Source organism: Pezoporus flaviventris, unplaced genomic scaffold, assembly GCF_033815535.1.
Source record: "Pezoporus flaviventris isolate CSIRO_AGI_PZ_B2104156 unplaced genomic scaffold, CSIRO_AGI_Pfla_v1 ptg000029l, whole genome shotgun sequence".
Taxonomy (NCBI): domain Eukaryota; kingdom Metazoa; phylum Chordata; class Aves; order Psittaciformes; family Psittacidae; genus Pezoporus; species Pezoporus flaviventris.
In genome coordinates, this window is record NW_026892577.1 from 14429451 (window position 1) to 14501539 (window position 72089).

The window sequence follows — 72089 nt, forward strand, 5'->3', positions numbered from 1 at the left end:
AGCATAACAGCCTTGCTTATGTCATACATAATTAATAAGCTCTACTAATAAAGTTAGCAACAAAAAAATTGAGAAGAAATTCAAGGGCAAAATAGAAACTGGGAGCACCTTTAGCATCATAAAATGTTGAAGCCTCAATGCATCAGTTGGTGCCCCAGAGACAAGGAAGGGAAACCCAGGAAGCTAATTTTTTCTTTAGGAATACTAATGATATGAAACACAACACAAGTAGTTACACTTTCAGATTCACAGTTGCAGGGTACCCATTGTAAACAGATACTAATGAAAAACACAACTACAGCTAGCAAATGGGGATGAGAATTTAAGCAAAGAGCTCTAATTCCAACATTATCACTTTAATACTCCCTCCTATTGCATCTTACATTTTGGTTACATGCCAACAGTAGTTTAAACAAAAAAACATGGAATGAGAAACAGAAGAAACACCTCTCAGCATAGCTGAGTTGGTGCTGCCCGATCAGCTTTGATTATAGGATGATGTTAAACTCCTAAAATCAAGTATAGGAAAACAAAACTGGGTTCTTCTAAACTAATTTCATGGAGAATTTATTTCTGTACCTGTGAGTTCGTGGCCAACATCACAGACTACTGAAGAAACCGGGTTCACTTTTTGAAAGGAAGAATTCATGGCTATTGAATATTTCAGTGTAAGAAACACATTAAAAAAATCTGTCAGCATGTGAAACCCATCACCAGTAGAAACCGGGCAAGCATGTGCTCGGAGATGATCAACAGGACAAAACCAAACATCCCCAAGGCAATTCAAACACAGCTTGGTTGTAATACCTTAGGAGATTTCAGCCCCTGTCTGGCAACTAACAGAGCAAAGTAAGAAAATATTAACTTGGATCCTCTTCACAGATTTTCAGTAAAAAGTCTGGCTACTGGAACAAGAGTTTTCATCTTCCAGAATGTGCCATTTGGGGCAATAGCTTAATGGATTCCAACCAATATGCATAAATAGGATATTGACTAGATTCTGAATCCTAAAACAAAACCACCCAAAACAGAAAGAGATGAGGTTGTTTATATGCAACAGGAACAAATGTTATATTATTACTTCAAAAGCTGCAGTTTGAATGAATACCAAGTGCTTTCAGTGCTTGGGAAAGCTTTTCTTTCATTGTAAAAGAAATTCTAACATTGCCAGAAATTTTAGAATTCTGAAGGAAAAGTGATGCAGAACATTTTATTGATTTAAATTGAAAAATGCAGTAAGCACTCTACAGTGATGCACACAGGAAAATGTTACAGTTTACTCCAGTTTTAGCTTTCTCTTACATGGTAATTGAACTAAAGAAAAATAATTTCAGTTCTTAAAGTCTCTAAGATATTAATCACTAGAAAAAGAATTAAACTTCACCAGTTAAGGGAATTAGATTTCTGCAACTCAGAAGCAATTTAAAAGAACTACTGTATAAGAAAGTAGATTTTCCTTTTGCAACTGACCGAATCTTTGCTATGTTCATCTCCGTTTTACATAGGTCACATTTATTTGTCATGATTAATTTATTATTCTATGAATGAAGTGAAACATTTAAGAATTAATATGATGCATTTAGTATCACAGAACATGTTTTTGTCAGAGAATTTTAAAATCTGAGTAGGATACTCCTCCACCTTGGAATCCAGAAAGATCTGGGCAAAGATCCCTCTATAAAGCAGATGAGTGAGATGACAAAATAAAGTGCCTTCTCTGCTCACTGTGGCATATTACTGGCCCATCTACGAATTCCTTTCTACTAATCGAGGCCAACTATTAGCCCTGCCAAACAGTATACATGCTGCCACCACAGTCCTTGAAAGTAAGGTGAGGTTACTTAAAAATCACCAGAAGGCAACCAAAGCCAAGACCCACAGGTCTGAGTTTAAATCAGACTTTTCAAAATGACTGTGCTTTGGCTACTTCATATCTAGCTAGATTGATCTTCCAGTGGACAAAACACAGTTCTTGCCTCCTGCAGTACTGCTGCTGACACAAAATGAATAGCAAAATAAATGAATATTCTATCTTTCTGCTAGAGCAAAGAGACTGAATGTACATTGAGTAAACCCACTCACTGACAAGGTGAGTTGGAATAATTTACACATGGCTATGAATAGCTCTGCTCTGATAATGCCTTGTCTCATGCCTACAGAGACCAGCAGAGCCTGGATTGCTATTATCCATAGTGTGGTAGCCACCAGAGATGCTAGTGTAAAGATATTAAGGACTCCGTGAGAACAGATGCATTTCTCACGATTTATATGAAAGCATGCTATACAGTTAAAACACCATATAAACACAAAGCCCATAAATTAAACCTGACCATTATACATCTACATAATCTAGGACAACTCTCATGGGAAAAAAACATTGTATGAAAAAGTCTGTTCATCATTCTACACATACAAAATCATAAAAGTTGATACCAAAGAGAAATATGGTAAATGAAACCTTGCTGTGGTAGAACATAAAACTCCTGAAACATGCAGTAAACCCATTCATCTATCTATCCTATTCTTACTCATATAGATGTTATTTAACATTAGTACTGCAGAAGAGTTCGGAAATGAACTTATGTTAGGTGCTGCCTGACTTACATGAATTTCTCCTAGCCTTTCAGAGTTTAATGTGCAAGTACTCTATCAGGTCCTCAGTGACAAAATCTCTCCATCTTCTTTGACCTCAAGAGTTCTTTCTATATGCAGTTTGTTGAAAAAGCTATTTTTGAATCAAATATCCATCATACAGTTATGAATGCACTAACAATACCAAACTATATTAACCCTTGCCATACCTGTTCCCCTGTTACAGAAAGCTATTGAGATTTAAAGACTTTAATAAGAATTTAATTAACAATTTGAAAGGTGCAGTTCTTTGAAGGCCCATTTTTTTGCTGATTAATTTAACAACAAAATCCCACCAGATTATGAATTAGAACATTTCTAACACAAGAAAAATAGCTGTGGTAGTTGAAATCATCGTGTTACCATTTTCCTAGACAGTGTGAACGCTTAAAAATGCAAGCAACTTCAACAACAAATGCAACAGCACAGATCCTTCAGCAAAACAAGTCCAAACAGAATTGAAAATTACTTGATCCAAATGAAAACGAGATCTTCTTCAGAGAGAACTAGGTGTTCTAGAAGGTAAAACACATGCTCTCACAGTCAGTCAGTCAGGACACGGAAACAGAAGCTTTGAGGGACCTTTAATCAGTTTTTTCAGGGAACAGTCCTGAAAGAATATGATATACCAGAACTATGAAAAGTAACAACAGTTATAGCATTTCCTTTTGGAAGAAGTCAAGCAGTACCACCACCAACTACAACTACAGAGAAGAAACTTCACCACTTCTGGCCAAAATAATCAATTTCAAATTTAAGCCCCAGCCATCCGATCCCTAGACAGAACAGGATAAAGCAGTCTAGGTTTTATAACCTCTTTCTAATTATCAGTCTTGAGGCTATTGACTGTTTAGAGATCAGTAACAATAAGCCTCCTCTTCCTGAGGCTTCGGCAGAGTCTCTGTTTGACAATAGCAAGACATTAGGGAAGCCTTCATGGAAAAAGGAAACATTTTTAAAACCTAAAGATAAAACGAACTGCTTCTCCCTCCTCCATATCCATTTGCTAGAAGGCAATTTGTATTTACTGATTTTGTGAATATGCTATTATTTGTGATATACAAACTGTCTCCTCTAAGGACAGACTGGCATCTAATTAAGTGGTTTCAATCCTCATCTTTGCTGCCATCTGTAGGTAACGTGGAGTGGTACAAAGGAGACAAGAAGCAAGTTTTAACCTGGCCAGGTATCAGTCCTGTGATCAGGACCTGTGTCCATAAGAAAGCATGGTGCTCCTGTTACCTGTCCCTCCCGATGTTAGTGTTAAAATTAGTCAGAAAAAGAGAAAACATTTAAGAACTTGGCTTTGTTTCCCCTTGTACCTCAAAGAAACTTTGCAACTGAAGAAATAAAAAAATAAAGAAGAAAAATCAAGCTGAGGATCCATGCTATTTTACAGCACTGTTACACCATGGTATGCAGTTTTGACTATAGTAGTGTCTAGACGTGGTAGTAGTTTTGAGTATAAATATGGACTATAAATATTACTGGGAGTATGTCTGGTAGCTGAAACTATCTTTTTCAGTGGGATATGCAATATTTTAGCAAAACCGTTACTGTAAAGAAAACTCTGCATAAGAAAGATAAGACAAAAGCAAATAAGTTGATCTTGTTTTTAAATCCATTATGATGAATTATGGAAGTCTGAAATTAAACAAGTGAGGCCAGAAATTTAAATATTTTATTTAATGACTGCACAAATCTAATACATAAAAATAGATACTTAGTAATGAACAAGTTTATACAAACCAGATTTCTTTTGTACGGTACAAAACAATGATGGAGATAAAAAAAGATTTGCTGGATTACAGGGCAAGACAAGAACAGCAAAACATCATTGAATAAAAGTTTTAAAATGATCAGAGCTTATTTCATAAATACAGTGCAATGCTTTCATTTAACAAATACAAAATTTACTATTTAATTTATCAACATCAGGAAATATATAAAATGTCATTGAATGACAATCTTATTTAAAAACTGATGCGAATACAATAGCCTTTTTAGAATTCTGAGGTAATATTACACAGTAAACCAAAAAAGCTTCCATAAATAAAACTAAACCCAAGGAAAAGTGCAATTCAGTGAAAATAAGATAAAAGCTTTATTTTAACAATAATAGATAAATAGTTATTAAAAGTGGGCTTATGCCATAAAAAAATATTTTGGCTAATTTGCCATGTTTTCAGATAAACTGTATAGCTATTTATTCATAAGCCAAACGCCCATGAAACCAATTCTACAGAGAGGGGAAGGAGGGCATGCCTTTGTTTCCAGATTTCTTACCTACTTGCACATTTCGCTATTAAAAATTTAACACTGCTTGAAGCCATTTAGTTCGTTCAGTGCAATGGTGAAAGATTCATTTATTTCTTAATATCTGACATCCGATGAATCAAAATTTACTAAAAAAATCTACATTTGGGAAACCAATATAAGATGCACAAGTGCAAAGTGCTGCTTTTAACACCCTCCATGCTAACCTAGTTTTCTTCCAGGCTAAAGTCAATGGAAGCTTTCAGATCAGTTTCAAGGAGAGCACAATGAATACAATGACAAATATTTTAAAATATCCTACTATTTATCTCTGCTTTAATAAAACAGTAAAATCACCAGTACCTTCTCTATGAAAAAGAATAAAATTTACATTTAGCTATTGCAGAAAATCCACAATGGCTTTGAAAATATGAATTAGGAAGATTAATTTGTTCATCATATATAAATATGTTGGTTATATGCAAATAATACAGAAAGGGAAAACAAGAATAATAAGATATTTTACTCTTATTGCAAATAAGTAATTGAGTATAGACTCCACAAGATACTTAAGCATCCATACCCCAGAAGGTCAATGTGGATAGCTGACAGATGCCAAAGTGTCTTGAATGATCCGGGCCTCATTCAGCTAAAAGAAAAATCTATAGAACACACAGCAGCTATTCATATTTAAGAAAGTACTGTACTGCATGCTGATAAATTCTTTCCATTTAATGAATAAAACCCAGACTTATAATTACATCTGCATTTTAGAACCAGTTTTTTTCCCAGCTCCTAATCACTAACTCAGAGCAGGCACACCAAGAATTCTTTTCATGTAGCTTGTGCAGTGAAAACCACAAAACATTGTCTTTAAATGCTGGCCTTCAAGTTAGTGAAAGCTTCAACATTCTTCAGAAATGTTATTGTACTCACTTTTGTCACAGCTTACTTAAGACTTTTAAGAAAGTTGCTGGAAAAAAAAAGATAGCATGATATACTTTCAGTTTTCCATGTGCTGTAGATTTAATTCTTTTCCTGAAATATTTCACCATATGTAGAATGTATTTTAAATATCTAGTTCCGTTTACTATAACGCTACAGTAGATCTGGTTAGTTTGCTGTCAAAGAATGAACACACAAGCTGCTTAACACCTGTAGTTTGAATCTGAATCCCCTCAAACTGAAAAAAGTTTTCACTTTTAACACTCTTGTACAGCCAAGTGTAAAAGCTGAATATAGAACATCCAAAACCTCTTATTTATAAAAAAATGATTTTTTAGCAGTAAATGGCACTATCAAAACCCTATTTTTTTCACAGGCAGTTATTTACATGCTTCTTAGATAGCCTGTTTTGTTGAGAAGGAAAACCAGAATATTAAAACTGCATACATTTTATAAAGACTAAAATTCCTACTTGCCTTTGTGAAAATATGGCTACATGCTGTATGTTGTATTTTTTCTTATTATTCATGTTAATTGAAAACATTCTACCACTGGGATTAGCTAATAAAGAAATATTCTGTATACTATATCCCAGTAGGATACCTGCAATATAAAGCAATTATGATTAATGATAAAGTGCTATTAAATAAAACCAGAAATAAACTATAACTTAGAAATTGTCTTAGGTTTCGTTTATCAAATTGACTAGCTTTTTGTACAAAGAAAGCTACTTTCTGTGACAAAGCAAGCAGTAAATGTATTGCCATTCAGGAAAAAAATACACTTCATATTTAATTAAAAGAAAAAATCTACACTAGGTAAGACTGGCACAGTATCAAGAGACATAACAAAAAGCTTAAAGGCACAATCAGAAGAGTGAATGCTACATAAAAATGCTGTTCTTGAAGTATTTCATTTTATTCTAGACCAAACCCCTCTGCATTTGAAATTCCAATGATCAACTTTTGCTTCAGTTCCTTCTTGTTCTTGTAAGGAGGGAGACAAAGCTGGTTGAAGCAGGTATGGGCCACAGGTAACCTAAGATCATTAAAACAAGCCCCAATAAAATAGATATCATAATAATACAACAGTAGCAGAACACTGCCAACTGCCTACATGTTTTCAGTTAAACATTACTTAAATAAGAAGCCCTGTAAAAGGGAACATTTATCCTCATGTTGTTGGTTCAAGTTCTGTTGAACACAAATAACACTGCTGGTGGCCATATGCATCTCAAGTGAATTTGTTTGCCTGGAACTGCCTGCCTTTCTTTTTTTTGTAAGTCAGCAACATCTTCTTCAAGGTTTTGGAAACTTCTGGTACCACATGACTTCAAAATCAGTTTTTTCTCCAAACACAAAATCTGAGTATAATCAGAACCCACAACATGAAGAAAGAAGGTGGGTCCTGCATTAGGAATAAAGGCACCTAGATGAAACAAGGATATGAAACTCCAAGTTCAGGTTGGTAAAACACTTCCCTACAGACACATGCCTCAGTGCAAAGTACTGAGGAGCTGATTAAAGCCCTGGAAAAACAACAGTTCATAAATTTTCATCTTAGCCATACCAACACCTTCAGCTGTGAGTTTTTTCTGAGAGCTGAGTTTGGATATATATTGCAGATACCTCTTAGGATTGCCTTACAAACACTAGAAACTACACTCACTTGAATGGATTAGTTTGACGAGAACTGTTCTTCACTAGCAGAAGCATTTGTTTTGCCATCAGTATGAGATGCCACTAACATCCTGCTTCATAGCTACAGGCAATAACCTATGTGATCTTTTTGTCCTTTATATTCTCAAGTGACATACAGGACAACACTGAGGATATAGACTTGTCGTTGTCCTACAACTGATTACTTGTGGGGAGAGAGGAGAAAGACAGTAGCTGGATCTCAACCTGAGATTTGGAATTAACCCAACACTGAACAATTTCTAAAACTTGGACACTTAAAACTTTTTAGTAGGTGACTCAAAAGCTCTCTACTTCTGTTTTCATTAAAGCTCTTAAATCTTTTGAATGGCAGCATCTTGGCCTTTGGTCATTAGCAGATATTCTTGAAAGCGGGTGGAATTCCCGCAGATTTGGATACCCAATCTACTTCCCCCCTCCTCGCCCCTTAAACAAGCAAGCAAAAATCTACTATCAGACTGGAGTCACGTGCTTCAGAATTTGGAAAACTGAGAAACTGGATATTCATTTGGCAATTCTTATTGCTGTTATATTACTTGATCCTACTGTGCGAGCAATGCAATGCCAACATGTCTACATTCATCCCTGCACAGGCAGTCTGACTGCAACAATTATCTTGCAAAATACAGACCCTACATGATTTTAAAATGCATGCTAGTTCAAAACACTCTTTCCCATTTTTAAGAAAAAGAACAATTTACAGGAGAATGGACTTAACAGATTCAATGTTGGTTGATTTTTCTTTACTTTTCATTAGATATTAATGTTCCTTTAACATGTTACTGGAACCAGTTATTAGCTCATTGAATAAAGCATTAGAAATACCACAGTAATGAGATAAATCAAATTTAAAAACAACCCCAAAATTTATTTTGTTTATGCATTTAATTCAGCTCTCCACATAAAACCCAACAAAATTTTGTCTAAAAATATAGTTCCATTTAAGTATTTTGATTACCCTAAATGTTTGAGAACTCTAGGTAAAGCCAGTAATTACTGCTTAGCAGCAATTACTGCTTAGCAGTGGGCTTTTCTATACAGCTTTCCAAATTATTTAAACTGACTTTCTAGAATCTTGAGAAGGAAAACAGTAGCTGGGACATACATAGAATTTCTTGAGTCAATTCAATACAAAATAAAACACTACCAGAAACATGAGAACTTGGCACGAACAATTAAACCTTCACAACAAAATTACAAGGCTACTTTGATGCTGTTTCTTTGGAGCAACCTGTGTATCAGGCGTATACTTCCTCAGCAGAGACCCTAAAGAAATGCTACAACTTCTAAGCCATATGTGTTAAAACTCTTCTTTAGACCATCAAGAAGGAATGCAAGCATTTTCTGCAGCTTCGGGGGCTACTATACATAGTGATAGACTTGAATTCAGAAAAATTCATGGTGATTCACAGTATATTTCCATTAGCTCAGCAGTCACGTTAGAAATAATAAAAGAAGGAATCTCTACAAATAAAGAATTCCCAGCCTCAAATGTGAACACTGACTGAAGAATCAATATTGTAATAGATGGTCACCTGCAGAATTTATGCAATCAATAATAACATTCTGAAGACAAACTAAAGAAGTCCATGCAGTTTCTTCCTTATATATTAGCTTCCTGCTCTTTAAAAAACACATTCAAGAGCAATAAGGGTTCTCAGGAAATAATGTAACAAAAAATATTTAAACATCCAGAAAATTACTTACCAATTAGTGGATGTTTCACTCTTTGAAATCTTGAAATTCAAGTCAGCCATTCCTCCCACAGGTACTCTATCACTTCCAGTAGCAAAATGTAGCAGCTTCTTTTGAAGGTCAAGAGAAAATCCAAGCACTACATCCCAAAAGTATCTATGTTCAGGGCAGAGGGAGAAGAAAATGGTGTAAGATGCAATATCATGACAAAACACTATGAGGATAATACAACCACAAGTACTACATGATGAATGTCACTTACTGAGAACTTATTATAATATATAGGACATCAGTATTATACTAAAATGTAAGGTTAAATGAATCCCTAGGGACTGGACAAGTAAAATGTTTTAAAAATTCTGGAATGTTTTCTTGTCAAACGATGCCCAAGCCTGTTTTTCTATAAAAATACAAATGCCTTCTACTAACTAATACAAGCACCCTTAGTATTAAATAGACTTGGAAGAGAACAAGCATTTTTAGAAGTCTGAGTTTTATTTCTGTTATCCAGACTTCACTATGCAGGATTTAAAGCTACTCTTTTCAAACTGTCTCCATTTCAATCTCATTATAGCCTTTTAAAGGTATCCAGCAACACATTATGCCATGAAGGATCCAACTCTTCCTACTTGCAGATAATTTAATTGTGTCTTTGTCTTATTTGGAAATAGCTTATAAAACTTCAATCATTCTCAGATTATTCTTGCGGAGATTATTCCCAACCTAGTCTACCATTCTATGATGTTTTTAAACTCAGTAATTATAAAGAAAAAAATTAAGCCTACCGTATAGTGAGATCAGTTTTTTGGTAGCCCTCATATTGGGTACTCCTCTGTAAAGCAGACATATCCAGTTCAGGACTGCCACAGACAAGAATTTCAACCTCTTCTGGACGAAGTAACTGCCAGAATTAATTTATTTTTTTTTAAATGAGAAATGATTCTACTAGATTCAGATACTAGACCTCATAGCAGCCTTCCAGTACCTGAAGGGGGCCTATAGAGATGCTGGAGAGGGACACTTCATTATGGACTGTAGTGACAGGACAAGGGGTAACAGGTTAAAACTTAAAACAGGGGAAGTTTAGATTGGTTATAAGGAGGAAATTCTTTCCTGAAAGGGTAGTGAGGCACTGGAATAGGTTGCCAAGGGAGGTTATGAATGCTCCGTCCCTGGCGGTGTTCAAGACCAGGTCGGACAAAGCCTTAGGTGAGATGGTTTAGTGTGAGGTGTCCCTGGCCATGGCAGGGGGGTTGGAACTAGATGATCTAAAGGTCCTTTCCAACCCTAATCATTCTATGATTCTATGATTCAGTTTTTCTTTTTGCATTACAGAAAAAAATAATCTCATTCAATATAAATCTGTAACATAAACTTTTACAGAAAAATTAATTCCTTGGTACTTTCAAGAATCTTACTACTGTATATAGTAAAAAGCAAATTACTGGATAACATAATATTTTAATACATTTCTTTTTTTCCTCACTGTTTCATTCTAACCTTTATCACACTGACTCAATTGCTATATGATTAGATGACAAATGGGTCAGGAAGAAAATTAAGTTTGTACACATATGGAATGCAGATGGAGAGTCTTGATCTCAATTTCAGCTACAACTCCCATTCCATTTACACTGAAAAGTCCCAGTGTAGGTTGCTTAATAGTGGTGGTTGACAGAACTTGACTTTTAGTTGTACACACTGCTGCGCAGAGCAAACACACATAACAATAAACTGTGTTTAACAACTGCTAAAGGTACACCTGCAGAATCTATTTATTCATTTATTACAACATCGTTAAATTGCATGGGAACACATAATGGCACTTCAGTGGATATTCATTCTCCTTCCAGAACCTTCCCTGCAGTTAGTCCCATTTCACTTTGCTGAAAGTGTGTCATATGCAGCTAATTTCACAGGAATGAAGCAAATCTCATGGAAATTGCAATTTTCTTTCTCTTCTTACTGTACAGGGCATGATGTAAATTACAGAAGGCATTCCAACCACCAAACAGAACTGAATACAGAAGAATGTTTAATCTCAACCTCACTGTGTGCTCTGCCTGCAAAAAATAATATGCTTTTTCAGAGGAGTCACTTAAGAGCACAGACACAGTTGCTCTGCTGTTTATAACTGTAGGGAATACAGAGAATCCTTGTAAACATGCACATGAAGTGTCTGTGAATGCATACTAATAAATCTAACCTGTGGAGCTTTATTTATCTGCTTTCAATGGAACACTATGGAGAACAGCTGGATTACCTGCTTAATTTCTTCTGTTTATGTTGAATTAATGAACTACGTTGATTAATCAAAATTATTCATGAATCCTAAAATTATCCAGTGTAATTTGTGTGATTTAGATGTCATTGTCACATATTTGAAGTAGAAAAGTTACATTTAATTTTATTCTTACCAGTAATGCATATGAAGCACAGACACTATGAAATCCGTAATAGAAAGCTGCAAATTGTTTGTAGATTGATTTGTTGATAAGAAAATCAACATAGAGCTGCACATACTCTAAAAAAGAAAAAACATTTTATTTTGTTTTACAATATAATAATTTTCAATAATCATTTGTTGTGCTCTCTCAAATTATACTGCATTAAGAAAAATGGATACATTTCATTTTAGTTACTACAAAATTGGTAGGCATACCAGAAAGGGCCTACAGTAATTTCATTTTCACACTTTGTTAAAGAAAACCTAGGCTTATAAGAAGGAAAGAAGGACAAACTTAAACCTGACAAATATGTGTAATTAATATGTACTGAAGTACCTTTCCTATTCTGATTTGTGACTGGGATTTTATCTCCATTTGGCTTTAAGTTGTAAGATTTTATAACACCAAATTCTTCCTGAAAAACCTGGAGAAAAAGAGGAGGCAAGTTCAATACTGGAAAATACATTTGTATACCCACAAATTACAAAGCTTGTATTTATTATTTCATGTATTTCCTCCACCTCTCTCTTTAGCACAAGCTGTAATTCTGGGGGTTGTGGGGTTTTTAAAAGTTAAATATTACAATTTTCAAAAATTGCTCAAGAAATTGGTATTCAAAGTAGAAAAACTGACCCTGTTACACAGTGCCATATCAAACCAGCCTGCAGGCTCTGGAGCCACAGAGTTTTTAACAGAAAAGAACAATTTTGAAGCATCACATACAATTAAGAAGGTACTTGTTGCACTGCAGCTCACCTAGGAACTCAAAAGTACCCACTTAAAAATTCTCATATGGTCTGATAATAATGTAATTCAAAGCCGAGGTAAAAAAAAGGTCAGTACTAGTCCAATAAACATTCACTAACCAGCAGGAAATTTTACTAACTGGTATGTGTTCTAAAACAATGAATAAATGAAAAAGGCTTTCTTGATTGAAGTAGCAGTTAGACATACAGGTCAGGCAAAATTACTGTAATTTGAACAAGCTATTGTTCAAGGCAGATTTCCAGGAAAAAAGTATGTAAAAAAACCAGAGTAAGCTTTGGCTAGCATCTCAGTTCGGGAAAGGAGTTGTTTTGCAGCCAAATAATTCCACAGACAAGGTCATCAACTGCAAGGCAATTTCAGATCAAGCAAAGAGCTGGAAAAGCACCAGCAGCTGGCCATGTGACCCTGGCAGTCAGCACTCAGATCAACCTGCACTGCCAGGGGACAACAGCTTAAAGCCTCTAAAGGGAACCAGCACCTATATGCCTTGATGCTCCAGGACTAGACTAGTCCTGAAGCAAGCTTTAACGTCCATGCAATTATATTCCAAACAATCAGCAATCACAGAGTCGCAGGCCACTCCACTGCAGAAACATTGGTAAAAATTACTGACCGAGTTTGAGAATCACTTATAATTGTGTATTTAATGACCTGAAAGGTTGAGTAGAAGTCCTCTTCAACATTGCCCTCATAGGATAGGAGTTCACTTAGTCCATGAGCCAGCTCCTACAACATGAATAAAAACTCTTCAGTAAATCTACAAAACTAAGTAATGCACTTTGCAAGGATGTGCCAGAATCACTACTTTATACAGAAAGGATTTTGGGAAAAGCTGTATATTCAAAACATGTACACAAATAAAATTCACTGCTTAATTCATGTATTTGTTTATTTTTATTTAAGTACAAACTCACACTTTTACTATGGAAAATGTACCTAGAATACTTGTATCATATTTTGGTATTCTAACTTCAAGCAGATCAACAAAAATTCTGCTATGCTAGAAAACATGAAGGATTTCAGAAGAAAAGGCAACTATCAGCCTGCACTGGAAAAAAAAGATGTTTTCAAACAGATTATAATTCAAACATTGAATACAAATAAAACAGGTTTCAAATCAGTAATTTTTAGCCTCTTAAAAAGATTATACTTACAGGCATAATCTGAAACAGGTCATCTAATGTGACAGCACAGATGCCTACAAGTGTGTTATGATCACAGGGAACAATGGGAGGACTCAGTAATTTCTTGTAACAGCAAGGTGGAAAACGAATATCCAAAGTGATGCTATTATACACAGCAAGTCCCATAAGCTATACAAGTGAAACGTTAAGGGCAAACTCCACACATCTTTATTATAGTTAATATTTTAATGAACTTGGAAAAATATTTTAAGATTTTACTTAGCATACTCTAATACACGCTAAACAGAAGGAATTGCATTTATATTTGTTTATGACTGATAATTCTAAATGCAGTTCTGTACTATAATTAAGTAGTTGTTGAAGTGGTCAAATGATGCACATTGACAGAACACTTGATAATCTTTTTCATAATATTCTATACAAGCATTTCCAGAATAAATTATTCAAAGTATTGTTATGAAAAAGGTTTTTAAGCAGAACTTCAGATATCTATTTTTTATCCCAAAATTCTAGAGAGAGCTCAATATAGTATGTTTATGAAAATAAATCTAAAAGCATAAAGACAAACCCGCACTGGCACTACAGCTCACCAGCTAGCACATTTAAGTGTACTCATGAAACAAATCTGAAATTATACCAAAAAATTATACTAGCTTCTGACTAGAAGAGAATAGTTCAGTTGGAAGAGACCTACAATGATCACTTGGTCCAACTACGATCAGTAAAGCTGGGACACCACCATCTCATCTTGATGTAGTTATAATAATATCATCAATCATTTGTGTCTGAGAACTTAATATATGAGTGCAACAGAAAACCTATGAAATAAACTTGCTTTCAAAATAACACATGGCTTCCATTCAGTTACAAAAAAAAGAGGTGTAAGTACATACATCTTAATTTTCTGACTGTAAAATGTACCATGTACCCACATACCACCATTTGCTTCCTATTTTTAGTTCACTTGCTTCTATGACATTCTTTTTATACATTTAAAATGGAACACACTTGTATATACAAAACTGAATGAGATTTAATTGATGCCTTATTTCTCCCCTGCACCAAGTCATTTAACGACTGTGTGCTTAGTACTGTTTAGCACACATAAAAGGATACAGCTCCAACCAGTCTGAATTCAGAATAGTTATCACACTTAAAGCTGCTGAACCAATGGCAGTGTGAGTCCTTGTGGTAGGTGAACATGCCTGCAGAACAGGAACAGTGGTCTTTACAGAGCCTGAGCTTCCATAAAAAGTCATACAAAACCTCACCTTTCTCAAACAAGCAACTTTAAGAGCGCTTCTAGGAGCACCCTTATCTCCACACCTTGTTCTGAGCCCATCTTCCCACCCACATCAGGAGCCTGCAGGTGCTTGGGTAAGAACCATGAAGCATAGTGCCAAGACACCAAAGCAGGCTCAAGCCCTTCAGCCCTTTGGGGTGAAAGAAACCAAAGTTCTTCAGTGCCTCCAGTCGTGGATATTCTGCACTGTCTCTGTGCAATCCGTTTCTTCACTGTACTTCATCATCAGGGCAGCCAGAAATGTTAACTGCCTAACCAAAAATTTTCTTGCTGCAATGTAAACCATTTCTTCTTCCCTTTCTGGGTCAATAGCAGATGACAGTCTTTAAAAATGCTGGCTGGAGCACCATAGCACAAATACCATAAGATTTACCTTCTTAGAATAGAAAGCTCTAAAAGGTTTATGTTATACATACACTAGCAGCAAAGGGGTATGTTTCATATTTTCTGTCAAAAAATATCAGAGAAGTAAAAAAAAAAAATTACAAAAAATCAAAACACAAATACCCTAGAAAAGCCACTCACTGGTCTAAATGACAAGCTACATCTTATTGAAATCATCACTATAGACTAGTTTGACTGCTGTTTGTGGACCATTCTGTTTTAAAGAGTGATAGAAAGTAAAAACCTATGTAATGAAACCACATACCAGCTTTCCGATGCCTAGATGTACTGGTCAGAGAAGCAAGAAACACTAGTTAAGTGAGCACTAACAGTGAAATTAACTTCAGAAGTGCAGTATATTGGATAAAATGTGATAAAGTGGTTTTAATTTGTTGGGACTGAATGGCACAACAGTTTATTATTGTTTCCACAGTCAGTGTACAAACCAAAGCACTGAACAGCTCTAAGAACATATTGTAAGCAGTAGCTCACTGCATCTGTGTTTGAAGATGAAGTTGGGGAAAAATATTTAAATGAAAAATAAAACTCCTTTGGATTAAAAAAAAAGAAAAAAGAATAAAAATCCAACTGATGACTCAAGGACATCTAGGTCTTATGAAAATTTACAGGTAAAACTCTGCCTTCATATTCCCTCCTCCGCTACTCTCCTGAACTTCATCTTTTGAACTTTAGCTCAAAAAGGTGCTCATCATAAAAGCTTTAGACAATGCCTTTACGAGAAGCAACAAAACAGTTCCATATAAGGAAGAGCAAGGTTCACATATACTGAAAGATGGCAGTGATGCTGGAACAAAACAGATCTCATATACCACTTATTAATTGTCCACACTGAGACGAAGAAAGCACTGTAACAAACAGGAGGGCAGACAAGTGAGTTAATTGGGAGTTCTTTAATTTTAGGAGTTATATCTGCAGCTAACCTGCAAAGGATAATAACAGCGATGTTTTTCTATGGTTTTCCTTCCAAGCTTCTGACATACATTATTTGCAACTTAAACATTAAAGACAGCAGAGTATACAGTCCTTTTCCAAGGCACGAGAACATTTCTGAACTCCTCCTACACTTGGCTGATAGATGTATCAATGAAAGAATTTACACTTTAAACAAGGAAGTCTGCCGGAGCAGGTGAAAAAAAATAATTACTCACAAGCGTTTCCAAACTCATCAGTTGCCAAGCTCTGTTGACAACACGTTTTTACTAACAGAAATGTAAAACTTACAAAATGCTTTCTCCAGGATAAATTATTTCCTATAAAGGTTATCACCAATGTCATTTCTCCACACAGCAACCTTTTTACTAGAAAAAGGGTTATAGGCAAAGAATGACCTCAGCAGATTTGAGGATACATTTATGACTTAAAGCTCTGGACCTTTAAAAGGAGTCCTATAAACAACAGAGTACCATGCATTCAAGGGACATGAACACTTCCAGCAAAGACAGACAAGCTCTTGCATTCTGCCAATGACTATCAGCTGTTATGCTGAAGTCCCTGGAAATCAATGCTTCTAATTTAAGAGACAGCCTGGAAGTACTTTAACCCATTATAACATCAGTAATTTCTCCATGCACAGCTAAGGAAAGCTGACTCATTTGAGAAATATTAGAGTGGGGAAAAAGCCCTGACCCAAATCCATCTAGAGCAATATAAAACAAGAAGATTGAACTGCTGATTTGTGAATGCTAATTCATGTCTTCCCATCTCCTACCTACTCAGAAAACCCTTTTTTTTTTTTTTTTCATTATGGGCTCACAGGTCCTGGTAACAGCAGAGGCAGGCTATTTCATTCTGTCTCACATCAGCCTATACCATCCTTGTACCTGACTGAAGGTCCTTTCTCTTCTGAGAGCATCTCAGACCACTTTTAAGAATACTGGCTATACAGATACCCCAAGCAGAATACATCACATCAAAGGTTAAACCTCTACCGATACTAATCACAGAAATAGTGCTAGAACTTGCAGACTACCAGTGCAAATGGAAACCATTGATACATGGGAAGCCAGAGTCAGCAGTTTACCAGAACTGAGCACAGAAACAGCATCCAACTGTAGCTACTTACAAAAACAAGGAAAACTAGCAATATGAAGACAGTTGAGGGCAATGTAAAAACAGAAAATGTAGTATGAGAAGAAAGAGGCAAGGATGGCAGTGGCATACAAATAATTTTGGTCTTATCTCCACTTCAAAATTTGATAAACCATTGTGTTGCTTTTGGCTGGGATAGAGTTAATTTTCTTCATGGTAGCTAGCGTGAGGCCATGTCTTGTATCTGTGCTGAAAACAGTGTTTAGTTTAGTTACTGCTGAGCAGTGCTTACAGGGTCTAAGTCTTTTCTGCTCCTCACACCACCCCACAGTGAGTAGGCTGGGGGTGCACAAGAAGCTGGGAGAGGACAGAGTCAGGACAGCTGGCCTCAACTGACAAAGGGATATTTGATGCCATATAATGTCTTCTCAGCATATAAAGCTGGGGGAAGTAGGAGGAAGGGGAAGGTTTTCAGAGTGATGGTATTTTGTTTTCCCAAGTAACCTTTACATGTGATGGAGTTTTGCTTTTCTGGGGATTGCTGAGCACCTGCCTGATGACTGGAAGTATGAATGAATTCCTTGTGTTGCTTTGCTTGCATGCATGGCTTTTGCTTTACTTATTAAATGGTCTTTATCTCAACCCACAAGTTTTCTCACTTTTACACTTGTGATTCTCTCCCCCATCCCACTGGGAAGGGGGGGGGCAGTGAGTGAGTGGCTGTGTGGGGCTTCGTTTCTGGATGAGGTTAAACCATGACAACCATCTATTTCAAAGGCTGCTGTATGTCTCTTCCTATTTTGGAACAAGAACATCATATTCCAATTGCAACCAGACAACATATTAAGCTAAATGGAATAAGCTTATTTTTAAATCCTAACATATGAATTTACACATATATTCTAGAATATTTCCAAGGGCAGACAATTGTCAGTGATTCAGTGGCTTGCATTTTGCTTATCCTTTTTAGCTTGTTATTAGGTCTAGCAATTCACTAAAACTCATAGAAAACTTTAATAAATTTTCTATTCAGAAGAGATATGGAAACAACCCTTTCAAAGTCCTGATTCCATCTGAATTAAACAGATTAAAATTATCCTTGACCTACTCCATGAAATTATGTCCTTCTCACATTTGCCCAAAGGTAAATCAAGATCCTGCCTCTGATAGAGATAGAAACACTGTAACCACACATATATTTGGGAAAAACTTCAAGGAAAAATCTACTGCTAGTCTCAAATCCCCCTGCTTCATATCCAATATTCTTACTAGCCTAGGGACACTAATAAACAATGAACACTGGAGCTTCTGATTTCTGAAACAAGGTTTAACATGACTAAAGTTTTGAAGAGCTGAATCCTAATTCTAAACCCTTCAATTGATCAGAAATTTGTCCACCCTCTAATTTTGCCATAACACTGAAGCAAAATCTCACTTTTTCAGCAATGCTTGAGCCTCCTTGTCCAAAGCCAGCATCTTCAAAGCTCTTCAAAGACTTTCCAGTCTCTTCTACCTTCCTCTATGCTAAAACTTCTTGTCTATATGCAATTCTAACTTGCCTGCTTGGTTTTCTCATAAATTAATAACAGGTCTGCTTAATACCAAATTAATGAAGAATTCTTATCCATCACTGTTTTTTTTTTAAATTAAAAAATATTTTCATGTGGCATTTTAGAACATGTATGACTCACCATAATCTGGATGAAAAATCTGGCGAATCAGAAGAAGAAACCATTCTTTTGTCAGGCCACCCATATCAAGACCAGCCTCCCCTACAAATGTGACTTTCAACTTCTTTTTCAGATCTGCTCTCTTCCTTGCTAGCTATTGCAAAATAGGTAGGGAAGAAGAAAAAGGACATTTAACTTATTATCACTACCTGTAGCCATAGAGAATGTATCTTTGTCTCTACCACTCTCACTTTGTTTAAACTAGTAATTGGCATCATCTCCTACTAATAGGTCTAAACTGTATTAAAACAATGACTGAACTGCAGAAGCAAGATAATCATGTGGACTGGAGCACCTCCCGTATGAAGACAGGCTGAGGAAGTTGGGGCTGGTCAGCCTGGAGAAGAGAAGGCTGTGTGGAGACCTCATAGCAGCCTTCCAGTATCTGAAGGGGGCCTATAGGGATGCTGGGGAGGGACTCTTCATTAGGGACCATAGTGACAGGACAAGGGGTAACGGGTTGAAACTTAAACAGGGGAAGTTTAGGTTGGATACAAGAAGGAAATTCTTTCCTCTTAGGGTGGTGAGGCACTGGAATGGGTTGCCCAGGGAGGTTGTGAATGCTCCATCCCTGGCAGTGTTCAAGGCCAGGTTGGACGAGGCCTTGGGTGATATGGTTTAGCATAAGGTGTCCCTGCCCATGGCAGGGGGGTTGGAACCAAATGATCTTAAGGTCCTTTCCAACCCTAACGATTCTATGATTCTATGACTACTTGATATCATGAACTACCTTGCACATGGTGCTGCTCTCCAGGTTTCAAAAGAATGATGTGCAAGCAGACTTAATAAGCTACTAGATGCAGAAGACATTCTGCCAGGAAGAAATGATAGATTAAAAAAAAAATTAAGAAAATTAGACAACTTTTGGAGATATTTAGAAATAAGGAGCAATCTAAAACTTTCAATATTTGGACAGCCTTACTTTCAGCTTAAGATACCTGACAGCAAGTTTGGGAAATACGTAAAAATAAAACTGTTTTTTAGACAATGGTACCAAGTTCTTTTCATTTCTTTATCCCAAGATACTGGATTACAACCAGGTGTGCAAAAGACCTGCAATGAAATAGATTATAGCCTTTCACAATTAGCAGTGATCCTTCAGATCAAGTCCCTACAAGTTTTTTCTCTAAACCACTAATTACTATCCAGCTCTACAGAAAGTGTTTACATCAGTCAGGACGATGCATGTGCTAAAATAATTTCTATATTAGTAGCTCAAGAAAATCCCTGTTCAACAAATTTTATGACACAGGTATTTGTATTACCTGTCATAAGCTATTTATTAGCTGAAGTCATTTTCCTTTGCAATTTTTTTTTTTTAAATTTGAAATACAAATAAGACATCTTTCCCCATCTTCCATTCTCCACACTTTTGAGAATATGGATAATATAATGCATTCTTACACATCCCCAAGATGGGCAAAGGAAGTATCAAAAATAAGTATGAGAATATTTTGGCTATCAAAGCTCTTAAAGTGGCTCCTGGTAATTCCAGTGGGGTAAAAAAAAAAACCACAATGCCCAAGAGAAAGCAGTATTACCACTTATATTTCTTCTAACTTTGAAGAGGAGGCCAAAATAGGCTTTAATCTAGGAATTTATGTTTTCTAAAGATTAGCAATCAGAACTTGTTCGGGTCTTGTTTTTGCCACCTGGACTTATTTTTCAATACCATCAGGCTGGTTTTAAGTGTTGTGAAAGAGTAGAGCACTAGATTTTATTATGTAATGTTAATTAGCAAGATTCAGTGGATACTGAAGAACTGCCTACTTTAATGGACACATCTGTTTCATTTCTAAAAAAGGAAAAAAATTACATGAAGAATGTGAGGAATTAGTTAAAATCAAGATAAGAACTTAAGAAAGCCTAAAATAATTCTTTTAGGACAGAGAAGTTTGTGAAAAGAATAAAAATGCTCCAAAAACTGGAACAGAACTAAGTCATTAGTGATTAGTCACTATTCCTGCTTCTATCATGGAACCAAGTCCTACATCACCTAATAATAATTCACTGTGCTCTTAAAACAAAAATTGCAAACACAGACTGCATGGCATGCAAACATGTATGTTTATTATGGGCTTCGCTATGGAGCATTGTGAGAGTGCAAATAAAGTTAATGTCTGACCCAATTTATTCTGTGGCACTGCTATTGTGACAGTGATGCAGTTCTTTTTATTTAGCATTATATAGTCATATTCCCAATCTCTTAGCGCAGAAAGATTTAAATATGACTTATCAAACTGAAATCCAAGTGCAACAGCTATTCTGCAGCAACACACCATTTAATTACATTTTTGTTACCTCATCAAGTGAATCACTAACAAGGTGCGTCCTCCTCACTTTCACATTTAGGAACAACATGTTCATGTCAGGTTTCTGTCTGCGAGATACTTTATCCACAAGGCTTTGCTATTTGAATGAAGAAGAAATGTCACACATGCAGTACCTTCTTTTATAAGCCAAAGTGCTGCACTTCTTAAATGTAAAAAGGCCTGAGTATCTTGCATAAAAGACATTATCCTAATATGCTAGCTGCTTCAGTACGTTCTAAGAGATGGAGAGCAATTTCTTTTCTAGTATTTATACCATATTTGAACTAACTTATCGGGAAGTTTAACAAGAACATGGCAACTGTACAGCCACCTATAAAACTCCACAAAGTTAAAAATATACCCATAGGACTTCAGAGACTGGCATGTGCTTTAATTAGCTATTCACAAAACACATCCACCAAGACAGGAATGATGCCACAGGTGGTGGTGCTACATTCAGCACCAAGGAAAGCAGTATCACCTAGCACCTGAACAAAATGACCACTGAAAGAGGCAGACAGTGTCTCCTTCAAAACAGAAGAGGCTGGCCAGAAGCAATACCTCTTCTATGACTTGTGGACATAGTGTTACATCTTGGTTTGCCATGACAACATATCTTCATGGAATTATATAGGTAACAGTCCAAAATTCTCATGGAATTTCTCTTCCTTAATTATCCTGTTAATTTAAGATGCTAGAACATTATGCTGGTTTCTCAAAAAAAAAAAAAGAAGAAAAAGTAATTACAGTCATTTTCTCCACAGCACTGGCATTTAGAAATATCCTGAAACTGAGAACATTAAAATAAAAAAGCCTGAGAGAATCCAGCATGGACAGTTATAGACTGGTAAAATTGCTCAAGTTCTTTTTCAGGGTAGTCCAAAATTCTAGAAGTTGTGATGAAAGGCTGTATGTAATATCAATCTAACAAAAACTTATAAAATACCAATTGGATGAGACAAACATTTATCACTAAATGACTTACCCGTGCAATACTTATCATCTGTTGTTCTGAGTCCCTTTGAATAATAACTTTTTTTGCCGCTATAGAAATAATAAACGGGTATTGACAGAAAGAAAACCTAACAAGAGAAAAGAAGATAGAGTATTTCCTTTTTTTTTGCATCTAGCATATTATTTACTTTTTAAGAGTACAGGAGTGAATCGTTGCATTATGGTTCCCGAACTACTTCCCTCCACTGTTAGTAATTTGCAAATAGCTCCTGGGTTTTTTTGCATTGCATACATAACTCAGTAGAACAAACTTATCGGTAAATACTACTAGAAATTGTATTCGGTATTAATACTTATTCTCTATAAAGCTCTTTCTTATTGTTTATCATTATCAACAGACCTAATAAAAAGTCACCTGCTTTAAATACTAAATTTTAATTGCTACACTGAATTAAAGAAAATTATATTATGTTATTAAATACAAGAAAAGCAGCTATCTCGGTGCAGCATGTTTAGGTACTGAGTAGAAATAATGTTGGTTTGGCTTATTTACTGCAGAACTGACTTTCAAAGGAATCGATTTTCCACAGGTTCTTTAGATTTAACTTGAAGTTACAGCCATCTAGGGCTTCTAAAATATCAGATCCCACATTCCACTGCAATCGAATAATACAAATAAATTTCAAAAACTGTAGAAATCACCAAGGTAAAAAATTTTTTTTTATTGGTTATTTTGGTAAGTTGTTTGATTTTGGTGATTCAGCTCATGCATCACCTAGCAGAAGTTCATACTGAAATACACAGAGCTTCAGACTCTGTGTGTGCGTCTTAAATCCAAACTGCATGTGCACCCTGAATCCTACCTGTTAGAAGCTCTGGATTCAGATGTTGCTAGGAAAGAAAGGAAAATGAGCAAAATATTCTCATTTGGTCTCCTGGATATCCTAATCCAATCCAAAATGTTTTACCAAGGAGTGTTAACATAGTTTGAATAATTATGTATTTCAAAATATTTCATGTGGAAGGTAAACCAGGACTTGCTCCTAACTTGACCTTCTTAGTTCTAAGCATATAGACTTGACTGTGATTCTTTGCTGGTTTGTTGTTTTGTCTGTTTTTTTTTTTTAATGGAATGACACAGAGTTAAAAGATGTTAAAATTAGAATGAAGTGTGGCTGCAACAAAGTAAAAGAATTAAATTTACTTTAAGAATAATACAGCTAGTCTGCATTTCAGCTACTCCAGAAATTATGTACCAAGCAAATTTTGTTTTGACATATATTGAATTCCCAGTGTCCCAGCTAACTGAAAAGAACTGGAGCAGGTGGAAATCTTGCAGCCCTTTTGTAAGTTTGGATGTGGGTGCCAAAACAGCCAGATGGTGCCAGTGGAAAAAAAAAAAAAAGTAAATCTGAAGCTCAGCAGTATCCAGATTCCAATACTTGTACTGAGACTATGCAAAACCTACTGAACATTTACTGCTATCATGTGTCATGGGGTTTGATGGGGCCTTTTTTTGCCTTCTTTTCCATTTATTTGTTTTTAATTCCTTCCCAAGCAGAATATCAGGTATCAGACAGAAACCTAGCCTACAATACCTGCTTTAGTGGAGCAAATAATGTGAAGTTTTCCTCAACTGCTGCTGAAGACAAGGAAAACTGCACATGGAATAAGCAAAAAGCTACATTTGGGTGGCTGTTGTCTTATATTAGCTTACTGAAAAGTCTTGAAATATGAGGAATTTTAATTGATCTTGTGATTCAAGCTGTAAAGACTGAGTGATACATACTAATATGCTAAAAGATACAGCTATACAAAACATTTTTATTAAGAAAATGTCACTGAGATTTTAAATTTTAGCAGTAAAATGAAATGCCTGTTTCTCTAGATGTTTCTAAATCACACTGCTGGCTGCCTTTTACAAGAAGAGAAATACCTTTGTAAGCTTTGAGTCTGTAAAGATTTAACTTGTATGTTATCTTCATGTAACAGAAATAGTGCTATTGATTTTAGTGGAGCAAATAGGATTGGAGCCACATATATACAGATAGAGACATTTTCATCATTAAGTAGTAAGTATGCACACACCACTTTCTATGAACATTTGAGGCTATATTTTTGTAGTAAGACACAATTAGAAGTCTATGCCAGTAAATAATAAACTCATATTATCATCTATATTTCACATCTTTTCTCCAGTTTGCAAAGTCAGAATGAGATCTATTGCATGCAGTCTTGCATCCATGCAATACCAAGTATATCAAGTAGCAGCTATACAATGTTTTTCCAATAAAATACAGTATTTAATGTGGTTATATATACACACTACATACATGCTATAAGATAGATATACATGATATACATAGTGTAGATACAGTGCTTTGAAATACTAATTAACAAGAAACAACCACTTATTTTACCTGTGAGAATTTCCGTAACATTGCCAGTTATGATATTCTTCCATAAGATCAATATGATCAAGTGTAGAATTGTAGAAATCCGTATATGAAATAATAGGAGGACTGATCAGACAATTTGCAGCATCTACAAAGAAAACACAAAAGTCTTTTAAAATACTGCCTGGATTCAGCACATTTGTTGTCTAGGTATCCTGGGCACCCATGCCCTCAGAAACTTTAAGCCAAGTCGGATACTAATAACTTTGTCTCAGTCTTACCTGCAGGTTAACAAGTGTAACATGACATCACACTAACTGTTGTGGAAAACAATACCTAGTTCAGCCCATTTATGATAAGAGAACGTCCATTTGATGCTTAATGACACAAGCTAAGTTAAGGTTTCATGCATAGAGTTCTTTTTTGCTGAAATCGATGAAAAAACAGTTTGATAGATGGATTTCTTAATTATTGTTGTTTAATTTTAAACTTAGCTATGGATACAACATCTACATGCTTTTCAGGTAACAATTATCTCTTTGAGTTTGATGCCTGTTTGTAAAAGAGATGGAAAGAGAGTGGCATAAAACATAGTATTCAAAGATACACCTATTTCCTCAGGTAACTACTATACCATCTAGCCTCACCAATACAAAAATGACCATATCAAAACCAATTCACATTTAAGCTGCCTATCTCATTATTTAATATTCGTATAACAACATGTGTTTCATTCACACAATGTCAAATATCTAATAAGTTTTCTGTAAATCCACTTAAACATGATTAATTTTTGATCAGTCAGAAAGTAATGTATTTTGAATTACTAAATATTTCTTTTCCCAGAAATATGGAACTACAAACTCTTTCACAGATGACTAGACGACACATGTTTTTTTTCAGATACAGGTGAGCTTTATCTAAGCTGTCACTCTGGACAGGCAGGACTGTGCAGAATGCTTTTAAGCAGTTTTAAGTTGACAGTGAAATGAAAATGTCCTCACTCCAATCTTAATTTTCACTTGGTGGTTTCATCTTCTCTTAGAGAGAAGAAAATGTTTTTACCTCTAAAGAAAAGCGGACTGACCTTAAGCCTTTCATCTCCATAGCAAATGCTCTAATCACTAAGCTGTTTGGGATGAGTGGAGAAGGGTTGCATTTGCAATTGTCGTATTTTCTGTGTTCTATGGTTGAACTGGACAAGGATTTACTTTTTCTAAGCTGTAGTTTTGGACATATGCACTGCCAAGCTTCTCTTGGATGCCAAATATTTCTGTGGGGCTAAGCCACTTACAGAAGAAATTCTGGGAATTACACACAACAGTTTCTTTTACAAAACTAAGGGAAACCCTAAGCATCGGTTACTTCCATGGACTTTTGTTTGAATGATGAGCACTTGTTACAGGAAAATTATGCATAGCAATTACCCTTTACCAGAAAACAACTACAAATACTTCCCAATAGAAGATGCCTTTTGTTGTTTATTACTTTTTGGCATATTATTGTAGTTTGTACTGTGCCACTATCATTGTCAATCTCACCCAGAAGAGGAATAAACTATTCCTCCTCATATGTATACACATACAAAGAAATATACATATATATCCACATACATATGCATATACAGTTCAAGCAAAATACCTACTAAATAAACCCAAGACTTTGGCTGCTGATGGAATCCACCAGGTACATTTCACCATAGGTGGAAACTCTTCAGGTTTTGCAGGAAACAAGCGTAAAGAAATAAATTGCAGTAACCTGTCCACCAGCTGCTTGAACCTCTTCTGCGAAATCCTAAAACAAATGTGTTGCAGTTACTCTCACGTGATCACTGTCCACACTAGGGCTTTTATTATCAGATTTCAATTTTATTTTTTAAAGAACATGCCCTATACGTAAAAACAAATGCCAAATATAAAGTTTAAGAAGCATGCTTTTAAACACTGATACACAGCAGTGCTCTTCATCAGTGCACCGCTAAGCTTTTTAATGCCTGTGACTTGAAAAAAACCCACCAAAATGCAGTAGAATCATTAGTTCTTGACTTTTAGTAAACAAAAAGAAAACAAAACTCCTTAGCTATTTCAATCCACAATCTGAATAGTGAAGAAGTCTGATTTTTTTTTTTTTGAGACACTTGGTCCTATTGAACAAAGAACGGAAACTACTGAAGCTTGTGACAAGTGCACATTTTAAATTATGTGCACCAGTTCCATATCACAACAATACACATGTGTACATGTATTAGAGAATGCTTTTGTAAATAAGAGCTCTCTTATTTTAATGGTTTAGACTTCTGATACATGTTTTAAAAATAAAAATATTGATATGCCTATTGCATCCCTAATCAAGGGGGTAAACATCATTTGTAAACACTGATACAAATGAAATAATATCACATATTTAAGCAAATATAGACATATTAGAGGGTAGGGAGAGGGGAATATAATTTCCAACCTTGCAGGTAAGAAAATCCTTTATTAACAGATTCCCTTAAAGGTCAGGGAATTGTGAATATGGCCATTCAAATTTTTCATTTTTACACCACACTGAAATTTTTGCACAATTATTATGAGGAAGGCAACCAGCATACCAATTCTTAAAACCTGCTCTTTGGGTAGTTACCCCATATGACTTTGTTAGTGACGTGCTATTAAGAATTACTTGAATTAATTAAAAAAATCTAATGCCCTAACTACAGTCTCTCACCACTTCCATTACACTATGAAGCAGGGACTTGATTTGATTTGTGAATTTCATAAAACACAGTAAAGTTACAGTATCTTCTGCAAATTATCCAAGACATATCTTTATTTACACAAAGATCTTAAAGATGTTTGTATTTATAATAGCATTTAAACATATACCTAAAAAATTTACATACATAAGTATTTTGCATGTGTTACAGAAAAATAACTTTAAAAAGTTATTTTGGAATGAAGGCTATTTTGCATATTCATTTTTATACATTATGTACAGTTTGCATCTATAAATCAGTATCACTTAGTGGACTATGCCCAAATGTACTTTGAAAACAACAAAAACAATCTCTGTACTCAATTAAATTAACTTTCATGTGATTTATAAAACAGTCAACATCAATGGAAATACAGTAACAATTGTAATCCTAAAAATGGAATTTTTATTTTTATTTTTTTAATTTTTTTTACTTTTTAGACCAGTGCACTAGGAAATGATGGTCAGCTTCTGTTAAGGCTGCTATCTGTCTTAGCAAGTGAGCATAGATGACATAAGTAGAAGTGTTACTAAATTGAGGATTCTGAAAAAGATTAAAAAAATGTGTTAGGTTAATAAACTGCAGAAAGGGAAAGAAGTCATTAGGAATTTTTCTTATGTTTGTTCTTGTTCAAATGAAAACTACATATCTTCTATCTTGTAAAAGTATGTTTTTTTTTTCTTTTCTTGTTTTAGTTTCAAAAGAAAGCCCAAAGGTAATAAAGGCAGTACCCAACAGATTTTTCTGGATTATCATTTAATGCACAGCACATACATTATACTCCTCTGAGTGATGTGCTTTCCATCTAAGTAATAAGGATTCTCATAGCTCCTGTCTTCCTGCATATCAGTCCAAACCTATTTTCTCTTATGTATGAGTTAACACATTCCTACTTTTCAGCAGGATATATCCCTTGTAATTCACAGCTAGCATACCACCCCAGAAAACTATTGTCTCAAAAAATTAAATTACCATCTAATCATCTCAAATAGCAGCAGAAATCTCTCCTTGTGTGGAGAGATGTTATCTACACTTGTAAAATTTAAAGGGCAAATTTGCTACAAATGCAAATCAAATATAATAGTAAAGGTAATACCCTAACACAGGCAGAAATCAGACAATGTAGCCAGTCAGACTGGCGAGAGTCTACTGGATATAATGCAATTCTGGAGAAAGTTACAGCAATATAAAAAAGTGCATATACTGAAACTTTCTGGAAAGATCAGTGTTACAGAATAACAGTAAGGCAAATCTAGGAACAAGGAAAAAAGAACAAATAATCTGCTAAAACATTTGTTTTTCCAACCCACAAAATGACAGGAAACAATTACATGTCTGTTACTTCATAGTTTTAACCTATGTAACATTTCCCCATCAACTATATTCCATCAAGCTCCCATTCCCATCATGCATACCCTAAACTTCTTCTCTATTTTAATGCATTCTTATAACAGGAAATTAAATGTGAAGTATCTTTTTTTGCAGAGTATACTGGTTTATAGATTATACACTAAGCAGACATACACTTAAATAAAAATATTGTATTTTTCTTACCTGTAGAAGTATACAGTATGCTCTAAGATCATCTTTTGTTCGTGGCCTGTGAATGAACGAAATAATAAGCAGAACTATATGTATACATGATATACACAAAGAGCCATGAAATCATGCACCTACAATTTAACTTTGCTTTGCAGAAGTGTTTATTTGCCTTATGCTTGATATTTCCTGTCAGAATTATTATACACTTCTTCCACTGCAGACTCTGTACTTCTTGGTGTTTATCTGTTTCAAGGCTTTTACATTACCAAATGCAGCAACAGCACAGAAAAAGCACTATAAGATAGAGAAAGGAACAGCCAAAGGTTGGGTCACAGGCGAGTCACAACAAGGCACTGACACTTGCCGTATCTTTTCATGAATCAAACTCCATTCTCATTTCTCTTGCCTCTTGCAAAAATGTTGTCATCTCCAAATCATCTGCCTTTGGGCTATCCCTTTCTGCATCCTGCACTGCCTTTTCCATGCTGGTGCCACACTTGAACAGTATTGTGAAGTAAACTTTGGATCAAGGAATTACCTAGGTTAAAATGACCTAGTTGCTGTTGGAGGGTGAGCAGGGAGAATATATTTTACTTTAGATAAATTCCTTAACTCATCTCACAGTTCAGACGCTCAAAAGATTGCCCTGGCAACAGGCAGCTGAGATTTTGTGGAGGAATGTATTGCTGGGCCTGGGTCTGCCCCTCAGGGGTTGAATGTCAGCTTAGAGAGTTCAAGATATATTTCAGCATATTTGCCTGCCAAAAGGAGACAAGTTCTTAAGAGTCAAACAAGTTGTATCAAATCATATTACTTCTTTAGCTAAAAGAATAAAAACAAAACGTGTATCAACTTTAAGTGCTGACACAGCACTGAAGCAAGCACTTGTTATAATTACCCTGTCCATTCTTGTAGCAGACCATTAATTACTCCTTTTAGGACTGATTTCTGAACATCTTGAGGCTATGGAAGAAAGAAAGGAAAAATCATATCTCATGTAATTATATATATGCTATACAATGTACTGTATGTACAAGCAAGCTTGTTTTGCTTGTGATTCAAGCCAGCCAAGAAATCTTTGCATTATGATACCATACTCCTAAGTATCTTTCCTCGCAGACTATTAGCTGAGGCCTGGAGTTGTGTCAATGACTGCTTTCAATGATTTAAACAACTTCAAAAATGTAAATATAATTTCTAAATTACTCCCATCCTTTGTTGAGTAGGCACAGTACCTACTTTTTACTACCCCATCCTCACTTTTTCCTTATTTCCCAACATGCAGTGTCCCATCAGTCATGTTATATCCTGCAAGCAGTCTTCGAGATCTAGCACAGTACAAGCTGTTCATTACTAGTAGCAAAAATATCCCCTTTACTATAGCCGTTTTCACGACTCTGGTAATTCTCATGGGGCCATTTTAAGTATGTTTTGAGAGATTCTTCAGAAAAACTTTTGGTATAAATTGCTTCTTAGCATATTTCTTTGCTGAAATAATTGCTACAATGTTTTAGAACATGAACTCTTTCCTTCTACTTACAGTATTTAATAAGGCATCATAAACAACATTCACAAAATTTGCATCAATTCCAGAGTCTTCAGTGGTATTAAATGGAGAATTGGCATCTTTCTGTAAGTTAGACAATACGTGAAGCAATTTGATTTTGAAATGTTTTGAATATTTTAGCTATCTTTGAGAAATAAAAGTTTAACAGCAAGCTTAAACAAAACACAGATGTAATTATTTTTCTTATCAAACCCTTAAGAATCTAAGATGCTTTTATTAATATGTAAAGGATGTAACTAAACAACAGTAATCATACACATTGGCAATATTAATGTAACACCATTATCATATCATTCTATTTTCATAATGTAAGAGGGTTTCAAATAATGAATTACATAAAATTTTCATTTTTCGTCTTTATTGTTGATCTATTATCAGACAAGAGCAATAAGGTCATAAGCATTCAATATTTGTTAAGTAACTAGAAGTCACAGCTTATTTTGTCTAGGGTCAGGCACTACTGTCCATATTAAATACCATAAGCATATTTTGCTCTGTAACAGGCAGGAAATATTAATTTAGCATGAATTCAGAAAGTTTTCAGACATGAATATGATCTTTCCCAAGGAAAACTGAGGATGCCATCACAACACAAGAACAGCTATATTACTTGAACCCATATCACATGTGTTTTGGCAACAGGGAATTTCTGTTTCCAGATTTGCCTGGGTCTCCATATTTGCTGCATGTTTTTAAACTGTAGTTTGTGCAAAAATCATCTACACAGCCATACTGCCACAAAACGAACTACATACTGGAATTTTAAAGTTCCACATATATTTGAAATAGAGTCGCTTAAACTGGAATCTATAAATCAATGCAATAACAATTGTCTACCAAAGACAGGTGAGATTGTGACAAAACGATCTTAGCAGCCTTGAATAAGTAGCTACAAGCCCTTAACTGACATTTTTGTAAACAATTCAAAGATACAAAGCACTGCAAGTACTAAAGAGTATTATGAATTATTTTCTACCTTAAATGCAGCGTTTATCTCCAAGAAAGAATCAAATGTTGTAGTATAAAAATCGTGTACAGCTTTCCAATCTCCTGATGACTTAGCCTTTTCAACATCATCCCTAGAAAGGATATAGTAAAATATTGATAATAGAAGGATTCAATCTTTCCAACCTTCCCACTTAGACTTTACACTGCACTGTAACTCTAAGCTTTCCTCAGTAAGCACACTTAGAAGAGAGACAGGTATAATATCACTACTTTGCTAACATCTTCCTTGTCATTTTAAGATCATGGTATTACAAGAGAACAAAAGCATAGTTTGTGTTTGATACACCTGAGCAATGTCTTTTATTCAAAATGTTAATTCATGGTGTCACAGTTCAGTATGTCAAGACAAATAATTAGCAAAACAGAATTATGCTGAAAACACACTGACATGATAAAATTTCTAACTAGTTTATTAAAAGCTCCTTAAGTAGTCAAATCAACTCTCATTTGTTCAAAATATTATTTCTCTTCTTTGTATGCAACTGTACACATCTCCTAAGGGACTCTTTAAGTATTGGACCTTAAAGTAAGTATCTGTATATGAACTTTTGTACAATACCATGCATTTAAAATAAACAAACAAGCCCCAAACAACCTTTAATGCAGATTTTTTAGCTATCTACAGTGCTGGTGATACAAATCCCAGCTGGATTCCCCCAAGTAATTTCTTAGTACTAGATACTAGTATCTAGATACTAGATATTAAAAGTACTAGATACTTAGTACTAGATACTAAGCACTAGATACTTAGTACTAGATCTAGTATCTAGATACTAAAAAATAAACATCAGTGGACATACCAAAGATGTTAATAACTTTTTAATACTTTATTTGAAAGAATAAAATTGTTGGTAATTACTTAATTAAGCAGCAGTCAATCAATACAAAAAACCTGAATATAGAAAAAACATCAGCTCTTCAGATCACTCAAATACCAACATAGGATCGCCTCTCATCAAGCTGTAATACCCGTTTCCTTTTCCACCAAATACACACACTGAGTAATCAGAAAGCATTCCTTTCCTCACTGACTGCACAAAATTTCAAACACGGAAAAGAGCAGTAAAGAGTATATGCTCATACGCTTCTTAGAGCAACTGTGATATTTTCTTAAATTTTTTTTTTGTCCCCATCTGTTTGAAAAAATAGAAGAATCAGGCTTCTTCCTGGGAATACTTCTCCCCATTCTTTGATGAAGATAATTCTACTGTAAAACACTTGAGGGTATTACAGAGCATAATGCTGCTCTGTGGGTGCTAAGGCTAAAAAAAAAAACAACAAAACAAACACCATACTTCCGATGAATTAGTAAATACTCACCTAAGAATACTCTAAGAACATATCCACACTAAAGAAACACTGCCAATATATGTCCATGTATTGCAGGCAGGATTCCCTAGTACAGACACACTTGATGCCATTAGGTTTTCCACAAAGTTACGCCATTTCCACAAATGACAGTGTCAACATCATAATTTTGGGGGACTTATGTGAAACAGAGAAAAAAAGTTCCCTATTGCCTTGCGTCCACAACAAATCAAGCAAAGCTAGCAAAACTCTCTAGTGTACACCTGACATCATGGAAACAAGCTCTACTAGTTAAGAGCAACTCAGGTGATTTCACTGGGGACTCATGCTAGCCCAGCTCAGCCAATCAAGCATCATTGCTGAGTATCATCAACAGAGCTGAAAGAAATCTAATGCAGATACAGTTTTGATTAAGGGTCTGTACTGATTTGGAAAAACAGAAGTGGAACACCAGACACTATTTCACATCAATTTTACTTCTAGCTAAATCACTGTTATAAGGCAGCAGCATAAATATTGTGTACACAGACTAGTTAATCTTAAAACTTTTTACTTAGACAAACTTAAAGCATAGGGAATCTCAAAAGTGCTAGAATAGCTTATGCTGCTTATGTGATCACAAAAGCAGCAAGGATATGTGAAAAAAAGTTTTTGCCATAAAACTAATATTGAAAATTAACCCTCTAACATAAAGCATGAACAGTGCAGTCCATGTAATCACCACTCGGTCCTCAAGTACATTGTTATACATTCAAGTAACTGATGTGCAGTGCTTCAAAGACTGAGAATGCACAGTACCTCAAAAGACACACCAAACTGGCAGTGCAAATAAAACATTAGGATTGAAAGGGATTTTCTAGCCCACAATATGCCATACATGGGGTTTTTTTAAACTAAACATCCCCTGAATGTCAGTAACCGAATTTCTAACTCTGAAGTACAACCTTTGCCATTTCTTGAACAGAACAACACTTCAAACTACAGAAAGTATTTTGGTAATTTTCACAGTAAGTTATCAATCCCACCATCACAACCCAACTACCTGTCAGCCTTACTAAACTGTCTCCTCATTTGTGATTAACAAAATCTACTGTATGAATCAGGACAACACAAAGCAAGTTCAAAGGGATAAAGTATGCTTTCAGAAACACAGGGTGACTTACTGAAAATCCTTCACAGTTTTGGTTCGGATAGGAAGGGAACGTTCAGGAGGAATTGGTGCTTTCAGTTCTTGGGGTAGTGTGTCTATAGAGATGCGCTGCTTTTGTCGTACATCGAGGCATATAGGTGGTAAGTCTCTCACTTGTAAAAAAAAACCCAATAAATAAAATGCAATCATATGCAGTTAGTAAAATACAGCTATAAAGAAACTAGGAAAAAAAAGAAAATTCACACTGATTAATTCTACAACTTTAAACCCCAACTCATCCAAATACTTTCTGTACTATGTGCTCAGACCAGACATGATAGAAACTTCAACTAATTGAATGGAAATACAAACTTCGAAACAAAAACCATGCCCTGAGTTTGTAGCTATATCTTTGTGAACAATGGGTGGAGAAAATTGGCCAGTTTGCCTCTTACCTAAGGTCTTCTGAAAGAAGGGACTCTACTATTTTATAAATGAGCTTTTCCACCCAGTTGCAAACAAATGATTTGCTTATTACAAAAAAAAAAGAAAAAAGAAAGAAAACCAAGACACATTTTCACAACAGAATTGCTGACATGCTGCTGTCAAACAAACAAAAAAAAAAGGGGGGGGGGGAAGGCTGGTGGTCTGTGTTCCAACTCATTATTTGGAAAAATAGCAAAATATTGTACTTACATAAACTTACATAAGACACATAGATATTACACCAGTAACACACACTGGTATGCATACAGCAGTATTCATATCACACGAGAAAACCTCAAGTTTCTTTCACATATACTTTCCCCATGTATACTTTCACTTTTAGAAATGAGTGGTGCAGGATTTTCTTTAAATCTATTGTAGCTGTAGATACTCAACCTTCTGAACATAAAGCCAAGTGCCTTCTAAAGTCAAATGCATAAAGTGCCTATTCTAAACATCACATCTACCTGTGAACATGAGGAAGTCAAGCAAAGCAAGTTACAACACAATTACAATAAAATAAATTTTTAAAAAAAGAAAAAAGGATGTTATGAACTACAGCATTAACCCAGAGTGATCCTGTTATGCTTGCTATTTGAAAGGCAAACAGAGCAATCCATGAGTGATAGCTATTAGTCATGAATAATAGCGTTGTCCATTATTGCATTTATAATATGCATTGTAAACATTGTAACACACAAACTGTAACACTGGTGATCCCTACACCTAACGAAAATCTCAAGCACAACCACACCAAAGTCCAACTATTTTCTGAGGTAAAAGTTTGTCTACACTGATATATTAATTTTACCTAGAGCTGACTGTGAATCATCTAAAACCTCCTAAAGCAATCTCTCCAATAAATTAAACGGGAAATATAAGTTTTCTGTCTTGCAGAGAATTATTGCTGAAACAGAAGCATCTGGAAACAATTCTCAATAAATCTGTCTGCCTATTCTAAGTACAAGTAGCAGTGCTTTAAAAGATCTTTCTATTCTACACCTTTCTATTTGATTTGAGAATGTCGTATTAGGTTTATCTAGGTTTATGTGGCAAGGTTTTGGCAGCAGGGCGGCTGCAGGGGTGGCCTACGTGAGAGGACATGGGGCTACCTCTACATGAGACACAGCCACCTACAAAACACTTTGGCTACCAGTGGCCAAAGCTGAGCCCCTCAGCTTTGAGGGGCTCAGCTCAGCCTTTTTTTTCAGTGGTACTCATAGCACCTCTGTGATAATAACAGTAAAAAACACTGCACAGCAGCTGAAAGAGAGGAAGAATTGGAGGGGAAGGCGGGCCAGAGGGGATAAACCTCCCTGCAGACACCTAGCTCAGTGGAGAAGGGGAGGAGGTGTTCCAGGCACTGGAGGCAGGGATTCCCGTGGAGAAGACCACACTGAAGCACTGTCTCCCTGCAGCCCATGGAGGACCACAGTGGAGCACACAACCACCTGCAGCCCATGGAGAGCCCATGCCTGCACAGGCTGCTGGCAGGAACTGTGGCACTGAAGGAGTGTACCCTGTGGAAAGGGCCCACATTGGAGCAGCTAGTTCTTGAAGAAGTGCAGCTCATGAGAAGGACCTGTGTTAGAAAAGTCTGGTAAAAGACTGTATCCCATGGGAGAAACCCCATGCTGGATAAGGGTAACTGTGTGAGAAGTGAGTCACAGAGATGAAATTTTATGAGCTGACTGCAACACCCATTCCTCACCTCCTTGTGCTTTTCCCTTGGCAGAAAGGAAGTAAAAGAATAGGAAACAAAGGGCTAAAGCCTGGGAAGAAGGAATTTTCAGTTTTGTTTAACTGGCAATAAATTCATATCCTCAAGTCAACTCTGTTTTGCCTGTGACAGTAATTAGAAAGTGGACTCCCTGTATTGATCTCAACTCATGAGCTTTTTCATCTTATTTTCTCCACACATCCTGATTAGGAGGGGAAGTGATAGAGCAGCTTGGTGGGTGTCTAGCAGCCAGCCAAGGTAAACCCACCAAAACCATGAAAAAATATTCCAATACAGTATACACAAACATCCATTTTTTACTGACAGTGTCTTCCCAAATATCCTTAAAATGCTTTTTTAGTCTGATTTATGCTGCATGTTTTAAAAGTATTTATATGAATTATGACATATGTTTGGGATAAAAGGTACTATATAAAATAAAGATGTCTTCAGAAGTCAAACATACTAAACTAAAATCCTGTATGAATTTCTAAGAACCCTCTAAGCCTTTTTCAAGAGTTGTTTTTTAAAATTAACATCAAAGTAGTATTACTACTCTCCTGCCTCCTCCTTTTATCACAGTGGGGAAATAAATGCTAACAAAATCCCCAAACCCAAAGGCAGATTCTTTTCACTCATGCTAATGACAGGGATACTGCCATTGTGACTTAACACAGACACCATTCATCAGATGATAATAGATCAGAGCTGCCCTCAATCCCCTGAGTATGGCATCAATTATAGATATGGAACCTTGCCCACTCTCACAGCAGGAATTTAAAGCTATTTAAAGAGAAGAGCAGCAATTTAAAAAACAAAGTGGACATATAGGTACTAGATTAATTCAAAGTGTCAAACAATCCTGCCATGCAAGTGCTGGCTATTGCACAACATTATCTGAAAGCAGGATGGGCTGACTTAAAAGAAATGAATACTACATTCTATTTTCATACTCCGAAAAACATAACTAATTTCCATTTAGCTCTCATTCTGTCTTCTCAATTTTAAATTGATTAAACATTGAATTATAACCAGCTGAATACACTGAAATGAGGAAAATATTCTCTCCACATCTGTAGAAGAGAGAGCTGCTGACAGAAGCTGTTTCTCATTTCAGTAAATTGAGGCTGCAGGTGCTAAGCTGGCAACATGCACCCTGCCAGTGATGCAATTTTCTTAGAAATATATTCAGCTTAAATTAGATAGACTAAAATGGAATTTTAATAGTATGTTAAATAAATACTGACAACTTCAGTATGTTTTGCCATTATTCAGGTTTATTTGTAAATAGATTTATTTGTTCATCTGACATTCAAAAATGTTAATTAAGATCTGTCACTTGAGTTCCATTGAGGAGAAACTTGAAACTTCGTGTATTAAGCTAATAAGAGCAGTAACACAACATTACAAGACAAGAAAAAGCAATCACTGCTGGCTGTTTGCCTGGTTATATCAACTAAAAAGATTCAGCAATGAATGACTTCTTAGGGAACAATCAAAAACGTTGAGGAAGAAAATCTCATTGATACAAAGCAGAATTGACTGATACAAAGAAATTTAGGGTGAATGAATTTAGAACAGCAGTTATTTTCAGTGACCAACACAGCTGCTGAGAGATGAAAATTTTCAAAGTAAAGCAAACAAATCTTACAAATAAATTTGTAACATTATAAAAGAACTAGATCAATCTAGTTTATATACAAATTTCATACCAGATCACTGTTGCATTAAATTGCTATAACAAGTTTTCTAATCTCTGTGGAAGATGCATAGCAAACAAACATCACCCTAGCCTTCATGCTGTATTTACCAGTACTACTTTTTCTACATTTGTGTTTTTCAATGAAATTAACATTCTTTGAACTCAAGCCTAAAGTATTACCAGTACGTGTTCATATATATACACACATATTGAGAGAGATAGCATGTGTATAAACCCCACCAACCACGCATCATTCCTCAATTTCAGAATAGCAGAAGCAGCATTTTTAGCCAAGAAGTCTGTTTCAGTAATTATTTTCTCCATAGAATACACATATCTCCTCAATAAATTTGAGTGCACCTCGGGCTGTTAGTAAAATAATTTATTTCTATATAGGCAGGTTACCTGGCCTTAGTCTTGTTTCAAACTCACAACAGTCTCTTAATTAATGCCATCTCTTTCTAGCCTCAAATTCATTGAGTGCTATAGAGACTTAGAGAACCAGAGAATAATGAGGCTGAGAGGGATATGCTCAAAGATAAGATCAATACAAAACTGACAAATGCTTGTGCAGTCTTTTATCAACAGTCCCAAGTTACTGAAATTCTGTATCTTAGCCCAAAAATCTAATGAAAAATTCAGGTCTAACCACAACATCATCTAATCAGGCTTCATGACTCTAGCCTTTCCTAATGATTACACAGCTCCACTTTCTATCTCTTCATCAATTACTGTTACTTCATCATACCACAACCACCTTCTTTCTTGCTTTTAAAGCTCTTCAGAAATTAACAATCTTTGCCTGTGAATTTTATTTTGTGTCATCACTGGCCTTCATTTTCAGTGAAGAACAGCAATTCTCAGCAACTGTCTCGCTTAAAAGCCCTAGATCCCTCATCCCTGCCATCCTTCAGAATGTGATGGAAAGATTTTCTTCACTTAACTTCTGACACAATTTTTAGGGAAATTGTCATCTGCCTGCAGTTAGACAAACTCAGATGCACTCCTGAATCTGTAACTTTCTTTAAACTTCAGATGATTATTTCATCCTGCAGGTCTATTTCTTTTTCTTATCCAAATTGTCTCTATGACATAAACTTTACAGAGGATGAACTATCACATTTATCACTTCCTGTACACCATACAGCACACGTACATTAATAAAATCTATATTTATAGATTTTTCTGGCACTACAATACAAATATTGGCAGAACACAGAGCACCTTCTTAAATTGGTAACTAAGTAACACAGGGCTTTTATTCTCTTACCATTTTTGATGTTGGGTATAACAAGTTGCGTAGGAGAATTTCTGTTTCCGATGCCTTCTTTCTTTTGGTTGATAGTTGTGATGAAATTGCTGAAAGTCGAAAACTGATTTTTGGCTCCTCTCTCCAACCCCTGTAATTAAGATGACAGCATGCTATAAAAGGCTAATACATGACTACAAGGGTAATCTTACTCATGAGGTATTACACAGAATATTTAAATACTTTTTATCTCGCAGTCGGTATGGTAAAACTTAAATAAGACATAAATAAGGATTCTGCAAGTTTGTTTCAAATTGAATCAGGAGAAATACCATAAAATTCCCTTTTACTACATTCAAAAACTTAAATATTAGTTTGCAGGATACGAAGATATCCTTGGATTACTGTGAGGAAAACACAATACAATTAAAATGCTTTCAACAGCATCCTAACTTTCTGTATTCTAATTTCTAACTACTTTTATATTCCTCACTACATCCAGCTCAGTTTATACTGATGAAAGCGTTACATACTCCTTTTCCCAAATAACCCTAATATACTGAAGTAGTTAAGACAAATTTCCCAAGACTTGAAATGTGGGGCCACAAATTCTCTGTGAGCTAACTTGATAATAAAATTTAAATACTAGCTATGTGTGTAAACACCCCTAATTGTTCAAAATTAGCAGCACCAGCTGCCACTGAAAAAAGGCCAGTCAACAAACATTCACGAACACTGCTAAAAACACCTGCTTGAGTATCTCTGTGCGCTGCCACCAAGGAGTCTCTGCACAAGCCTTTGCTAAGAAGTGTTGAGCCCTAATATGTTTTAATATATAGAAGTGAAATCACACAACAGTCTTCCAGAGGATAATCAGTCTGTTTGATACTGACTGCTATTAGATACAGCTATTTACTCTGGAGAATTTGCTAAGCATTGGAGGGTTAAGTGACAGAAGTCACATGATGGAGATTTCAATTTCCGCCTCAGCTCCAAGTCATCAGGTTGATATCAGGCAAAGGCAGATCAACTCAAGAATATATACAGACTCTCCCCGCACATCATGATTTTCAGCCTTACAATAAGGTAAAGATTCATTTGCTTGATATCTACTATCTGTGCTCCCAGCTAGGGAAAAAAAAAAGTTTTCATGCAAATCAAAACTGTAATTCCCCAAATGAGAATAAAAAATCTAGAATAATTAACATAATATTCTATCATTTTTTTAAACCCATACATTTCCCTTTTCCCTTAAGTGTAGTAAATTTAGACTAAGACATGCCATCAGAGCTCTGAGGAAAGTACTTCACTTCCACCAGAACATCCTGAAATATGACCAGGAAGGTAATAACACAGCCCATAAACCTGCCACACCACAGTGTACGCAAGCTGGTACACTGCCAGGAATTTTAAATTACTGTGGCACAACCAACCATTTTTCCATGGCTTATAACTCTGCAAATTAGAAATTTGAGCAACCAGCAGGACTTCTGCCTTTAAAAATCCCAAGTTTCAATTTTTAGCTCCAAATTCCTTCTATGCAACAAACATTCAAAAATAAAATGTAATTACTGCTATAATTTTCACATTTTTTTAATTATTATTATTCTATAACCTTTGAAAATGTCATTAAGATGCTTCTGAGAAAAAAAAATCATGTGGCACATGACTGGAGAAAACCAGACCCTGAATAAACATGCCACGACATGACTGACTAAAAGAGGACTTTTAAATCCAGATCTGAGGTTAGTCTGCTGTGTCATAAAATGTATCCCCTAGGTAAAACCCCCCTGGAGCGCAGACTAGTCTAATTGTGATTAACAGGGAAGAGTTATCACAGATAATTGAGAAAAGGAGCTTTTATGTAACAGACTTACTGTAACAGCCCTTTTTGACTGACTCTAGAGGTTTTACTCCAGCCACCAAAATAGTATAGACCAGAAAGAACAAAAATTGCACATGCTATTTACCTCCACCATCCTGCTCCAAGTGCAGTTCCAACAATATTAAACAAACACATGGACAAAGGCTGTACTGGAAAGCCCTGGAGGAATACTGGGAAGCTACATGCTCATTAGTGAGGATCTCTGACATCTCTTGGGAGACTAATCTAGGACAGGTGTACAGCACAATGCCATACTTCAAAATTTTGTAGGAGGTCAGTGAGCCTCTAGAGTCCAAGACTCTACATACTTTCATCAGGAAACTGAGCCCCCGCATGAAGAATGAGTATGCTTAGGGGAGTAAGTGGATCAAAGTAATGTTAATGCTCTGTTAATAGCATATTAATAACTCGCAACTCTGATGGCTTTTTAGTGGAAGTTTCCCAAAACATTAAACCCTCCATAACACTGACAAGGGACTAGCATTATACTTCATAAACCTATGCTTTCTATTATTGAAGTTGAACTTGATAGTGAAAGTACGTCACGCAGAAACTGTGCGCCAAAAGCACATACAGAGTGCTTTCTGGGAAAAGGCAAAAGACCACCTAGAAGAGTTTCTTGAAAATCCTACTCTTTAGCCCTAACGTAACTCCCTCAAGACCCATTTACAGGTAGCAAGCAAAGGCCAGTAAGTAGTAAAAGGCTTCCTGTGCAAGCAGACTTGGGGGCTACTCAAGATTACCTAAAGGCAGCTGCCAATGCAACAGCCTATGCAAGAAACAGGATTGTTCCCTTTCACTTTTATCTTGAAAGGTGTAACATAGGACCGGTTTTGCTTTACAGAAGCCTCTACTTATCCCTGCTTACTAGGGGGCAAGTTACTTAGCTTCCTACAAGTTTCTTTTCAGAATCTGAATACTGACCTCGCATCCATTACCCCTTAGAGTGCTGTCTCTAATCACCATCTGGCCCATAAGAAAAGCCTGAACTCCTTGCAGGAGCATCATGTTAATTTATTCATGGACTAATTGAATCTCCACAACTTTCCTTAGAAATAAAAGCCCTCAACCCCACCCCCAATCCTCAATGGCCCTTGGCCCAAAAAAGCCACAGTATGAATGATAATATCAACAGTCACATAATCCCTTTATTCCAATTTGCAGCTAGATGAGACATCTTTCTTGCACATGAACTTCGAAGAAAAGGATTACCACTATTATCTACTGACTTACTAAAATTCTCATTTTTTCCATAGCTATTGTGGAAAAATGGAAACTGCTTAAAGGATGTGTCATACCTTCATGTTGCTTTTGAGGAAGCTCTAGTCATGCTGTGTCAGTGCACAAATCTATGGTCTTTAGTGCACTGTCAAATACACAAAGCCCAGGGAGATGTTCAAAGACCAGGATATCTGAGGCTCACTTCATACATAAACAGGGTATAGTATCTGTATCACCATAGTCATCATGTGTGGCTATACATTTAGAAATAATAGGCAGAGAGAATATGAAAATTAAGGTCACCTGGCATATCACTGTATTTGAACTAGGCATATACTTTTAAAGGAAAGGAAAGGGGGAGGGAAAAAAACATGGACAAGCAAAGATACTTTTTTAAAAAGGCAGGAATTTCCCTCTGTTGTCATCATATTACAAACTCTTCCCTAACTTAACAAGCAGGAAGCTGAGAACGTATTTCCCTCTTTAAAAGTGTTTGAGAGGACTAAGTAACACTCATTTTTTGATGTTCAATCAGAACTTCTAACACAAGAACTTGTGTTGAGATCATGCTATGTATGATGAATCACACAACATACTTCACAAAGCTCTGAAACTGTATGTGTAGGTTGGTCACAACTAGGGTTTAGCAGACCGATAGTCCAACACCTTCTTTGCAGCAACTCCTAAAGGTCTGGCAAAAGTATACCTACATTCCTTTTTTGGTATATTCGGATCAAAACCCTCATTTGCTACAAACACAGAAATCCAGGGCTATGGAGATGTCTATTACATCCGCCGACAAAACTCTCTCTCTCTGTAACATACTGTTAAAACCCATACAGAGCCCTTCACATATCAAAGATCCCACACGCATTAGACAAGCAATTGTGCCTAGCTAGACCTGTGCTCCTCTCCAAAAGGAGAATTTCAACAGCTTATGTCTGTGGACAGCAGCTCAGAGGTACATGAAGAATGGTCAGCTACAAACAAGGTTTCCCGATTCTTTAAGGCAGGGAATTTCACACAGCTGCCTTCTTGCACTCATTTTCATTAGCTGAGATAAGCCTAACACATTTTAGACCAGCACTTATATCTCAATTCTAAGGGACTGCCATTTGCCATTCAAAATCTGAACTGGAGATTTTCAAAGGTAAAAATAACTCCTGGGCACCTGTCCATTACCGACTTCTCCCACCGAATCTGTATGTGAATCACAAGAACAAACACATTCTTCCACATTCAGACAGATTTGCAAAGCTGAAAGTCTTTCAAAAAACTGGAAGGTTGTAGGCAAAACACAAAATTGGCAGAGCTGCTCAAAGGAGTTTGCAGTTTGCCTATGATTACTTCGTTTAACATTGCAATGATTCCATGACAGTCAAACATCAGGCGCTGAAGCTTTAAAATTCAAATTATGTAAAATGATAATTTCTAGGAAGTCGGACACTTATCAGAACTGCTGAATTAAAATCTCCTAACTACATTACTTACGACAGGATTGGTAAAATTTTTGTGTTGTTGAACTGAAGTAACTTGCAGGAAGCTTTAACACTGAGCTATGCAAGATATTCAACTCATGCCAGGAAAATTTTATGTTTCGTAATATTGTATGGTCAGCAGAAAGAAAAATCATAACCCCAGTAAAATTAAAAATCTCAGACGAGGTTTCCAAAATGAGATTACTCTGGAAAACATCCTTCTCAGAGTCTTTTACCCGTGTTAACTCATTCACCAGTTATCAGTGTTTTCTCATCTGTTTCAACACAAAGCAAAAACCAGAAAAAACCTCTAAAGAAAAAGTTAAAAATACACAAGTATTTTGCAGTTAGCTGTCTTGCCATTAAGTGTGCTAAGAGCTGAAGTCCTCCGCCACCGAGAACCCTTAACGAACACAGAGCTGCAAACCCTCAGTCATGACTAACCCAAAAGAGCAGACCGTTGTAAAATGTTAAAGAACTATAAGTAGATGGAGAATTTATAGCTTCATTATGTCACTAGTTACAGACGCACTTGTTATTTTTAAGAAACTTGAATGAGAGCCTCTCGACGGAAAAGAACATGAAAGAAAAGGAACACGATGATCTCCCACCACCGCGAATAAAGCGGCAAACACAGTAGATGCCACCGCGGACCGCAAAGCCGGTCCCGCTCCCCGGGGCCAGGCCCGGGGCCACCCCGGGGGGCCTGACGGGTCGCCCGGCCCCGCCGGCAGCCGCAGACCTACCCCAGCAGCCGCGCTGGACGCCGACGGGATGGGCAGCAGTTTCTCTCGCTCGTTCTCCCCTTCTTCCTCCTGCTCCTCCGCACACCCGCCGCCCTCCTCGGCTGACGGGGGCTCCGCGCTGCCATGGTTCAGCTCCCTGCCCGGCGGTAGCTCCGCACCGCTCTGGTTCAGCTCCGCGCCCGGCGGTAGCTCTGCGCCGCCCTGGTTCAGCTCCGCGCCCGGCGGTAGCTCCGCGCCCGGGTCGGGGGGGAGGTCGGCAGCCGCCGTGGCCGCCGAAGGGCTCTGCAGCGACATGGCCCTGCTGCCCTCTGCTCACGGCAGCCCCTCAACTCCCGCCGGACACCCGAGCCTTCTTCCTCTTCTTCTCCCTCCGGCCGCCGGCTCCTGGGAGCCCGCACGGGCACTCCCTGCACCTCCGCTCCGCTCGGCTCGACACGGGGCCGCCGCGGCAATGCAGCAGCCGCGCTGCTCCCGGGCGCTCAGACACCCCCGCGCGGCGGGGCGGAGCGCAGCCCTGCCGCCCCCGCCGCGGCCCGGCGAGGAGAGGGAGCGCGGGATGCACGGAACGGAGGCGGCCGGCGCCGCCGGACAGCGCTGCCCTAGCGCCCCCTCAGCCACCGCGCCACCTACAGACCGCGGGCGGAAAAGGGGCCGCCACCGCCATGTTGTTTATAGGCGGCTCATAGAAACGCGCTTGGCGACCTGAGGCGCCGCGCGGGGGCAGCGGAGGACACGGCTACGGAAACTCCGTAGCGCAGAGAGAGCCGAGGTGCCCGCCGGGCATACGGCGGCGGGAGCTGACTGCCGAGCTCTGCGCAGCCGCTGCAACCGCGGCGCCGCCGGGCTGGCCGGGGTTGGGGCACCACTAGGGGCGCCCTGCGGCACCTACCTTCCGCACCCCGGTAGCGGTGCTTCTGCAGGGCGGGAGCGGCAGCCTCCCACTGAAGTCGTTCGGGCGGCCTCCTGCGGGGCGAGGGCGGGGGGGCAGGCCGGTCAGGGCAACAAGTAAACACAAGAGTAGAATAGAACACTGCGGAGAAAGGACCTCGGTGTGGGGACCGGCGGGATACTCCCGCTCCTCCTTCACGTTGAGACAGGGTTGTGTGCTGCATCGCTGGCAGGGACTGCGCCATTAGTGACACCTCACACTGCCCCAACGCCTCGTGGTACTTTCATCACGGCTTCAAGTCATGCTCTGACAGGGAAAATACAGGCGTGAAGTGAAAAACCTTAGTCCTGCCTGTTCCACTGGCAAAGCCAGAGTGGTGCCAGGCCCTGTGCAATGGTGGCAGGTCCTGGCCCTTCATTTGGACAGGTCTTGGGAACCCACTGTCAAAGCCCAGGCTTGCTGGAGCTTTGCCGCAATGATATATATTTAAAAATCGTCTTCACGAGGTGTGATATATTGAACTGGTTGAATACAACATCCAGACTAGATGTAATGCAGCATTTGTCTGTGGGTACTGACCTACCACGTGGCTGTGTATGTACAGGTATGGAAGTCCTTCTGCGTGTCAGGGATGCAATGCTTGTGTATGCTAAGCTACAGAAGATTTAAACCCTTTAAACCATTCTCTGCCAGATGAAACAAGTTTCTCTAAAACCACTGTAATTTTGTGTCTGGAGAAGAATTCCCCTCCCAGCTTCAGGATCAAAGGAGTGTGAATAAAATTACAGACCACTTAAAACAAACCTCCAAAATTGTTTTTCAGATAGAGGTAAAGCCACATGATGGCTTTTCTCAGTATTGGCATTACACAAGTAAGCTCCTGCAGATTGGAGCTGTGGTAAAGATCTCTGTAAGCTGCATAAAAGCAAGGGCATAATAGGTACTGCAGAGTTAATCTAACACATAGAAAAATGCTTTCCTTTTTTGAGGGAACTGGCAGACCTGGAGTTTATTAGGTTTCATTAAGAAATCACTTTGTCTTCTTACCAAATTAAATACGAGAGCTGGTTTTCCAAGAAGTTCAGTCCTCACTGTGCGTACTTCTCGGTTGCTCTCAGTGGTTTGCATGAATAAGTGACCTGCTGTACTTAAACAAAGCCCTCCAAACACTCACTCATCTTTTTCCTCTCCATGCCAAGAAATAACATAATGATAGTAATTGCAACGACTTGAGTACAAGCAGCTATACATCCAGTGGCAGTCCCCAACTGGAAGTAATTGGCACAGCTGTTTGGTGGAGCTGTGCCAGTTTGAAACATGGAAGGATCTGCTCCCTTGAGCCTGCAGAGAGAGATGAAGCAAAGAGAGAGATGAAGCAAAGATGAAGCAAGTGTACAGATGCATTCATAATGCTTCTTTTTTTTTCTTTTTTAATTCCAATGAGCAATAAAGGCCTGATTTTTGATAGCATCAAAATGCTTTTCTACCAGGATTATTTCACAAAAAGCTAATGCCTCATCAAAGACATCAGTTTTTACTGTCCATAATGTCCTGTGCTATTTGAAGCAGAAGTACTATGTTGAATTAAACTAATTCAGGTATTTTGACCCATGGCAATTATGGAAATAAGCAAAAAAAAGTGCTGTTAAATTTTTTTCTTCCTATTTTTATAAGGGAGCAAGAAGACCACATACTGAAAGAAGCAAATGCGTTTTCCTACTTCTAACAAAGGTAGCATGCCTCTGGTGGCTAGGGTTTGTAGCTAAAAATATTTCAATTTAATTTATAGCTCCACAAGGCAGTCGAAGATGTAACCACAGCTGGGAAAGGCATGTCTAAACTGGCTTTCAATCTGCTAGCGCAGCTGGATGCTAGCTGGGTGCAGCAGTGCTACATGTAATGAGGCAATGCACATAAACCCTGCAATCATTTGTTGCCAAAGTGATAAACCAGGGTAGCGGGCAATGGAGAAGTCAGAAAAATAGGATAAAGATAGTCTGTCTTCTCACAGAAAAGGTTTGTGGGATATACAACATTTTGAAATACTAAACAGGTATGCAACTACCATTTTACAGGACTTCACCAGTATTTTTGGCCAGATGGCCTGGGAGCTTTGACAAAGGGTCATGCACGCTCAGTGTCTTTTTGAAAGTGCAGGCTTTTTGTTTGCATCACCTTTCATAATACTTCCAGTTCTTTCTTTGAGGCTAATAATGCTTTTGCTTACCTCAGTGGTTGCTTTTCCATCTCCAACTGTTACTGTATTCCCTACTTTATCCTTCCAAGGGCTCTTTCCTTTATTTTTTGTTCTTAATCTCTTCTGAGCTGCTTAAAAATCTTAAATCACATGGTGCCAGCTACTTCACAGTATTTTTTGGTGAGTGGGGGAAAGGTGAAGTTCAACCCAAACCTGTTTCTCATGCTGCCTGGGCCTACACATCCACATGGGTTCCTGGATGAGTTTGCAGCCTGTGCTGGACCCCTCACTGTCATGCCATGCTACTGGCTCAGGTAAGCGTAAGTACACCCCTGAATGACTACAGAAGGGGTTGCAGGCAGTATGTGACCCTAAACATATTTTCTTGTACTTACGGGAGCACAGTTCTGCTTTAGCAGGGTGTTGATCCTTTCAACCAGAACAAAACCTTCCTGACAGCTTATTTTAAAGCCATTCACAAATATGTTCTATTCTGAAGAGTTTGAGCTGTCAGGAAGGGGAAGAAGTCAGCGACACATCTCTGTGCAATGACGTGGCCAGGCGCAGACCGCCACTAGGAATGACAGATGGAAACAAACCAAATGCTAACATTTTTTCACAAATGATTAGCAAATGCTTACAAGTAATAGATACACTCACAGAGACTGGCATTTGGGAGTGATGCACAAATGAAAAAAAATAAAAAGGGCTTAATTCCCTGGCTAGTATTTTCATGACAAATAATTGAGTGTACCTCACGTGTTCCTCTGCAGTCAGAAGTCAAAATGCAGCTGTAGTCAAAATCAGACCTGGTTTAATTCAGAAGTTTTGGCCCATTACAGGTTTTTCCCTGGCCCTCAGATGCTTTACTAGTGGTTGCAGTCAAAGAGTGTCAAAGATCCCTGGGGCAAAGTGGCATTTTAGGAACTGAAGTAAGTGACCTGTGTCCTTGAGAAAAGGTAGGCTGAATTTCCTGTTCAGTTGATGATACGCTTTCATCGTGCAGCAACACTGTGTCTCTCTCTTTTATCAAGTAGTACTGTTTCTTTCTCTTTATACTGTTTGAAGATCTTGTGCACTTCCGTGTACAAAATATTTGGGCCATTTAACAGATGTGTGCTTTGTGAGATGGACCCTCAGTGGGCTCAAGGGGAAGCACAGGATAGCTGAAATGTTGAAGGAACCAGCAATGGCTGGAGACAATCCATTTTCTCTCTGTGGGAGTAGGAGAGATAGATGGTTGGGAGTTTTCCAATACAACAGGTTTTCAGCAAAACATTTCAGTTTCACAGAAAGACCTGATTCATTGAACTGGAAATGTTTTACAAAGAAGCATCTTTTACAATGACCTTTTAGCAGAACTCAGGCAAGATGCCACTGAAATCCACCTGTTTATTCATCCAACTCAGTTGGAGAGCTTGTCACACTTGTGAATCAGAGACTGCATGACTTCTGGACTCCCTGGTCAGCTAACACCCAAGCTGCTCTACCCTTCTGTGTGCCACCTGCGCACATCACCCATTAGGAAAGACGGAAATGCATGTCTGCCCACAAGTCATGACTGTTCTGAGAATGCATAGCCTCAGAGCTTGTAAGGGATGAGCCAGCCTTGTTCAACCTAGCCTGGCAGCCACCCACTTCCCTTGAAGCTGGACTAAGGTATAAATTTGGGAAGTTTTGTCCTAAGGAATCCAAATGATTGTGAATCCACCTACCACTGCTGGCAAGCTAGCCCAATTATGTTTATTATTCTTGCTAGGAATAGGAAATTATGTAAAAGTTGATCTTGTCTCACTGTCTTTCAGTCCTTGGATCAGATGCCTTCATATGTTCCTGAAAATGTCCCTTTTTTTCAGGAGCACATGTGCAAGATGCACTCAAACTCTCCTGAGCTAGGTCCACATTATTTCCCCTATGACTAACATAAGATTAATTAATCTATAGCTCTCTCTATATAATCTATATATACTTACCCTTTGGCTGTCCTCCAATACTTGGAAAGCCCCATTTTTTAAAGAGTTTATAAACATTTAGAAAAGTGGTTCAAAGGTCTCCTGAGCTAATTCACCAGAGGCACTTACATGCAAGTTACCTAGCTGTTGTTTTGTCTTGGCAGATACTCAATTACATCTTTCTCTTTGGCAAATGGTAAACTTTTGATTGAAGGTACATCATTAGCTGGGAAGCATCCTGCTTGGGCATTCCTAGTAAAGAGAAGGAAAAGGTAATCAGAGGTAATCAGCAGTTATATCTTATCTGCATCATAATACTTGCACTTTGGGTTCCTTGTCATTGCTAACTGCTGCAATACAGCATCTGTGCCAGGTAACTTGAGGCTTATGGACACTGACGCCTAGGCAAGAGCTTAATTTTTATGTTAGTAATTAGCTCTTTTTTGTTTGCCTGGATAAGCTTGCCATAGAACAGGAACTTTGGGTTGAAAGAAATCATTATACTCTAGTTTAGAAACATTGTGGCTATTTTAGTGATGTCCAGAGTGAGGTTATCTGTGATAATGCAGTGTATGCAAAGACTGGAAGACAGACACAGGAAAATTCACCAAGTGAAGAGAATTAACATAGTGACCACACAATATTTACTATGATTTCCATTTCTTCTCTCCAGAAAGTTGGTGTTTGTTATTCTATCTTTAAACTTCAGTTAATTTCTCTTAAACTCTTATAAGATACATCAGTAGCATGATCTGCCCTGAGATATAGCAAAGGACAAAAGTTAAGGGTAGGAAATAACCCTCTGTCATGTCTGATCTGGAAATTGTTTTTAAGTGAGGTAGAGGCAGATATTACATACAGAGTTTTGTCCAATTTCTATTCAAACAAGTATGCCATGCTAAAGAAGGTTCAAATGAGGAGGCAGTATGTAACTGTCATGGTGTAAGCCCAGCTGGTTAAGTACCACAGAGCCACTAGCTCACTCACTGTCACCTCCCACCCTGCCCCAGCTGGCATGGGGAGAAGACTTGGGAAAAGATAAAACCTTCAGGTTGAGATAAGAACTGTTCAATAGTTGAAATAAAGTAATTAGTAACAATAATAGGAAATACAGAGGGAGAGGAATAAACCCCAAGAAAACCAAGCCATGCACAATACAGCTGCTCATCACCTGCTCGCCACTGCCCATCCCATCCCTGAGCAGCAAGTGGTTGCTTCCAGGTAACTGAGACAAGGGGGGCACAAAATCACAAAATGGAATGTATAAACCTTTAGAATCAGTTTTAAGTAATGTTAAGTTTGATGGCTTTGTAACAGTAGCAATGGAAAATTACTGAGGTGCATGATATACAGGAAAAAAAAAGAGTACAGCTAGAGAACATACTGAGAATTCTTGTACAAGCTAAATCGTTATAGTTGACATAGTTTTAAGAAAAACAGTCTAGAAGAACAGGACACAGGGACAAGGAGTATTTGGGAACCGCAGGTGTCCAGGATGGGCTACAGTTAAACTAACTGATAAGTAGGAGGACAGGAGCATTATTATGTCTCTGGTGCTAACGAACCAATTAAGCTGGTATAAGCATCTACTGCGTGTGCTCCAAAGGCAGCCAGAAGTGATGACGATTGTTGGAAGAAGTAAACAACCTTCAGAGACCACCACCACAATTCTGTATGCATGCAGGGAACTTTCTGGAAAATGATGTAATCCATATGTAGCCTCATGAATATGTATGTATGCCCGGGGACCATATAAGGATGGCTTCTGTACGGGGACACACGTTAGGAGGAGCTATTTCCCGTGTTTCTCGGCGCTGCAGTGAAGAATACCTGCTTGTCAGCGTGAAAACTTTGCTGGCAAGTTAGTTCCTGGAGTTTTCTCCGAATCATTACTCCCCCCAGTTTATATACTGGGCATGATGTGCTATAGTATGGAATATCCCTTTGGCTAGTTTGGGTCAGGTGTCCTTTCTGTGCTTCCTCCTGGCTTCTTGTGCCCCTTCTAACTGGCAGAGCATGAGAGACTGGAAAGTCCTTAAGTCAGCACTACTTAGCGAGAACTAAAACATCGGTGTGTTATCAGCATTGTTCTGAGCCAAACACAGGAGTGTACCAGCTACTAAGAAAGAAAAATTAAATCTATTCCAGCTGAAACCAGGACAATAATGTTTAATTCAGAGAGTTGCTTCTGTACCTGTGTCATCATGTGACCCATGAAATTGTAAACCGCTGATAGAATTAACGTTTCTGGTTAGCACTGCTTTGTAATTCTTTAAAAAATTGCCCAATTGCTTTAAAAAGAGAACATTCTTGGACTGAAGTGGCAGCGAGGGATAATGTGTATTTCCAAGATGCTTCGCTTGCGTGGGCAGCGGGAGGGTGCTGGCGGCGGCGGTAGCCGGGGCTGCAGCTCCCTCCAGCGCCAGCCCGGCACCGCGCACGAGAGCGCTCCTGATGCCTAGCGTTCGGAAACTGCTCATTAGCTCACAGACATGTTTGACATCGTAGAAATTCGTAGATTTAGAGCTTTAGAGATAATAAATGTGGGATCAGATCGTTTATACAATAATTTGTATATGTATCCAGGGAACTGATAGAGCAAATGGCATAGTCAAAATTAATCTCTTACGTTAGTTTGGGCAGGATTAAGAGCTGGATGTTTGACGACTGTTGAGAATTTTACATCTTTAATGAAGTATGTGGTATTCCCTTTGTAATGTCTAAAGCAGACAGTCATCCCTGTGCTGTGCAGCGTGGATTCCAGTGGAACACCCTGAGCAGCTGGCACATCGCTGCAGACAGGGTGCTCCAGTGTGGGTCACACTGATGTACTCCCCAAGGGACTTCTGAAAAAAAATCCACCTATGTAAGTAGTATCTGGATATGTCTTACGGGTACTGGCTGGCTTCTCTTGCATAAATACTCATACTCACTCATAACCTGTACCTTCCTAAACTATTTTAGTAAAACCTCCTTGTCCAACACAGAGAACAAAAACCTCCAGTTGGTATGTGTGGAACAAAAAGAGTGATGCAAACACAATGTCATGATGACTCAATTGTCATAATAAATGAACAAATAATGCTGTTTTGTCATCTTCTGCTCTTGCCCCACACAGAATTGCTGTATAAAAAAAAGATACCCACCACAGTGTTTGACTCTAGTGGCGGAGACTTTATAAAAAGCATAGCATTGGTCTAGATAACAGCATTGATAATGTCTGTATTCTTCCTGAATAATTCCCTTTTAAGATATGTTTTGCTTTTGTACTTTTCTTGCACAAAGGATCCTCACTTCTACGTAGTCTGTAATAGGGTCATGCTCACTGGAGTCCCTGAGACACATAGTAAGGCAGCAGAGAATACTATAGCTACAAAATACTTCTCATATAGAAGCAAGAGATATTAAAACAGCTGTACCAGGTCCCTGTATAAATTACTGCAATTTTTTAAAGTGAAAACTCTGTCTAATGACAATAAATCTGGAAGCATTTTTGTTGAGACTGCCTTCTGCTCCTGGCTTTGTTGGCCAATGCTGGTAGCATGAGCAGGACATCACTTTCCTTTTCAATCTGACTGACAAAATAGCCTCATCCTGGTCTTCTACCCTGCACTGCTCCACCTGACTTCTGGAAAAAGAAGAGGGACAGAGGAAAACTTTGCAGAGCTTCCTGTGAACCCTCTGTCCAGCAGAAGAAGCATTAAGGTGTGCGTAGATCCTTCCCATGCTGCAAAACCTGAGTAGGGGTGATCAGGCATGCCCGCTCTGGCAGGGTGCAGAGGGGAAGCCAGATGAGGATTGCCCTGCTCCCTCCAAAGGGCTGAGCTGGTGCTTATAGCACAGTCTTCCACATTTTCAGCTGATATTGTGGAATTTGCTGTTATTGAGTATAGAGGTGTCCGATTTGCTGAAGAAGAGCTTTGCAGGAGTACAGGCTCCTTCCTAAGGCACTGGTGCCAAGTTATAACGTCATTTGTATTCAGCCAAGTAGTTCTATTTATAATAACCTTTCAAGTGACCCAATCGTACACTTGGTAAAGCACTTCTAAAGAAGGAGATTAGTTTCTGTCTTTCCAGGATATGAAGTAGTGTACTATATAAATACTGCAGCTTAACTACTGTCTACTTTGAATGTCAGTTAGGATCAGGTAGTGTTTATACACTCCTAAATTTTAGCAGTTTTTATTCAGGACTTTTCAAATATGCATCAAGCTGAAACTTGGCATGTAAGCTGTCAGCACAGATGCTAGTTTTATTCCAAAAATAGACTAAGTTAAAGCTTTTTAAGGTGTCAAATGGATTATTTATGCAGTGGTTGCAGATGCTTTAGTTTTCTGGCTCTTTCAACTATACAGAAGCTTACTGTGTCACATCCCTCCCTCTTCCATTCTCCAACATAACAGTTCTGAACAGTGAGGAATAAGAAGACAAGTGATGACACTGGAGTAGTTATCCAGAGATGGTGTGCCCTGGAAACAGGCATAAGTAGCAGTCATTTTTGGTGAAACAAAACTATCCTCTTTGAGTCACCATAAAGAAAAAAAAATCAGAAGACATCTGAAGTGTTATGACACTGAATGATGAGATATTGTTTGACAGCACAGTGAAAGGGAAGACAAAATCCTCAGTACTGTGGTGGTTCCCTGTCAATCCCATTTAGACAAGCAAGAACCTTTTCCCAGGGATTACTGCAGAGGACAGCTCTAAATTCACCATGGTATTTATTGAGTATGTGTATTAAAGTCTAAGGCACCACAATTCAGAAAAATTATCTCCAGAACACTCTTTGAATGGTAAAAAATTGCCCCCATAGAATAAACTAAACCACAGGTGATCCCATTTGCTCCATTTTGCACAGGCAAAGAAAAGCCTGCTGCCATATCGTGATAACAACCCAGCGCTCTGGTAGACTAGAAAACAAAACCAGGAGATTATAAAACACAGGACCTTTCTTGCAGAATGTCCTGCCAACACCTTCAGCAGAGGGCAGACTGATGTAAACACAATCTGCCCTCATATACTTATTATATACATATATACTCATATACACATAGAATCATAGCATAGAGTTGGAAAGGACCTTAAGATCATCTAGTTCCAACCTCACTGCCATGGGCAGGGACACCTCACACTAAACCATGTCACCCAAGGCTCTGTCCAACCTGGCCTTGAACACCACCAGGGATGGAGCATTCACAACTTCCCTGGGCAACCCATTCCAGTGCCTCACCACCCTTACAGTAAAGAACTTCTTTCTTATATTCAATCTAAACTTCCCCTGTTTAAGTTTTAACCCGTTACCCCTTGTCCTATTGCTGCAGTCCCTAATGAATAGTTCCTCCCCAGCATCCTTATAGGCCCCCCTTCGGATACTGGAAGGCTGCTATGAGGTCTCCACACAGCCTTCTCTTCTCCAGGCTAAACAGCCCCAATGTTCTCAGCCTGTCTTCATATGGGAAGTGCTCCAGCCCCCTGATCATACTTATTTGCAAGCATATTTAAATATAGTGTCTCATATTATAATATGTAGGGTTTTGTTAATTTTCTAAGTTTTAAGAATACTTACAGGATGCAAAGATTGTGATCAGGTTTCACCTGAACTTACTCGTTTAACATGATCTTCAAATTCATAGTTATACTTCTTCCAGTGAGCAATTTACTCTTGGTAGAAGCACTTGTGCCAGTATGAGTTAATGTGCATGACTACTTTATTCTACCCCTCTTGGGGAGGCATGCTCCATCTGTTTGTAAAACAAAGAGAATGGTTACAGACAAATATTTTTAAGTTTAGATACTTTCATTCCACTGAAACCAACCTGACCTATGTATGAATAAAGACCAGTCACAAGATTATAAACTTGAAGGATTTGCTTATACATAATACATATTCAATACTCAATCCTTTTCCTCTGAGGAATGGTAGACTTTCAACACTTTTTCTGGAGGTTTTAATCAGTAATTTCTCCTCTAAAATTTACTCCATATAATGTTCAGCTGCATAATAGCTATAAATAAAAGGAAAATAATAGATAATGATACCATATCAAGATCTATTTAGTAGTCAAGACTTAACAACACCTACCTACAGTACTCATGACATGCAAATGTTTTAGTCCTTCCTCTCAGAATGAAACAATGTGAAGAACCCAAGCTAATTTCTTTGGGTTTCAGACAGCTGTAGATGAGAAATGATTTATGATCAGGTTTTGAAATCATGCCAGCAGGAGTTTGCTCTTCAAACAGATGCTCCAGTATACTATTAGGAAGGTCATATATCTCACGTCATCATTTGATGGGAACCTGGTCAGAAGTCTCTTTCCCTCCTGCTAAGTTTTCCTTGTGAAATAGCAAACATGTTTTCTGGTCACTGTGTGCTCTGTGAATTATTTCTCTAAAAGCTTATTTATGGAAAACTCAGGGATCTGTTTTCTCAACTCTACAAACCTGGAGGTTGAACCAAATCATGTTTGTTAAATAAAACAAGCCTCAATGTGGCACAAATATGAATCTTTTTTGATAATTTCAAAATGTTACATTAATTTTACAAATAAAAAATCCAAACCCACAAAGGATTGTTTTTTATCAAACCCTTTGCTTTTGAGAAGATACATGAAAATAGAGATTGCATTTTTTTCTAATGTACATAAAAATGAGACAGCCCAGCAAATTCAGGCAAAAGAATCAGTGTTTGTTTCAGTTTTTGCCTAGACCATCTCTAGGAGCTCTGTGAATGGGGGGATCTTCACATCTTACATCATCTGCTGCTGCTGTGTCAGCATAGAATCACAGAATGGTTTGATGGTTTGGGTTGGAAGGGACTTTAAAGATCATCCAGTTCCAACCCCCCTACCATGGGTAGTGACATCTTCCGATAGACCAGGTTGCTCAAAGCCCTGTACAGCCTGACTTTGAATGCTTCTGGGAATGGGGCATCCACGACTTCTGTGGGAAACCCGTTCTTATGTCTCACCATCCTCATAGTGAAGAACTTCTTCCTATACCTAATATAAATCTACTCTCTTCTCCTTTAAAGCCATTACCCCTTATACTATCACTACTTGATGTTATCATCCTGAGACATCATTTACACATAATTGTTGCATTCATACATAATTGTCATTTGTGTTTCAGTGATTGCCTGTTTTTTTTTTCTTTTATTTTTCTTTTTTTTTTTTTAATTAGAAAGCACCTCCTTACTCCATAATGAGAATTGCTCATTAGAAAAAAAAGAACCCAAACCAGACCCCAAAACCAGCCTTGCATTGCCTTTTGTGGTAGAGCTAGCAAGGGCACAAAGATTATTTTAGTAAGGGTCCAGTTCTCAAGGTATAAGCCACCCTTTTATGCACAGCTTTGAAACTGACAATACCTGCCCATAGATTTGTTTCAGGCTCACATTACTCAAGTAGTTACTGCAGTTTCTTTCTTTCTAGCCTCAAATTCAACCCCAGGTTGCATTGTAATGTTTCCCGTCAGGACACATTATGGTTGATGCCAGAGCATTCAAGTTTGCAAGAGCTTCTTCTGTACTTGTCTCCAAGTGAGACAAATAGAAGCTGGATTTTTTTTTTTTTTTGTAGGTTACTCATACTTTGCTAGTCAGCAGTGCTGGGGTTTCCTGAATGCTTTCAGGTAGAATAAACCATTTCTGATGTTGAAAGAAGCTTTCCACCCCTCCTCACCCTCCAGCAACCTGCTGTCATCCCACCACTCCCCTTCTGTGGTGTTTTGTGTGGTCATGTGGAGAGCTAGTTATGTTTAAATCAGGGAAAAACCAAGAAAGGCTGGCAAATAATTCATAAAAAGACAGTGAGGGCCAGCAGCAGGGCCTGGCTGAGCGGTGGCTCAGTGCAGCACCTGAAGGTCAGGCAACAGCTCCAAGGCTGGAACTCATCACACTAATGTAGGTGCTGTACAGGAAAGGGCAACTAAATCAGTCACTGGGGGAGACTCAGGCAGGTCACCCCTGAGATTCAGAGCCCAGATTCAGTTCTGGTGCCCAGCTGCCTACAGCACAGAAAGGGAATGTACACATAGATTCTATTTTGCAAGAACTACCCAAAAAAGGTACATCAAATATCTTTTGCTTGTGGTGTGATTTGACACATGACATACCATAGTAATCTTCCGAGGGAAAGAATGCTTTCCTAGTATATATCTGATATAATTAAGGATGTATGACTTAAGTACCAGCTCCTGGCAGTGGTCTGAAGTGATACCACAGGACTGAGATACCACACTGTGGTTTTGCTTCCCATCTAAGGAATTGCAATATGTGCTAAAAATACTGTTGGGCACTTGGAAATGCAGAGTGTTATCACATGCAGAGGGGGAGATGGAATGTCAGTCCCAGTAGAAGTCACCACAGAAGAAGAAAAATATAGCACTGAGCAATTTAAGGTAAGCCTTTTTGTGTTGCCAGCAAGATAATATGGGACTGGGTTGACATTCTTTATCCCTCTCTCAACTCTGTCCCTTGCAGGATAAGAGATGACCTGCTTAGAAGTGAGTCATGGGTAAATAAAACTTACATAGGTAAGCATTTGCACCATATTAAGCATCAGTTTTCTGCCACACATCATACCTATGATGAAGAAATTGAAGATGTTGTTTACCTCCCTGTGTTTTGCCACGGGAAGACATTTATATTTTATCTGGTTGAAGTCACTCATCTCTAAGGAGGAGTGGGAGGGGATGCTTGACACGCAAGGACCATGGTGACTCATCCTCCTCTCCAAATCCACTCTGTGCCCTGCCTCTGCTATCCCAACTCTGGGTGGCACACAATGACTGTGGTTTAAGAGAGCAGCAAGAAAAGATGAGTTGTTCTGACAACCCTCTTAGAAAAAAATACCCATGGCCCTGTTTGAAATGGTGGTTACAGACAGTGGCATCTGCTGAATTATTTAAATTCATACATTCAAGTTCTACAGTCATACAATCAGAAAAGAGGGAGCCAAGAAATTTATACACAGTTACTTGTGAAGGACAATAAGGTAATAAACAAAATGCTCCAGATAAATAACAAACTAACCAAAGTGATTAGATTTCAGCCTTAGAGAGCTGTAAAGCCAGCTCCTGCCCATTTTACCCTTATGAGTAGTTTCATTATACAACAATCTGCTTCTTAGTAAATTGCCAGTTATAAAAAAAAAAATCAAACTTGTTCCTTTGCTTCTCTATTGTTTTGTATTTTAATAATTCTAGTCATAACCATTAAAACTTGTGCTTTTATACTCCCATGTTGCAAAATACACATTACTGTTAAGCTACTCAATATCCATTATTTGCCTGAGTGTCAGTATAGCACCCACAGAAGAGTCAAAGTAAATAGATGCAGAACAGGTGCACGAGCTGGATGATGCAACTGTCTGTTCAGTCTGCCCGTAGGAGCAATGTGGCTCCTCGGGGCCATGAGCGCGGATCCACAAAGTGGGACTGAACAAGTTCCATGCCAAAACATTGACAACATCTGATATGCGCAAGAGGGATGCTGAGTGCACAGAACTGCATGTCTTGCTGAATATAATACCATGCAAACACCAGCAGGGTTAGATTTGCACACAGTAATCGTTTATTCGTTATAAAAATAGATGTGCTTTGTCATTGCATCTAAAAGATGCGCCCCCCAAAATTAACAGTACAAAACCTGTATAAAGGTAAAGGTTTGTAACTTCAACAATTAATCTGGAAAAGTTACCCTCTGTTTTCTTATACTGTAAATATCAATTTTAGTAAAGTGCTGAATGACAGCTATGAAGGGTTTTTTTAGTATTTTTTACTTTATCATGTGTTTATGCTTATAGCAACTCAATGCTACCAGGATAAAGGAGTGGTTGTGCATGCATTGGCTTAAGAGTGGTGAGTTTTCTTGAAAAGAGTTGTTTGTCTATTTTGTACTATCCATGAAGTACGTAAGACTATTCAGGAAGATAGCTAGCTAAAAAATCATGATATTTCATATGCATGTGAACAATACTTATTCTGTGAAAACAATTTCATGTGAAGTAGGCACCATCTCTTTCCTGGACAACGGTACATTTAGGAAGTTGCTGTCAGTTTTTTTATTCTGCCCATGAGAAGTGACACTCCAGAAGATTCCCTTTGTGCCCATTCTTCTCAGGAGCATTACTGAGAGGGCAACTGGCTCTGTGGTACAACAGCTCTGAAGTGAGAGATTTCACTCTACAGCCCCTGTGAAAGGGGAAAAGTGAGGTAAAACAGTATCAATTTGGATTTTTGTCGACACTCCCAAGAGTTACATTTGAGAAGCTAGCAGTGTTGTGTACAGGCATTATTCATCTCTGCTTCTGGAGTCCCTAAATCCATTGTGCTGAATGTTGTACAGAACTGGGATAAAAAGTCAGACTCAAAGGAAGCTGGCAATCTGTGTGTGATACAACAGATGACAAATGAGTGCTAATGGAAGGAAATAAGGAAATAACTCTGCTATAGGCTGCTCAGTGATCTGAAGAATTTGTATGCAGGGAAGGTGATGGGGGTAAAAAAGCTTCTTGTTTTCTTGCAAAAAACGGTTTCCAAATAGAATCATAGAATGATATGGGGCAGAAGGGACCTTAAAGATCATCTAATTCCAGCCCCCATGCCATGGGCAGGGACACATTCCCCTAGACCAGGTTGCTCAAAGCCCCATCCGATCTGGCCTTGAACACTTCCAATAGAAAGACTTTGCTCAGTACCTTTTATAGTCTAATTAGAAATTTCCCTTGACACTGCTGGATATTTAGTGAGTTTGAAGTATTTAATCATATAGATGAACTGTTGTGGAACCCTCTTGGATGGCCACAAAGTTGTGATCTATGGATTAATGAGGAGCCCCTAGACCTTAGGGGTCTGTCCTAAGGCTGAATCTGGTCCCACCAGAATTCATCATTGTACACTGTGATGGTGCTCTCTGCAGACAGAAACCCAGTACCTCTGGCTCCGGTGTAGATTTAGCAAGAGAATAAGCCATAGTCTGGGCTGCTGCCAGTGTCCATGAGCCATGGCAAATGCATTCCAAGCGGAAGAAAAAGTCTTTAGGATCTTTGTATTTCCCCAATGGTAACACAGTCCTGATGCAAACTGGAGCTCCACAATACCTAAAAACTTACTAATCGTAACAGACTGCTGTACAAGTGAAAACACAGGTCAAGGACAGAAGATGTCCTTGCCTCAGTAGTTTTCCATTCGCTCATGATGCAAATGTCTCCAATGACTATCTGACTGTTCTCTTGGCTTGTTCTAGTCTTGTGGTCAAAGTACTAACTGTGATGAACTCGGGGTTCATGTGAGCTCAGCTCACGTGGTGAGTCAGACTCCAGACTCCCAGTCTGTGGGAGTAACTCCACAGATAGCACTTCCTTAAGCAGAGCTGTAGCACTGTGCCCTTTGTTCTCTCTGCTGTATAAACTTGGGCTCATATAATTTAAGGAATTCTACTTAAAATTGGTTGGCATAGTGAAGTTTCTGCTGAAAGATGATTGAAAAAGGAGAGAAGTGAGTGATAGGAAGCAAAGCCAAACTGTAAGTGGTGTGAACCTTGTTTTCCTTTCCATAGTAAAACTAAGTGTATGCAATCTAATTTCAAATGACAGGATGCTTTTGAAATATATATAAAACATTTCATTTTAGTAAGAAGAAATGCTAAAAACTTTTTTGCTACCAAGCAGACATGTGGATGACGTTGGCTGGCAGTCTGATACAACACAGGAGTATCAAAGGGAAACTTTTCAAACTGCCACAGTACATGCTTTTTTTCACTTGTGAGTTTACTACTATAAAGTCAGGCAAATGAGAAAAATTAATGTTCTGGGTGGTAATAAATCTTCCAGCACAGTGTTAACCAGCATCTTATGCGGTTTTGCTGGTTGATATTACTCTATATCCCACAGTACAAATTATTGAAACAGGAGAAGGGGCTTAGGTACACATTTCAAACATTTCCTTCCTAGTTTTGGTCAGCATCATATGACTACATGAGAAAAATAGCAAGGAATTAATCAATAATATAAGTATTTCTCTCAGGTTTTAGGTTAAAAAGAAACAAAACCAATAACTCTTCTTTCCCTGCTCCCCCTCCTTATTCCCATCTAACTGTTCAACAGACTTTGTGAGAAGCTTGGAACAATTTCCCTTTTCAACACTTCTAATTTAAATGACTTACTGGAAATGAATATTTCATGGCATATCAAGACTGTTCTTCAAAGCTTCGTCTCTTTAGTGCTAATTATTTCAACAAGACCTATACTAAAGGCAAATTCTGTCACTTCTCTATATTGTCTGCGTTAACACTATAAAACTAGCTTCATATGGCAGTTAAAGTTTTTGTCTCTGGTATTCCCTCATTTTGACTTTTTAGTGTCTTCCACATAAAGAAGTGACACAGTTTTCTATACTGGAAATTCCCATAGCGGTATCTGTAAATGAAGTAATGCTTAACATTCCAGGTCAGTTTGAAATAGTTGCCTGAGCAAGGAAGCAAGGTCTTAAACACCCATATGTTTGGAGTTAAACTTAGAGAATTTCCACTAGACCTCACTTCTCTTGTCATAGCAAAAACAACCCCAAAACAACCAACCTTCCCCCGGTATTACTTTCACAATCAGATGTGCCCAGAGATAATAAAATACTATCCCCCTCCAAGCCAAATAATTATGTCACTTAATCAAATGGAAAAACATGCAGTACAAAGCTGGAAATCTTTTCCATATACCCTGGCCAAGGTCAAGATGAGTTGTGTACAACCTGTCACTTGGGGTGTCAGCGTTTCAGACACACTTTCAGAGGCTTTTACCACAGCTCCTTCATGCACTGTGCACACTGAGGCAAAGTCCAGACTCTTTTTCTCACCCTTTGAAATTCCCTCTTCTTCAGCCTTCAGCAGCCCATCTCTCATCAGCTGCAATTAGGAAAAAGAGTCTTCCTATGTCCTGACTTCTGCCTGCTTCTCAAAGTCTAGCTGAGCATCCAGGTGGATCCTCACATTGAGAAGTCAAATAACAAAAGCTGCTGCAAATGGCTTACAAAAGAACAGCACAAGGGGCTCATGGTCACATTCTGCCTGCCGCTTGCTGGTACAATTCTCCAGGTGAGGGCATTAAGTGCTGATGGCTACTCTATTGCCAGAGCAGCATAAAGAAAGACCAGTGCAGCCAAAGAACAGTAGATGATAGGAGAAACGGGCAATAATTTTTCCAGACTACTCTTTGTGTCACTGATCAGCCTGAAGATGGGGAAACACCTCAAAGGAAGGCAGAGCCAGAGTTTCAGCCTTCCACTGGTCATCCACCAACCTCTGAGCTGAGTGGTGTAGATCAGTTTTGTCTTTCTAAAGTTGGCATTCACAAGAACCACACTTCAGTTCTTCAGATACTCAAGGCAGCTTTTCCCTCAGTACCTACATATGGCCTGTACTCATCCGTGCTATGTTTTCTGATGGAGAACTAGAAGGCTTTGCATACCCTTACCCATTCCCACAGCCAGTCTCCCAGGTGCCTAGCATCCTTATTCACAGTAATCGGTCATATAAAGCTGACAATTCAATCCCAATTCTATGAAGTTCAGATTTCTGTGAGGATGGAATTAACATCACAAAAGAACCTGCTGTTTATTATCAAGCCGCATATGTTTTAACAAGTTTATTAGTTTTGGATGTGGATCTTAACTAATTCCCATTCCTTGACTATTGCATGAGTGACTTTGGCCTCTTAAACACTTAATAAACATGATCAAACAATAAACTATCTGAAATGAAAAGATGCTGTGGGATTAGCTCTGCGTTTGAACTGAGCCCTTATTGTATTATTTAGCAAACACAAGGATAAATGCTTGTAAGGTGGTTGTTCGAAATAGCAAAACAAGTAGGACCATTTGGGGAGACGTGTAAGTAGGATTAAGTCTTACAAAGAAAAATCTGTCATGAAAAAAAAGCTGAAAAAAAACAAGGCTTAAAATTTTCTATTTGTCCATACAAACTATTGCAACAATTTCTGCAACAAAGCTGAAATGTTATCTGCAGACAGCCATTGGGGTATGAACTTAATGTTTGTATGTATGAAGCACCTTGGCATGCAGAGATGATCTTCAAATGCCAAAGATGCTTCTCTGTTCTGCATTACAAAACATTTGCAGTAGTCCTACAGCATTAGACAGCACTGTTTATGATTGAGGGACAGATTTTAATATTTGTGTTCATAGCTATTTATCTTTTACCCTAGCCCTCCCAAAGTTTTCCTTCATTTTATCCTGCTTCTATTGGGCTTGTGACCATATAAACTATATGAACAATTGTACTTCTGTCAGGCTAGGCACTGTGCTGGAACTGCCAGAATCTCACTGTGCTGATAAATTGCAGTTTGATAGCTGTTGCCAGACATAACAAGGATGTACACTGATGTCAGTGAAGCTATTTGTGAAGCAAGGCATTGTGCTCAAAGGGAAAGAGGGTATCTCACAGTTGATCTGCTTGCTAGGAATGTGGAAGTTAGGGGAGTAACAACAGGCAGAAATATTGAAAAGTCTCTCTGTATGGTTAAATACTTATGTTGGGAGTGCAAAATACCGGAAGAGGGAACAAACGTATTCATTAAATAAAGACTGATTACTGAAAATGATTCTTCACATGAAAACTGAAGCACAACAATGAGAAACTATATATTCCAGCAGAATACCCATTGCTACCTACCTGTTTCTGTTGATACAATGATAGCTTAGGCTAAACCCATAAGTAAGACTTAAATGAACTGGAACTTTTTTGCCTCTGTTAAAAACCATTGAATACAATGTAAGTTTGCCATCAGCTTTGGCAGCAAGTTCTTACTTGTTTAAACTCCTGTGTACACACTTTTGACTCTTTTGTCACAGGGACTTTTAAAAGTCATTAATTTGGCTTTGTTTGCATGGGAATGATGCAATCTGGACAATGTGGAGAGCGGCGTTTGAAAGGCATTGTTTGCAAGGTTGTGCTCGGTGACAGCAGCACTCTGATCTTCCAAATGCTTGAAACGTGCTCACTCTGGGAAAGAGTGGAATAAATGAGGAAAAGAGGGTGATATTGGTCACTCAGGTGCCCCTCCAAAGTCTACCTGGCACATGCCCAAGTTTTTTGACAGGCAAAAGGCATGCCGGTGTTGTACATGAACTTTCTGTACATGGATCTGGTACTGGACACAATTAATTCCCACTTCGTTTGCAGTGCTTAACGAACAAATTTGTTTCAGTAATTTTTCTTCATTAACATTCTGAACTAAAACAATTCTTGCTTCAGTGAAACTGGAATAAGGAATATTCTAAACGCATGAATAACTGATAAGACATGAATAAAATTATTTCCATGTGTATGTGATTATTATAAATGTGAGTTCTGTTTTAAAGAGAGTACTGTAAACAAATACATGATCCAGTTTATTAACTGAAATTGGCTGGATTACAGTTTGAAAATAGGATACACATGTTGGCAATTACTATTCTTCACTATAGCTAGGCCTTTAAAAAATATACTTCATGGGTTTTTCCTGTAGAAATTGTAGACTTTTTAGCTTGCCTTAATAGAAGATTTTGAGAAGTACCTTTTCAAAATGTATATACAAACCTGACTTCTGAATCCATATTCAGACACGAGAGGGCAGATCCAGACTCCATCAGTTACATGGGCTGGGGTAGAAGTTAGAAAGTCCTCCAGACAGATGGGGTATACCACAGAGGAGAACTAGGTATAACTCTTTCAGTGGTTAGCATGCTTTCCCATAGCCTCTGTCAGTCAGGCTATGAGACCAAGAGATACACGTCCTGTTCAATGAGAATTGCTGTGTCAGTGCTCTGTTTCATTAGGACTATTGTATCTTGCAGGATGGTTTTTCTCATCGCATGGTCTGTAAAATACTGACAAAACAGACCTTCCTTACTTCCTATAGATGTTATTACAGGAACTTAAACTGCAGGCTCTTAGGTACCAGTTGCCAAAGAAAGATAGATTTTTTGTTGTTGTTTTTTTAGAGTAGCTTTGTGAGAAAAAGCTGCTCTGCTTGTTATAAATAGAGGAAGCTGCTGCACAACAGCAGCATGGCATTCAAGACACTTGTGGGATGTCCGGGCCAAGTCCTTTTTTCCTGCCAGGCAGAGCCCTTGGTTTGCCCTGGGTCTGCTGTCTTGCTGGTCCACAACCCTTAAGCACTAGGCTGATGGCCATTCTGGAGCAAGTCTGTCTCAGAGTCAGAGCCTTCTCTTCCTGACACACAATAGAAATGTGATTTAAGTTCTTCACAAGACTTGCAAGAGCTCTGTGCTGCAACACGCTGGTTAGAGTGGAGGGGGCAGGTTAGATTCCACAGAAAGGAACAGCAATACAGATCTTAACCAGAGCACCATATTGAGCCTAAATGAATGATTAATGTACAGTTTGGACACATGGCTGGCAAAAAAAGACAGAGGCAATTCAAAGGTATTATTTATGTGATGGTTGCACTTTGGCATGTTAAGGAAATGCATGGTAATCCTGGCACTAATCCAGTACTGGGCTATGACATTACAAGGACATAGGCAGCAAGTAGGAACATGTCTGCAGAGATCATTAGGGATGATCGTTCACTCTCACAAGACAAGGACTTTGTGTAGCAGATGTAGCAGAAAGAAGAGGAAACCCAGGCCCTGGACCTCTCCTTCAAGCCCATGATAATTTCCAAAGAATGCAGTCAATGATGACAAAGTGTTTTGCAGACATCATGGGAGCATTTTGGATTCTGTTTGTCCCATCCTGGCATAACTAACATGCAGGCAGGAGAAAGACAGACCTTACTTCTGCCTTCCCATCATGCAGCCTAGAAAAACAATGAATTATCACAACAGATATGAACAACACCACAAATGAACATCCTATCTAACTGACTCCAGTACTGGTGGCTCACAGTTAAGAGTTAGAAAGACATGAAGATAAAAAGTCAAGTTTAAAAGCTAAAGAGACTACCTCTGGCCTCAGCTAAGATTCTCACACAGCAGCTCCTCAAGTAGAGGATTGCCACAGTTCAAGCATTGTTTATTTCAACCAAAGTTTACCACATTTCTAGTAAGAAGGATTCTCCCAGTGAAGGAGCTATGCCACTGCTGTCAGTGGAGGAGCTGTGTCATTCTTGTCCCTCCTTTCAGCACAGCAGAGACAAAGATGGCCAGGTGATGGGTTAGCTTAGTCTACAGCACTTCAGGCTTCATCAGAGGTGTAGGAAGGCATCACTTTTCAAGCAAAGCCTGGGATAAAATTACATCAGATGCCATACCAGTCTTCAGCTGCCCTGAGCAGGCCAGTAACACAGGAAAACTTTTTTCCCTATGTTACAACTTCCCCCAGAAAACCTCAGATTACTGTTTGGTGCCAATTCTAATGTCACTGTTTAACAGCATGAAATAATTTGTTATTTGCAAAAGGAATGGAGTTAAAATTGAAAACATTATAAATCTTGCTAGAAAAAAAAATGGTTAAATTACATGAGATGGAAGTATGTCCTGAAAACTCTTTAAAGAGTCTTAAAAATGCAGTATGGGGAGAGAGATTCCATCCACTTAGACCTTTAGTCCTAACCACCACCATGACTACACTAAACAGCAGAATAATCAATTTAGGAGGCATCAGAAAACAGGGGGGGGGGAGAATGAGCAAAGCACCCAGCAAAGCCAGTATTCCCACCTCTCACTGTGCTTCATTTTGTTCTACAAAGCCAAAGATTGTTTTCTTGTTTTCATAAAATGAAATCAAGCTCTGCCCTTTTTTGTTATAGAATGTTGATCTTTTTACAGCAGCTGTCTGCTCAGATAAGCAGAAAATTTCAAACAAATCCTTATAACAGGCTCTTTTTTTACTGTAAGACCAAATAAATGGTTGAGGTATTTATTTCTTGGAAGAATGAGAGAAGCGTTTCTGCTCTGCCTCTGCGTTTGTGGCTGTTAACTGGTGACAGCAATTAAAAATTATTGCCTTGTAAATTGTTTCCATTACCAGCCTAGTTCATGTGTTGGAGGGAGGCAAAGGTGAGCAGACCCACGCTGGTCAGTGGATTTCTCAGGTTGACAGCCAACACTAGCACTATTGCTGTTATGTATTTCTCCCTGTGATGGATATGCACTGGAGCTGAGCAACATCAGCCTTTGCAAGATGAGACTCGCGTGCATCACGTATCACAGAAGCCCCAAAGGGCTGACATGATTGGCTCCACTTTGACATGTCCCAGTCTTTGCTGCATGTTTGGCTAAGCCATAAGCCATCTAATGGCCTTATCAGCCACCTGCAGAGGATTAGATGGACATCCCATGACCAAGGTTTCACAGCAAGCCTGGGCAACTCATGGTGGCAGCAGCTCTGGTATGTGGGGAGCTGAACCACAGGGTCCCATAGCCACAGCACTGCATTTATGCAGCCGGGCTTTACAAAACAGCCATCTGTCACTGTTCAGACACAGGGAATTTGGATGAGTTTTGGCAGCTGGCTCCAGTCCTCGTATGCATTGTCTGGATGCCACCAGGCTGTAACCGAACTGTTACAAGTCAGTGATGGCGACTTTGGGAGCTGCTCCTGAGAGAGAGACCCTTCATCACAGCAAGCCAAGAACTACAGCAATGCATGGAGAGATGCATTCATCTTACTACCTATAAGGTAGTAGTTTTGTGGTTCATACAGTAAGCAAGGTATTATTAATAGCAAATGTGACCCTTGCTCTCAGACATAGAATTTGCAAAGCTGTTAAGCCTGGTATCTGATACTGTAGAAATCACATCAGAGATGACCACCAAAACTGTTTTTAACTGGCCATTCTGGAGGTGTTTCCAAATCTGAAAGCCTTTGTTTGGGAAATCTTCTAAGTTGCCAGGTGACAATAAGGTTACGTAAAATAGAATTTAGAGAATCTGGGTGCTTTGCACAAAAGTGAACAGATAGGATCACAACCTATCTTATGCTAAATACCTCTGTTATTCAGTGACCCCTCGATTTTAATGTTAATATTTTCTAATGCTTGACTTCTGTTATGGTAGGAATTATACTACTGTCGTTTGGTCAACTCTAGCAACTATTACTTTCATTAAAACCAATGGAAGCAAGATTTGATGCAAACCTATTTACAGCAAAGCCAACCAACCAACACACCCAAACAAACCCCAAACCCTGTAATTCATAGAACGCTTTCCCTGATGCAGTTTGTGCACAGCTCCATTAGAACCATGAGGGAATATCCTTTTCAAATCCTTTTCAAGGCTGAAGAAGGCAAGTGCCAGATGGAAAACACTTTATAGTGGATCTATGCTGACTCTTTCTAAGTCATTTAAACTTTAGCAACTGTTTGAGATGTCTTCAGGTTCTCTGATTATAATCTGTTCTTCTCAGACCAGACATGGATATTCTCAAACTGAAACAGTTTTCCAACCAGCACTGCAGAGGATTAAAAAAGAAAAATGTCCTTTCTCCCTTACACAGTTAAGGGAAAACCCACAACGAGGAACTGAAAACCAACACTCTGCTTTCATAGAGAAATTCCAAGAAACGGTCTTTTAAGAAGGATGAAATGTTAGACAGTTTTCAAGCTTATCTCAAGCAGGTATCATTGTAAAAATGGCTACAAGGCACTTTTGTTAGTGTTACAAATATAACTGGAAGTAGGATTTTGTCACAGCAATGACGCTGCTACTGCAAGTATTTTGCAATGGAGAAAGAAGCTCTAGTAGCTGATAAAAACATATATCTTGAAAGAAATGGTACATTACCCAGGTCAGCATTATATTTCACCTCTGATTTCCTTCTCTTTTTCCACACTCTCTGCGCATTTCTTTCTTGCTGAAGGCTATAATTCTTGAGAGAGGAGGTAGTCAGGCTCTGTACAAACCTAATAGTCTAAACCTGCCTTTTTTTCTGCAGATAGAGACCCAAAATTCAGTGATTTACAAGACAGCATCTCTGCTTGAGGCCTTCTTTCAACTTATATTAATTAAAAGTATGGCCTTCATACAAAGGGGAATCAGTGAGGTGCGAGGCATTGCATTCTATTTAGCAGAGAGCAACATAATAGATGCAATTTAAAGTCCTTCTATACTGTTCATCTCTGATGGCATAAATATAGCAAGTGTTAAAAGGTCTAATGCCTGTAAAACTTAGACATGTTACAGCAAGCCAAAAAAAAAGAAAACCAAAAAGAAGGGGTGATTATGCATTCTCTTAGGAATCTGTCTGAGGAAGTGATGGGTGTAGCTGCAGTGTTCTTTGGCTTTGGTGAGTCTAGAGCAGGAAGTATTGTGGGATGTCCCTGGGGAAACTTACAGAAACAAAAGCTAAAAGTCAGAGAAAAATAAAGATAAGAGAACTGATAGAAATCCTTGGGAGAAATTAATCTCCTATTGGAATGAGAGTCTAGAAGAGCAATATCTTCCTTCTGGAGTTAACAGTTTATCAGAGAAGAAGAAATGAAAAGCTATAGCAACGACTGGCTCCCCCAGAGCAGTTACTCAGACCTCTAACAGAGAAACAATAGAAGTTTTCTTTTTTTATTCTGCTATTTTGTTAGTTATGGCTGTAATGGGAATTTAGGCAACAGAAAGAATTTCTAAAACACTTGGGGAAGCTGTCAGCATTTTGCAATTATTATTTTGTGATTTATGGAAAATGAGTGGGACCTAGTGCTGTCCGAATCTTGCCCTCCTCACTGCTGACCCCACTGCCACTCCTAAGGTGGTGCTGTGAAAGTCTACACTTAGTACTGGAAAGATCGATCACTGACAAACGTGGTTTCGGCAAATGTTCAAAGTAGTCTTGTGGCCTTGTGTTGGACTTCCTTTTCTAAAAGCAGAAGTTACCTGCTTAGGTCTATTCTGGAACAGTGTCTTTGGTTGTTTTCTGGGTATTCAGAAAGTCCTGCTTTGTTTGCAGAAATAGACCAGAGAACAAACAAAAGTAATTTGCCAGCTTCAGCAAAACTATGTATTTGAACTTGGAGGCAAATATCAGGATAACTTCTTGCCTGAACATTTTGGGCCAGACTACATCAAATGGTGGAAACCAGAGTTAAGTTCAACAATGCTATTTTGCTAGTTCCTAGTAACTGACCATCTGACTCTGGGCTGAGCTGCCCCACAGTCAGACTCCTGGGCAAGGTATTTGCTCCCCAGATGCTGCAGAAGGGTGCAAGTGACCAGCTGCCCTGCAAATAGACATTTTAAATGTAGCTTCAGCATCTGCAAATGGCGGCCAACACCTTCACCGGTTTTGCAAGAATTAATGATTATCGTGTTAAGTTTCCTGAGGGAAGAGACTAGAATTAACCCTCTTGAAGCTATCTATTCTGCTGCTGCAGCTTTTTTAAGCATAGAATTTGTTGCTGTAAAAAAAGACACGTGCCTAATGCTAAAGCTGCAGTGCCCAATGTTTTATATCCCTGTTTATTTTGCAGTGTCATTCAAGCTTCAGTGCTGACTGGGCCAAGTAGTCTTAATAATAACTGTTTAATAACATTAGGCCAGCTTCTCATGAAGCTTCCACATGAAAAATCCACTGCTGGCAGATTGAGGAGGGAAGAGGTTCAGATAAAAATCCTCCCTCTTGCATGGACATCTTTAGGATTGTTTTTAGACCTAAACATGTAAAGAATATAGCTTTCACCCACAGATGGCAATGAACACAATCTATGCCTTCCCAAAGATAGAAAACTACATATTTAGACTCAAAGAAATGCCAGCATACAGCTTGCGGAAGGGGATCTAGTTTATGTCGAAACAGTATAATCAATTTGGCATGAAAAAAGTGAGAGTCAGATCAGTATCTACCCATTCATCAGGCTCCTGAGAACCAGGAGAGCGCAGACTCTGAGAAGAAAACTGCCTCATCCTAATAAGGCAGAGCTGTTTGCTAGAGACATAGCCCGGATGCCTTCTATATGAACTAATGCAAGCCATCAGGAGAGCTGCTTCTGTGCGGCTGAGGAGCAGTATCATCTTTCCATCAGTAACAAAGTAGGATCGTCTTTGCAGGATTATTTGTGCTGAGTTGCACACAAACGCTTTGCTCATATGCGTGCTGCATGAAAATCTCATGTTACAAGAAAAGCCTTCTTCCTGGTGTCCTGGGTTACCCTCTGCATCTCCTTCAATATGAAAGCACAGTAAGGGAAAAAAAAAAAAGCAGCCATCATGACTGAATAGTAAGCATTTTTTTCTGCACAGGGAATATAAAATTATAGCAAATATTTGAGTTACTTTTGACTCTGCAGTAAAATGATGTTGCTTCTTAGTTTGACTTGTCAGGCCCTTCCTTTGTTTAGATTTAACCTTATATGACTGAACCCTTTAGAAATAATAGCTGTGCTTCGAAACAGAATCAACAGCTCAGAAGAAGAGCATCTATCCAAACAGCCATGCTTCTGCCTGTTGCTGAGTGGAGGTAGCAGGGTGTCCACTGAGGCAGGAGCTGCTGCTCACATATTTTGAAGAAATGCCTTTATTTCTTGATGTATTTATAACATTCATATCCAGCACTTTAATGCATTTCAGGGAGAGCCATATCTCCCTGCTGACGTCAAGAGAAGCAGCTGAAAAC

General features: G+C 38.3%; 1 protein-coding gene and 1 long non-coding RNA gene across 2 annotated transcripts; one reads left to right on the forward strand and one right to left on the reverse strand.

Moving 5' to 3' along the window:
• Positions 1 to 4287: 4287 nt before the first annotated feature.
• HECTD2 (HECT domain E3 ubiquitin protein ligase 2) lies at positions 4288 to 45412 on the reverse strand. Its single transcript, XM_061459178.1, has 22 exons — positions 44692 to 45412; positions 44491 to 44613; positions 39182 to 39311; positions 34038 to 34176; positions 31535 to 31637; positions 30532 to 30621; positions 29890 to 29954; positions 29004 to 29049; positions 27883 to 27992; positions 26358 to 26506; positions 24737 to 24860; positions 22348 to 22444; positions 21352 to 21459; positions 19012 to 19144; positions 14701 to 14789; positions 13594 to 13752; positions 13091 to 13165; positions 12008 to 12095; positions 11642 to 11748; positions 10010 to 10125; positions 9237 to 9380; positions 4288 to 6870 (listed from the first exon to the last, which is right to left on the reverse strand). Exons 1-22 carry the CDS (start codon positions 44782 to 44784, stop codon positions 6750 to 6752), a joined length of 2409 nt encoding a protein of 802 aa, XP_061315162.1. The 5' UTR covers positions 44785 to 45412; the 3' UTR covers positions 4288 to 6749.
• Positions 45413 to 48516: 3104 nt separating this feature from the next.
• LOC133272448 (uncharacterized) lies at positions 48517 to 54459 on the forward strand. Its single transcript, XR_009744424.1, has 3 exons — positions 48517 to 48649; positions 49648 to 49810; positions 53932 to 54459. It is a non-coding gene; the product is annotated as an uncharacterized LOC133272448 (long non-coding RNA).
• Positions 54460 to 72089: the final 17630 nt, after the last annotated feature.

Excerpts from the sequence above, each read along its gene's own strand:
- HECTD2 (XM_061459178.1), bottom strand. The coding sequence starts at position 44,784 with ATGTCGCTGCAGAGCCCTTCGGCGGCCACGGCGGCTGCCGACCTCCCC. Across the intron at positions 29,955-30,531 it reads ATGATGCCTTATTAAATACT|CCTCAAGATGTTCAGAAATC; the intron begins GTAAGTAGAAGG and ends TTTCTTCCATAG. Across the intron at positions 10,126-11,641 it reads GTGCTTCATATGCATTACTG|TTACTTCGTCCAGAAGAGGT; the intron begins GTAAGAATAAAA and ends TAATTCTGGCAG.